The sequence below is a fragment of the Schistocerca nitens genome, chromosome 6 (assembly GCF_023898315.1).
Source record: "Schistocerca nitens isolate TAMUIC-IGC-003100 chromosome 6, iqSchNite1.1, whole genome shotgun sequence".
NCBI classification, from domain to species: Eukaryota; Metazoa; Arthropoda; class Insecta; order Orthoptera; family Acrididae; genus Schistocerca; species Schistocerca nitens.
This window is the reverse complement of record NC_064619.1, coordinates 369546806-369605884: the sequence shown is the minus strand read 5'-3', so window position 1 is coordinate 369605884 and position 59079 is coordinate 369546806. Positions and strand designations below refer to the sequence as shown.

General features: G+C 40.3%; 1 protein-coding gene and 1 non-coding gene across 2 annotated transcripts; both read right to left on the bottom strand.

Moving 5' to 3' along the window:
* Window positions 1–4876: 4876 nt before the first annotated feature.
* Window positions 4877–52050, bottom strand: LOC126263204 (alpha-ketoglutarate dehydrogenase component 4). The gene is made up of 4 exons (XM_049960271.1): window positions 51746–52050; window positions 38238–38292; window positions 23794–23942; window positions 4877–5016 (listed from the first exon to the last, which is right to left on the bottom strand). The coding sequence occupies exons 1-4, from the start codon at window positions 51776–51778 to the stop codon at window positions 4999–5001; spliced, it is 255 nt and encodes an 84-aa protein (XP_049816228.1). The 5' UTR covers window positions 51779–52050; the 3' UTR covers window positions 4877–4998.
* On the bottom strand, window positions 47322–47396 carry Trnas-uga (transfer RNA serine (anticodon UGA)). Its single transcript has one exon. It is a non-coding gene; the product is annotated as a tRNA-Ser (tRNA).
* Window positions 52051–59079: the final 7029 nt, after the last annotated feature.

Genomic DNA, 59079 nt, shown 5'->3' with positions numbered 1-59079 from the left:
AGCTAAAATTATGCATACGACAGCCCATGCTGGCACTGGCGACTATGAATTACCACTGCATGCAGTGCGGTCTATCACGAAGCTATCTTCAACACTACTGTTGTTTTTTTTTGCCAGTATCTGGGCATATTGCCTTTGACTAGGCAACTACAAAACAATACCATGGTGAATTTAGTGTGGTGGACTTCTGAGGCTCACCAGTGCCTTTAGCACTACACCTGTCGAGGGATTACTGGTGATTCTTGGGACATGTCTGATGGATATCGTGGTACATTACAGGACAGCCCTTTATTGGTTAGAGCATGACAATATGATTGTGTGTATGAGATCAAACGAACTTATACTACTAATAAAAGACATTTATGAGCCTGGAAAGTAGGTGAATGGCAGTGTGACTGGGAACTAGAAGCACTGCATGGCATGTTTACAATACATTCCAAAGCATCAGGAACAGGCTCAAACTGTGCAACATTGCCCCTACTTGAGGTATGGTGAACCTATTAACAGGTCACAGTCCATATCCCAAACATTTGCAATGAGTGGGCTTTAGTAACACACCAATCTCCAATCTGTGAATGTGGAGAGGAAGGTTCCTCTGATCACGTCATTCTCAGATGCTCCCTTTTTCAGTTAGAGAGAGACTGCAGACAGTTTGACTGTGATCTGCAAACAAAGGTAAGTGACGAAAATTTGTGGAATACAGTTAATATGATTGCGCACAGAAGTAAAATGCAGCTGCTTAACTTTCAATTTATAGGACAAAGTGGACACTATGAATGTCAAAACAATGTCAACAGATCACAAACATTTCCTCCATTACAGATAATGGTAGACATACATAAATTTAATTAAGAGAAACTATATGTACATAAGATGGAATATTTTTTAAAAAAGGGAAGGAAAGAAAGAATGCTATGACCACCCACACAGGTATGCATAGACTAGAGAATTGCTGAAGCACACACATACCAGTGTGAGCAAAGTAGAACAGTGTAACAACAATAGGTTTTGACGTAGGCATAGTTGTATTTAGTTGACAAACTTCAAGTTAGACCAAGGCTGCCAGTAACATATCTAGTAATATACAATGGAAGTTATTCACTAGGAACTTGAGTCAATTCCTTTCATTTTATGTTTTTTCTTTTTCACTTGATTCTTATTTCCAATTTTCTGTTTAGTTTTACATTAATATTACAAATGCTTGCTCTTAATTTATTGCTATATACACATATAAATCACTGAATGTCACCACGATTACTGAATATGCACGACTTGTTTAGAGTTTCCAGATAACTGGTCAGAAATTCACGGCAATAAATTAAATTGAATAGAAAACAAATTGGTTCAACCAGACAAGAGCCTCGCACACCTTGGTAAGCCTCAAACAACTGAGGTGAGATCCTCCAGAGGTTGTCAGCTAACAACTGTTCTGCTGTAACAGCCAAGATTCCCTTCAAGAATGTCATCAGTCTGAGCAACACATGGCTGAGTGGCAAAGCGATTTCAGTTCTGAAGTGGGAATGTAACTTTGCTCCTACTCCTGCATTCCAACCAGATGCAGACAACACCAGCACAGCTGAAGAAGTATGTTGGGACATTTGTTTTGCTCTGACAAGACTCAAACTTACGAAGCCAGACATCACCAGCAGGACAACCATTACATCAGGATCAATGTTGACCTAAAAAAGAAGGTATAGAACAACATCAGGGCATTTCTCAAGGGCTCAGATTTATCTAAAGAGGTTGCCATGAAACTATTACCTCAAAGACATGTACTGCCAAGATCTGAACTCCCTAATGTCCACAAAGAGGAGGGTGCCATTAAGCTCTATTGTGAACAACATCAGAACTCCTACATATATGCTAGCAAAGTATCTGAAAGACATATTCAGCCTTGTGTGGATAAATGCCCACAACATATCTGCACGACATATCTGCACTTCTGACTTAAGGATTCAGACATCCTGGTGACCTTCGATATTTTCTGTTCACTAGGATGCATCTAGCAGAGTCACTAGATTCACTGGTCAGAAATTTGACCCCAAAGTCTACCAACCTCTTCAGGTTATGTCCAAACTTTCACACATTTTCTTGTTGAATGGAGAACACTATGACCAGGTCAGAGGGGTCACAAAGGGCAGCCCACTCCCATCCATAGTCACAGTTCTATAAATGGAGCAGTTCAAGTTAGAAGCCCTAGAGTTATCCAAAAGGAAACATACTTGCTTTTTCTGTTTAAATTATTCTGTGTATGATGGTGTACTTTTTACACCATATTGAAACTCTTGGTGTAGTATGGTTGATATTAAAGTGAAGTTTGTCCAATTGCTGTATCCGATTTTGTACTTTTCTGAAATGCTTTACATCTAATGTTCTTTAAATTTAAAAACAGCATGGTTCATATGTATACTACTGCATTATGTATTCTTCCTACATTTCCATGCATAGTTTGTCATTCCTACCTTTGCTGGTATGTTATAATGCAGGAGTAAATCATGTCTGACAACAATGATGTTATATCTTCCGATTCATATGCATTTTATCTGTCCTAATAACTTGACTAACAAGCAATGTTGCATCTACAAACTTCTGATATGAAACACCTTACAGGGTTTAATATATGATAGGTGGCACTGACCAGCCCCCAGGAATGGTAATGTGTTTGTCAAGCTTGTACCCATCCATTCCTTACAATGTGCAACAAATTTTATCATGCTCCTACGCTGAGGTTTGTCCAGCAAGGGTGACCCCATACAGAAGTTAGTACAGTCCTCAATATAGGTGCCCACAATGAAATGGTGGTGTCTTAGATGCTTAATCTCAACCCATGCAGCTTGTCATTTTAGTAAATGATCACTAAAATCTTACTGCTATCAATTTCTAGTTTTACCCATGTCTTGGTGCATAAACATTATGTGAGCTCAGCTGCTATTCAGGAGTACTTCAAACTATTTCAGCAGTTAATTATTGAGTACTTATTATCATAGTCATCATCTCTTAGGAACATTTCACAGGGTCTAATACTAGTATTTTGGTGCCTTGTTTGGTTCTGTTTATTTTCTATTTCATGGAAGTACCAGTGGTAGTAATTAATAAAAACTAATGAAAATTAATTGATCAGTCAGAATGTTATGTTAACTAAACTTGAGCTACTTTCCATTCCCATTCCAATGCACCTGTTCTTTAATGGATATGGTGATTAATGTAAAAAAAAGTTCTGCACTCTTATCTAAGGCTCAGATTGAAATGCTGTATTTAGATGTATAAGTTCAACTTCTTTTCCGGAGATATAAGGTGAAAAACTGGAAACCTTCAGAAACTCAAAACTAATTCAAGATACACTTTATTTTCCACTTGCCCTATAAATTAGACGCCAAATTTCTGGATTATAAATCTGTGTTAGTACTGTAATAAACTGAACCTAGTTAAATAAGCCTCCATTCTTCTTGTATACACACAATTATTATAAACAACATTAATGTTAAGAATATGCTGACAACTGAACAATGTAACTGTAAATGCAGCTTCATGCTCAGTAGTTTCTATGCTCAATATTAAGTAAGACAGGCTAGCTGCAGCTATTTTAAGTATAATGGCAATAATTGTAATGTTATAGGCAGATTATCAATAATTACTGTATGAAATAAGTGTTGCATACTGCAACAGTTCGCAACAGCTATTTCTTTGCACTAATGTATTTCTTGAACCTTTAAAGGTTCTTCTACATTATGAAGTAATACATTGTGAAAGTCAAAAATAGCTGTCAGTCAATAACCAAGAGGTGTGCAGCTAGTAGGCCTAGTAGTTGGGAAGGACGGGAAAATAAATTGGTTATGACACTTGAAAGGGCCAGAATTCATAAAGCAATTTCAGAAGAACCAAATGTAAACATAAATTACAATAACCACAAACACAAAGAGCAAACCTGTTTTACATGGTAGTGTGCCTGACAAACAACAATGAAGAAACATACATAGCCCCAGCCTGAGGTATCTTGGCATTTTCTAATTTGTTTCATCCCCTGTGCATTTATTAGGTTCCTGAATCAATCTGTCTCTTGTTAGAAACCTATACACACACCATTCTATGTAACTTCGTACCTACAAATGTGTTCCTCTGGATCCTGAAAGCGACTTTCTGCAACACTTCTTAACCATATTTTTCTCTCACTCAAATAGCTACTTTTTTAAATGCTTGGTTTTTGATTTAGTTTTCAAATCAATTTCTTCATAATAGACCTCTCATTTACAGCCACATTTATTTTGTTGTTAATGACATTTTGTGCCAGTGCAATTTCTTGTGGTGTTTTCCTATTTAACTCTTCTGGGGTAAATACAATCCTCAAAACATTAGTTCCTGTTCAACAATCCTTTCTTTTCATTAACAGGAAATGACTGCAAATATTTTGCCATTAAAGAATGATAGGCGTCCCTATTATTATACCTTGTTTCATTAAAATCACTAAATTTTTTCTGCTCTATCAATGGAGAAGAAGCAACCCTTTTGTGGAAGAGCCAGTCTGATTATTTATTGTGGAATTAAAACAGTATACACTGTACCACTCAAAATATTGATAACATCGAATGCAGATGAATGGAGAGCAGGGGAATCTCTCTGGCAAGAACATTTCTCCCCAGTATTCCAGTTACCTTTTGGCCTGTGTTTTTACCGTGACCAAACATGTATACGAGGGCAAGTAGGTAAAGGCAAAAGGACACATGTTAACTGAAAAACAGCTGCCTGCAACGATACTGTAACCAACAGGTTCCCAAATTCAACACTTGCATCATCACTGCATACTTATATTGGTCTCATCAGCAGTGACATGTTTCCTAGTCAATACACACAATCTTATTTCAACAGATGATGCATCATATGAAGAGAGGAAAAATATTATTTGATATTGTTATATACAATATGTACAGGATACAACTAATTCACTATTTCACATCCTTGATGAAATACTGGTGATTCTGCGGTTTTTTTTAAGCCCAAACCTCATTCAGGACCACCTCTCTGTAAAAGAGCAGAATTAAATTAGAACTTACTAATTTTAATAACTATGATTCATTTTATATATTTAAGATATACATTGACAATTTGCTTTAAGAGACAACTGTAGCAAGTTTCTCTTATACCACATTACACGGAGACTGTAGTTCAGCGATAATCTGTAGGCATACATGAAATCTGAATTTGTCTATAGCCATACATGGAATCTTAATGTTAAAACTATGCATACTCTAAGATTCTTTTGTTCAGACTTTAACATTCAAATATTTAAATCATACAAATTCAAAATTATATACAGCACTACACAATGGAAAAAAGAGGAGAACATGAGCCCTAAAGGCCTGAGTGGTAGCAGGATAATGGCAAGCAAAGCAGCCTAAAAGACAAAAAAAAAAAAATAAACGTAATATTAAAAAGTAGATTAAACATTTTACACCTTCAGTTTAACCCATGCTGGATCTTGTGAGCTGTGTGACTATTATTCAATTGAAAATCATTGAGAGAGACCATAACTAGTCACAAATACTGTAAAATACTTTCTGCAAGGTCTTAAAAGGCTTGAGAGAAGATATGTTTAAACTGTCAAAAGCTGCTATATGAATAATTTTCATTATTTTTGATTACTTTCAATTTTAAATCCTATCGGGTTAACAAATATTATCAATATAACATGAGAGGAGAGTCTGGTGACAGGCACAAAACAGGAGCTTGCCGTATCATTGCATCATCATTTTAAAATGTACATCAGTTTGTTGACATCAGATAGTCACTCCTAAGTTGTTCATATAGTGTCAACAAACTGAATAATGTAGTCAAACCATGACATCTGATAAAGTGGATTCTTGTGTTCTCACTGTACTTCTGACACAAACAAACAGTCCTCCCATTTTATGTGATAATATTTGTTGACCTGGCGATATTTAAGATCAAAACTTGCCAAAAATAATAAAAAAATTAATATATCTGCTTTTGTCAGTTCAGTTGGCTTTCTTCAAACACTTGGAAAAGGTGTATGACCAGTTTCTGGGCCATCAAGCCCATCATCAGGGTTCATTCTCTTGCAGGACAGGAGCAGACAACATACTGCTGAATGTATTGACAGAGTAATGAAAGAAGTGCAGCCACCTGAAGATGGGCATAATGGTCCAGACTGGTAAGGACAATGATATAAACTTTTTTAAAAACATCTGTGGCAGGTTGCAACCTCATTCAAAATCTTCAAAGTTCTGCAATAGCTCTCTTGGAAGGAAGAAAATGCTCCTCTAACCTGCTGGTTCAGACCAATTTTTGTATGCTTTTCTTCATTCTTCTTCTTCGTATCTATTGGTTCCTTCATGTGAAGGACTCATTTTCTAAGTCTCAAGACCTATTTGTCTGTTAGCTCCAACTTACAGTCCATATTTTAACAGTTAGTAGTCTAACAAAAATAACTTGTTAGCATCTGTCATGCTCACTACAGTGTTGCCACAATGGCTGTTGGTTTCCTTCAACAAAGGCTCAAACAAGCAATGATCTGTCTGCCAATGCAAATAGGATGTGTGGCAGCTGGTAATAATTACGTCAAACTACAAATGTACACTGGGACACTAACTTAATTAGTGTCAAATTGACATTGATGGACAGTTCACAAGTTACATAGATAATTACGACTGGAAAAACTCAGTTTCATGGCATGATGTGTCAAATCACAAGTACTTTTAATTATATTTTAGGGATTTCTCTTCCACTTGATGTGGTCAAGAGACAAATTCTGAGAATGCATGGGTTTGAGAGCAAAGTCACACACCCAAGAAAGACATGTATCCAACTTGATCCATTATGGCAAACTTCAGCAATATCTGATTATCGAAATGGGTTGAAGCACCTCCACAGACATGTTCTGCATAGTATCCAGTTGCTGTCTGCCGTGGACTCGAATTATAGGAGTATTTCTGTGTGATGATCCTTTTTATAATTTTAAAACTCTTAAGTATGAATCACTGTCTTGAGCAATGAATATTACAATTGCAGTCTCCTCCATCTGTGATCTTCCATTTGTTAAATAAATACAGACATTAAAAAAAGACAAAGAAGGTCAGTTCCGGCACTTGACGAGGTATTTTTGTGTCCAAGAAATGATTAAAGCTTATGTCCACAACATCCACCAATAAACAGTTGAGAGTAGATTGGCAGTCATCTCCGCAATAATGCACCAGTCTTTATGTTGGTTTACGCATATCACATCAGTAAAGAGAGTGGATTCATAAGCCTGGAAACCAACAAAGTAAAATTTCTTTTTACATGTACTATCAATCACACTTACAAGAAAAGAACCCAACTCAAATGACTAAAACTGAACTATTTTAAAATAATGACATGTTTGTGTTCTCCCACTCATCAAGAACATTTATCCATAAAACTGCGCTTGTGTGCAAGCGATGTTTGAAGTTAATGAACCTGAAGACTGCAGAGGCACAAATTGTCACAATCAGCAGATTCACAAGTCATAATTAGTTCATTATTTGGCAAAAATTTTAACAGTTCGCAGAATGATATTTTCACTCTGTAGCAGAGAGAGTGCTGATATGAAACTTCCTGGTAGATTCAAACTGTGTACAGCACTTGCCCATTAAAGGGAAATGTACCACATTCATGTCTCTGTGAGACCTCAACTTTTCCCGGCGAATCGAATTTTCAAATAACTTACGGGTTTGCTGCCGGGTGACGTCATCGAACACCGCCGATTTTTAGACAGGAGCACACCCTGCCATTCTCAAGGCACAAATGCAAGGAAGGAAAAATGTACAAACAAATTTAATACCTTGGTTCATAGAGGAGAACAAGGAAGACACCACACACAGAAAAAGTGTCAACACAACCAAAGATAACCAACATCAGAAATATCGATGGTTACTATTAATCAACAGGTGAGGTAGCACTAATTCTGTCCCTCTGTTTTTTGATGAGAGACAGAGCTGGATTCCAAGCAGCATTCAATCAAAATCCACCATCTCTGTTAATAAGGTTGCTTGATAGTCTGATTTCAACAGCTTCCTTAATAACACTATCCCAATAGCTTGACGTGCAAGCCAGAATCTCCGTCTTGTTGTATTTCATAGGATGACCGGTGTCAAGGCAATGTTCTGCAATAGCGGACTTGCTCGGCTGTTGTAAGCGTGTGTGACGCTTATGTTCAGTACACCGGTCTTCCACGGTCCTGATTGTCTGACCAATATATGACATGCCACAACTGCAAGGAATACGATAGACCCCAGCCTTACGTAAACCAAGATCATCTTTTACGGATGCCAACAGGGCCTTAATCTTAGAAGGTGATCGAAAAACACATTTCACATCATATTTCCGCAAAATACGGCCAATCCTGTTGGAAATGCTTCCTGCGTAAGGCAAAAAGGCCATAGACTTAGGTGCCACTTTGTTGTTATCGTCACTCACTCGTTGCACAGAAGGCTGATGGCACAACACACGTTTGATCTTTCCTCTCACTATAACCATTCTGACGAAAGGTGACTTCGAGATGTGCTAGCTCAGCTGCCAAACTTTCAGGGTCTGAGATAACGTGGGTCCTGTGAACCAAGGTGCGAAGTACTCCTTCACGCTGAGCTGGATGGTGCAACTATCAGCTCGCAGATACAAGTCAGTGTGGGTGGGCTTCCTATAAACAGAATGTCCCAACATACCATCAGTCTTCCTTTTGACCAACACATCAAGAAAGGGAAGGCATCCATTTGTTTCAACATGTGCTGACTTCCACTTACTTTTTATTCAATGGTCAGTACTACGAACAGACTGATGGAGTTGCAATGGGAAGCCCGTTGTCACCTATTGTGGCCAATTTGTTTATGGAGGACTTTGAGGAACGTGCATTGGAGTCAGCGACCTTGAAACCTGTGTGTTTTTTCAGATATGTAGACGATACTTTTGTTGCGTGGCCTCATGGTAGTGAGAATTTAAACCGGTTTCTGGAACATCTGAATTCAATCCACCCGAATATTCAGTTCACTATGGAGGTGGAAAAGAATGGATGCCTTCCCTTCCTTGATGTGTTGGTCAAAAGGAAGACTGATGGTACGTTGGGACATTCTATTTATAGGAAGCCCACCCACACTGACTTGTATCTGCGAGCTGATAGTTTTCATCATCCAGCTCAGCGTGATGGAGTACTTCGCACCTTGGTTCACAGGGCCCACGTTATCTCAGACCCTGAAAGTTTGGCAGCTGAGCTAGCACATCTCGAAGTCACCTTTCGTCAGAATGGTTATAGTGAGAGGAAAGATCAAACGTGTGTTGTGCCATCAGCCTTCTGTGCAACGAGTGAGTGACGATAACAACAAAGTGGCACCTAAGTCTATGGCCTTTTTGCCTTACGCAGGAAGCATTTCCAACAGGATTGGCCGTATTTTGCGGAAATATGATGTGAAATGTGTTTTTCGACCACCTTCTAAGATTAAGGCCCTGTTGGCATCCGTAAAAGATGATCTTGGTTTACATAAGGCTGGGGTCTATCGTATTCCTTGCAGTTGTGGCATGTCATATATTGGTCAGACAATCAGGACCGTGGAAGATCGGTGTACTGAACATAAGCGTCACACACGCTTACAACAGCCGAGCAAGACCGCTATTGCAGAACATTGCCTTGACACCGGTCATCCTATGAAATACAACAAGACGGAGATTCTGGCTTGCACGTCAAGCTATTGGGATAGTGTTATTAAGGAAGCTGTTGAAATCAGACTATCAAGCAACCTTATTAACAGAGATGGTGGATTTTGATTAAATGCTGCTTGGAATCCGGCTCTGTCTCTCATCAAAAAACAGAGGGACAGAATTAGTGCTACCTCACCTGTTGATTAATAGTAACCATCGATATTTCTGATGTTGGTTACCTTTGGTTGTGTTGACACTTGTTCTGTGTGTGGTGTCTTCCTTGTTCTCCTCTATGAACCAAGGTATTAAATTTGTTTGTACATTTTTCCTTCCTTGCATTTGTGCCTTGAGAATGGCAGGGTGTGCTCCTGTCGTAATATCGGCGGTGTTCGATGACGTCACCCGGCAGCAAACCCGTAAGTTATTTGAAAATTCATGTCTCTGTCCAGCACACAGTTTTAATCTGCCAGGAAGTTTCATCTAAACAGTTGCTTAATATGATACATGTTAACACATGCAGTATTTACAGCTGTATTTTCCAAAACAGAAGTAGTTGTGTACATTTTGACCATATTCATCATCACTGAAGTGCAAATATGAACAGTGTGAAAGCAGTTGATAAAATGGCAGTCACGTAATGGGGTCTGCAGTTTGTCATTTTGCAAGCCTACAAAATCAAAAAATCTAACACAGGGTTTGTACAATCTAAAATAACATAATTGTCTATTACATGGTATTGTTCCTTCAATGGGTTGCACTTTTGTAGCATACAGGTTTGTTAACCTTCAATAATAAATTGCAGGCTTCAACAAACTTGGATGAATGATACACATACCTCCATACATTAAAATCATTTTTATTTGTTTTTAGATGTTCAAGTTGAAGTGTTTCACTAGTTAGCATCTTTAACTCATTTAGATTACAGTTTGTTCATTCATTCAGAAAAGAAACTCTGTATTGTTTCCAACTATAAGAGAGGTAACTTCCCTCCCTAAACACATGGTTACCCTCGCCATTTTTCCAGAATAGTAAATGATGTGTGCCCCAACTTTGGCTGAATTTACTCCACCCATTTCACATGTATACCTCAAATCTCAAACCTTTCCAACTCCCCCCCACTCACTTGCTGGAATCAACTGTAATCACAACTGTTACCGTCCAGCTAGCAATCGTCAGTACTATGAATAAGGCACTAATATTCATCATTTTCCAATCACTATAACTTATTTTAACCCCCCCGCCCCCCCAACACACACACACACACACACACACCACTCTCTCCATCAAAACGCTAAGGGTTAAGTATCATCAGAACTGTCACCAATTCACCCAAGAATATCAAAACCATACACCCATCAACAATAATTTCCACCACTTATGATAACTTCAAAATATCAGCTTCTTCTCACCCCCACCCCCACTTCTTGTGGTGCTATACATGCATTATCATCCCTCCTCAAGCATATTTTCCAGACAGCAAATCAAATTCATACTAAGCTTAATTAAAACCACTCCAGAATTCCAGATTTAAGTGTACTTTTCATCACTTTTTCCACAGCCACTTAAACAAAAAGGGGTGTAAAGGCATCCTACCCAGATACTATTTTTTTTTGCTACAAGTGTATGAAGTCTGGTTAAAATTTCTCCACGCACTCCACAGTTACGCTAGTATTCCTCCCCTATCCACACCTCCATCTCTGTAATGGTTACTGGTTACAGTGTCTACTCCCACAGCAATTCTTTCAAAGAAGAGCCATATTTGGACTAAGTTTGATGTACATTACTCCTGACATTCAAGAGCTATCCTGGAACACACACACACACACACACACACACACACACACACACACACACACACAAATTTTATATACTGTCACATCCTCTGCATCATCCACTAAGGTGTAGTGGCTATAGCACTGACTGGCAAGGTGCAGGTCACTAGTTTGAGTCCCATTTTCTGCAATTATCAGGTATTTAACACTTGTGATATCTGGAAGATTCTTGGACTTATATATGTAATATTGTAATTCACTAGAATGTTCTACATATGTTTACATTTGAGTACTGTCTGCTCACACAGGCAGTGGAGTTCTGTATGTACTTTTGTGTGTGTTCAATGAACATTCTTTCAGTGTAAAGAGTTAGTTCTTGTTGATGATCCTACTCTCGCAACTAGTACTTGATTTTGGATTCTATGAGACAATATTTAAATATAAATAATTTTTTAAAAAAGAAAAAAAGTGCAGCATGAAGAATTTACTTTTCTTGTAAACTACTGCAATTTATATGGTTACATTTCTTTGGGGAATTTATTTAAGCACCAAACTATATGAGTAACTGCAAAACACAGGTGGCAACAAAGCTGGCAACATAATTACAGGTATTATTATGTCAGAAAGCACAATTTTGTCCGGATCCCGAAGTTTTGAGTGAGGGAGTGCTTTATATGGATGGGAGCAAACAGTTAAATATTATTGTGCTTTTTTTGGTTTCATATGGAAAGAACAGCAAAGACAGCCACTGATGTGAATTCTGTAATTAGTAAGTTTGGTGGATGGTAAAAGATAGCAAATGCAACGTAATACAAACAAATTACCTCAATTTGCCTTAATATAAGAGTAACAAAAATTTCTAGCAGTGTTCATAAGACTTTTGAAGTATATCAAAAAAGATCTCTCCAGTGACTGACTGTAGATAGTCTCATACATGGCACAGGTTTCAGCCTACCCAGCCCGGGTCACGTAACTTGGATCTTGCAGTATGCGTATCAGCCCAGCTGGCTCACTGGACTGTGTAACCTAGCATAACCCACTCACCCAGTCCAGCCTGGCTGACATCTCAACAACCCAGCTCTTGCCAAGTTGCACACTGTGGTCACTCCTCAGGCCAGCCTGTTGCATCTGGTGTGCTAAATTCTGCAACCACCTGCCAGGCCATTACGTTGTCCTCCCTTCATTGTCAATACAAGGGCAGGCTTGCAGCTGTTTCAATTAATGTTTGAGCTTGTAAGCTACACTGTAGTGCCAAGTTATATATTCTATAGCTAGTTGCAGTACCCACACATTTTTTCAGATCAGTGGACTTTACATGACAATAACAATTTCAAAATACCTTTACCCTGAAAAGATTTTTCAAATTACACTCCTTAGATTTCAAACAATGCAAATTAAGCATACATCAAGCTAATTAGTAACACTGCAGACTTGTGTGGTGGGATCACTGATAATGATAAATAGCACTAACAAATCATGTTTCCCCCCCACGTTTTATGAAGTTGCATACAGACATAAGCCATACCATAACATGGGCCACTGACTGGAGCAGTTAAGTACCGTAAGCAGCATGCACAGCACAGTGAGCTGGTGATCCAATGGGCCAAGCTGCTAGACCATCTGTGGAGCAGTGGGCTGCACTCAGCTCACCAGCCCAAGTGTGCTAGCCCACAGTCCATACTGTCCAGTGCAGGAGACATGGACTGTGAAGGCTGAAACCTGCAGCTTGTATGAGTGACTGCAGAACCCTACCACAAACACTAGGTTTGTGCCATATATACTAACATATACTTCTTTATGACTTCTGAGGAAGGATAACAGAAGTAATCACCTGTCAGATTGTTGTAGTTGGACAGATGTCTCAGAACAGGTAGGCCACACTGAGCCTGCTACTGGTAGGCATATATACACACTACGTGATCAAAAGTATCTGGACTCCCCCAAAAACATATTTTTCATATTAGGTGCATTGTGCTGCCACCTACTGCCAGGTACTCCATATCAGTGGCCTCAGTAGTCATTAGACATTGTGAGAGAGCAGAACGGGGTGCTCCACAGAACTCACAGACTTCGAACGTGGTCAGGTGATTGGGTGTCACCTGTGTCATACGTCACGTCTGTATGTGAGATTTCCACACTCCTGAACATCCCTATGCCCACTGTTTCTGATGTGACAGTGAAGTGGAAACGTGAAGGGAAACACACAGCACAAAAACGTACAGGCCAGCTTCATCTGGCAGACATCTATCCAGACCATCACACACGAATTCCAAATTGCATCAGGATACACTGAAAGTACTGTGACAGTTAGGTGGGAGGTGAGAAAACTTGGATTTCGGGGTCGAGCAGCTGCTCATAAGCCACACGTCATGCCGGTAAATGCCAAACGACGCCTCTCTTGGTGTAAGAGCATAAACATTCGGTGACTGAACAGTGGAAAAACATCTTGTGGAGTGAAAAATCATGGTACACAATGTGGCGATCTGATGGCAGGGTGTGGGTATGGCAACTGCCCGGTGAACGTCATCTGCTAGCATGTGTGGTGCCAAAATTAAATTCGTAGGTGTTATGGTGTGGTCGTGTTTTTCACGGAGGGGGCTTGCACCCATTGTTGTTTTGCGTGGCACTATCACAGCACGACCTACATTGATGTTTTAAGCAGCTTCTTGCTTCCCACTGTTGAAGAGCAATTCGGGGATGACGACTGCATCTTTCAACACAATTGAGCACCTGTTCATAATGCACAGCCTGTGGCGGAGTGGTTACACGACAATAACATCACTGCAATGGACTGGCCCGCACAGAGTCCTGACCTGAATCCTATTGAACACCTTTGGGATGTTTTGGAATGCTGACTTCATGCCAGGCCTCACAGACTGACATCGATACCTCTCCTCAGTGCAGCATTCCTTGAAGAATGAGCTGCCATTCCCCAGGAAACCTTCCTGCATCTGATTGAATGTATGCCTGCAAGAGTGGAAGCTGTCATCAAGGGTAAGGATGGGCCAACAACATACTCAATTCCCGCATTACTTATGGAGGGCGCCATGAACTTGTAAGTCATTTTCAGTCAAGTGTCCGGATACTTTTGATCACATAGTGTAGCTTGGTGTGAAGACCAGTTAGTGGCCAGTAACATCCACACTGCTGTCCAACTCTGGCTGCACAAAGCAAATGCATCACAGGAATCATTTCAAAAATTCCTTGTGAAATTTTGCAGTCAGAGTTTGCAAAGCAGCAACAAATTCCTTGTGGTAAATGTTATCTTACTTCTTTAAGTCTTCCTGCACAGCTTTTGTAAAAGCCATTGTGATGAAAGACCACCACAACATGCTAAATTTTTTTTATTATTCTGTGACATATTTCAACATTAAAGTCATCATCTGGAAGCCATTAAAGTGTTATGGTGGTGGTTTCTGATTAAAATTAATGTTATCTTTGTTGTATGTAGGGGTGATCAATGTAGTTTCCGCCTTGGACTTATAAAGAAAAATCTTTTTGTGTCACAATAAAGTCAACATTTCTCCATCAGTTTCCACTCAGGTTATGGATGAAATGGATAAATCAGGTATCATCCCTCATGATACTAAAACAGTGGGAGACCAATCATGGTCACATATATTGCTAAAATATACACATGTTGTCCTCTATGTTCTTTTCTCTCCTCCATCTGTTTGTTTTCACAACGCACATTACAAACACATTTTCTGCTTACACAATCTTTATTGATGATAGTTTTCTTATGTCGAATTTCTCTGCTATCAATTTTACTATCAGTCATTAACCTCATGTCAGAATTTATAGGTAACCTGAATCAGCCATAAAAATGTTACCTACTCATTGACTGGGTTGGATTGGATTGAGTGGATTAAAGACACCAAACTACAACGTCATCAGTCCCTCCATCCTATATGCATCAAGCCGGGAATAGTTCTGAGAGAAGAGGGACACAGAAGACAAATCCTGATGAACCTGACTGCAACTGAGAATCAGTAACATGAAGAGATAGAAGCAAGTAGAAATGAGAGAGGGGTGAAAAACAGTAAGGCGAGAGAGTTTCTCCACCGAGAAAGCACCTGAGTCGACTACGACATGTTATGCACTTGGAGATGACCTGATCAGGGTTTCCTCCATTACCACAAGAAAGCTAGAGATGCAGACAAGTTGATAAATCTTAGGAGAGAGAACAAGAACAGCAAGATAGTAAACCAAATGACAAATGTAAAAGAATAAGAAGAATTTAAAAGGTGGTAAGGGCAGGTACCACACCGGACTGCCTACCAAGGTCAACCATGGGCCACTAGGTCGAGCACGTGACAGGAGACCTCTCCAATTCCTCACGTGGCTGACGAGGGCAATGTGCCCAACCTCACGAAGACGATCAGAAATCACATTCACTGGTGAATTGTAGAACAAGATCAGCCACTCTGCTGTCATCCACTAGTGCCACAGGCAGCATGTCAGTAAGTTCAAAGTTACAAAAAAGAAGCTAAATTAGGGCAGTTGAGTAATATGTGTGCCACCGTAAGATGGGCAGCACACCAACAGTGAGGTGGATCCTCATGTCGCCTGATGTGACCATGGGTCAGCTGACTGTGGCCAATGCATATTCAACAGAAAAGGGTACATTCTTTGTGAGAAGCTTGCAGGGAAGACTGCCGCATGGTCGTGGTCCCCTTGGATTGTTCGCAGAAACCAGTGTTCCAAGCTCCAACAACTGATAGAGTACAGCTGATCAAAGGTCTAGTTCCAGTACTCCATCTCCAAAGTTTGCATCCTCATAGTCAACTTGGCCATCTGGTCAGTATGTTCATTCCTGCAATCCCAAGGTGACCTGGGGTCCAGACAAAGATAACCAATCATCCAGCTTGATGAGGTCAGTAAGGAGATCCTGGTTAGTCACAACCAAGGACTGTAGGCTCTTGTGATGGGCACCAATTCTGCAGTGAATACACTGAATCTGTCTGGCAGGGAACATTGTTCACTGTACCTTCCATGTGTGTAGGCAAAAACAATGGATCTGTCACCCACAGAGGTGTCAGTGCATACTACTTCTGAAACCGAACACGCATCAAGGAAGACGAGGAACAGGCTGAGAAAGCTCGTGGGGTCACCGAGTCTTTAGGTCCAAATGATAGATCGTGACGAATCCAAGAGCAGGCTACACACCATGGGGGCATATGCAGATGCTCCCTGACAAGAGATCACTGTGGGGGAGGTTGGAGTTCATTGCAAAGACACTGTATGTGAAATGCAATTGGGACTCCGGTCTTGGGCCACTGTTGTGGGAGGTGGATTTCCCTACCACGAAAAACGACATGGTAGTTCGGAAGCTCAGGAAAGCAGAAAATGTGTATCACACAATTGAGTAGCAGCAATTGGTCCTAATCTGTAGTGGAGACTGTTCACAGGAACCTGACACATATCAGATTCTGCAACTGTATATTGGATCCAGCATCCACATACCTGCAGGTCATGCCAAGCCATATGCCAGGCTCCCAAAATCAGGAAGGAACAGGATCAAAGCTTCGTAAAGCCAAAAAGTGTAGAGCAGTCAGTGCCCCAGCTGGTGTTACTGAGGCAGCAAAGAGTATTAAGGTGTGATAAACACGTTTGCTTAAGATGGGGAAACCACGTTAAATGGGCATCAGAGACCAGTTCTGGACAGTGATAATACTCAATCCTGTTGAGCAATTGGTCACCAATTGTGGATGGACAGTACAGCAGCAACAGAAGTGCATGATGCAAAGCTAGGTGGCTGAAAACTGGAAGCCATGAGTGAGAGTCCAGGACGGTAACTTTTGTATGGTGTCGAGCAACTTGCAGAGAACATTAGTGAGACTAACTGAATGATAGCCATTCTTCTCAAGAGAGTGTTTTACCTGTTTTTGGTACCAATATGATCACATTTCTTGCCACTGAGATGGGAAGTCACCCTCACTCAAATATGGTTGAAAATGGCAAGGATGTGACGCTGACAATCCATCAATAGGTATGAGCATTTGGCTGGAGCCAGCTCTGGGCAAGGGCGGGACAATGATGAATTATTACTCACTGAATGGAGCTTTACATAGTTCTAGGAGACAATATCATGAAAGTTGGTGAATTCACTCTACCTGCTCTTTGAGGACAGACCCAAAGACTCAAGCATAATGCACAGCAAAATGTTCCAGAAAAGCATCTGAGTCAGTTTAGACAACAACATTCAGGGAGATATGTGGTACACCTGTGGGCAAGAGGGCTGGGAGGGGGAGGGGGTCATACAGGCGGTGAATTTTCGCCCAAATCTGCAGTAAAGGAGGGGTATGTCGTCCAATGGTAGAAAACAAACTGTTCCCAGTATTCTTGTTTTTGCCATTTTATGATATAGTGGACCCGGGCACAGAGCTGTTTAAAGGCAGTGAGTTTCTTCATCGATGGATGCTGCTTATGATGTTGCAGAGCTTGTCAGTGACCTCTAATGACCATGGCGATTTCTGAAGTTCACCAAGATACAATCTACTGAAGTGAAGTGGGAATCGCGAGGAATAAGGAATCGCTGAGTCTGCTGCCAAGAGAATAGCTGGGGTTGTGCCCTAGATAGCCACATTGATACCTCCCCATGTTGGAGTGCTAAGGATGACAGCACAGACAAAGGCCTCCTAGTTAGCATTGTTGAGAGCCCACCTGGGTGGACGTCCAGGCAAGTGATGTTGAAGGAGGGGCAGGACAATCAGAAAATGATCACTGCACACAGGTCATCATGGACCGAGACCAAGGCTGCAAATGGAAAGATCAACGGGCGAATAAGATCCATACATCACATTAAAGTGTTTGGGGCACCGGTATTCACAAGACAAAGATTGAGCTCTGTGAGCAAAGATTCAACAGCTCTACCACGGCCAGCGGTCACAGTTCCACCCCAGAAAGGGTTGTGGGCATTGAAGTCACCTAAAATGAGGAAAGGTGTGGAGAGCTGAGAAATGAGTCCAGACAATGTGGTCTGAGATACTTCACTATTGGGAGGGAGATACACATTATGGATGGTAAAATGCAGAGACATCCGCACACAAACAGTCATAGCCTCCGAGGTCATATTGAGTGGCATATGCTCACTGTGGACTGAGTCTGGAATGTAAGTGCAAATTCCACCCAATGCTCTGTCAGTCGGCCCTACTCTCTAAATAGCCCTGATAGCCAACAGACGGTAGAGGTTCACAGTGCTGGGAACCAAGTTTCCTGGATGGCAATGTGGAAAGCGAGGGAAATGCGTAAGAGACAACATCTTCTCCTTGGAAGATTTTGATACCCATGAGAACTTTACTTGCCCTAGCTTCAGGGATGGAGAAGGAATGCGAAGCTCTATGACAAGCAAATTGTGGTTCCCTCAGCCACTGGCTGGTATCTCGTTGCAGATCGATCAGCAGAATTCTAAAAAGGAGTGTCTTGAGTGACCCTTTCCTGGTGAAGGACACTAGTAGAGGGTGTTGCTTCTCCAGCTGGGACTGGGAATCAGGGATCTACGCCCCCAGTGGGTGGGGAGTTGATGCTCCCAAAGTCAATGGGGAGGGGGGGGGGGGGAGGAAGGGCGGAATACTGGAATAATATGAGGGGGGGGGGGCCCAATGACCAGGAGAGCAGGCATAGATGAGCAATCCTGATGGCCCAACAAAGAAGGCACAAAGAGTGTGGGTACTGTTGCTAGAGAAAATGACAATGATGTCGGAGCCACAGCATACGTCATAGTCATTCGCGCAGGATGCAAAGATCATATTTCTTCTTGGCTGGGTGGTACATCAGTCAGTCAAGTCTTGTATTCTTGGAGTTTCTTCCCCCATTGGAAGACTGTGCAGTCTGGCCACTGGGGGAATGATGCCCTCTGCAGGTGACACACATGGGGGAAGCATCACACATATCTGAAGAACCACATGGGAGATAGTATATACGGTTTCATGTCACATCGATACACCATCATCTCAACCTTTTTAGGCAACGAGATGCCTTCAAAGCCCAAAATGAAGGCCCCTGTAACACCCCTATTGTTCTTTGATCCCTAATGGACACAATGGACAAAACGTCCTCCCCGTCACTCCAAACTAGGACACAACTCAGCACTAGTCTGTAGTCTGTAAAAGAAGGTCACTGTGGAAGATGATACCCTGTATCACAGTGAAACTGTGAATGGGGGGGGGGGGGGGGGGGGGTTTACAGCTATAGGAATTTCATTTGGCTTGTCACAAGTAAGCTGCTCTCGTCACTGGGAAGGGGGATGCTATTTTAATCAGATATGAACCACTCTTTGTTTTTGAGATTACTGTTACTTCTTCCCTAAACCTGTCCTCAAGGTGTTTAACAAAGAATAATGGCTTTGTGGCCAAAAAGGAATGAAGTATTGTGGGGAGTATTTCTCCTCTTGTGTCTTAGCCCTATGTCCTGGCCACGGAAGGAAACATTTTGGGGTCACATCACTCTGCATCGTACGAATCTTTCCTTTCAGAAAAGACTGCTGGAGCCATGCAGTCACCAGCAGAAGCAAGCTTAATCCAGTTCATATGTGAGTCAGCTGCCATGGTGCCTCTCACTCCAAACGAGGGCTCTCCCCACGGTTGCCTCCAGCCTTAGCAATGGTTACATGACCAGTTTTCATTGCCCTGCGACGACGACCACATTATCTTTGGAATATGTGGGGAGTTACAAGCTCAGGCAACAATAGTGTGATCCCTGCATGATCAAAGGGCTACCACAGTGCAGGTACTTGACTATACCAGATGGTAAGGGTGCTAAGACAGAAATGTACACATGTAAAACGTACGTCGCACTGTGTTCCCTTGCCTGCATGAACCATACTTCCATAAAATTTGGAAGAGGAGGAACAGTAGGTCAAACCAAACAATGGGGGACCATGTAGTTTAGGATGAAAAGATGTGTAAAGTGCTGGAAAAATAACAAGAAAAAAGAACAAGATGAACGTCCAAAAATCATAAACCAAGAAGACATCCAACCAAAAGGCAGAGAGAAAAAAATAGTCGAAGAATGGGCTTGCAGCACAGAAAGTGAAGTAGCACTTCAAGGGCTCAGGTTCCGTGTTGGCCAACAGAGTTGTGAGCTCCCTAGGGGAGTGGGCGGGTTGTCATCTCCTCATGGTTTTCTTTCCATATACAACGACATGCTAATAACTAACCCATCTGAGTGTTTTAGGTGAAAACTGTTGAAGTTTTTTAAATAAAACAAATGTTATTAACATTCTACATCTTTATTCTTTACATCTACATATTTGCAATCTTCTGCCACTAGAGGGCTCTGAATTGCAGCACGTAATGTGATGTTTAACATAAACATGATGGTGCATGAGAAACAGCATGCTGTAATTGAGTTTAGAATTTAAAGTGTTCATCCACACATGGAGCACCCTCTCCTTCAGCATGACAATGCCAAACCACAGACAAGTGCTGTGACATCTACTGAGATAGTGGACCAGATGATGATGATGATGATGATGATGATTACCCTTTCAGACAAACCTTAAAGTCTCATTTAAGAAAGATATTAAATTCAGAAGAAAGTATTTTGCATACTTAAGGAAATTTGTTACAATGTGTAGTTAATGTCTCACATATGGCTGGCAGGGACATTTTGAATAATACTTATGTCAGATTCTACAACAGGATACATTTTGGACGAAGAACAAGACAAACAGTAGAAATAAATTGCAATTTTAAAAAAGCAAAGACAATACCCAATTATATATGTGCATGAAGCTAATGGAAAGCAAATTTTCCAAATGATTTTCATCATCAAATTATTCTGTATATTCGGACTTTAAAACAGAATTCCTCCTTTGGCAGTTATTCTGGACTGGACAGATAATTTAAACAAATGGAAATGGCTGAAACTCCATCTGAATAATTGCTTGAAGTGACAGTAATCTGATTCCAATGATTTACTTTTCTTTAGCAGAGCTTTTCTTTCATGTAATCAAGCCAGAATTGTAAACAATATTATTTTTTATACACTGATCATAATCTCAGACATAAATATTAATTTCCATCAAAACACAACAAAATGATAATCAGCAATATTAAGTAGAGACTTCAGAAAGTAAGTTACACAGACAAGATTGGCATGTTTTGAGAGGAGTGTACTTGCTCTGGGTTTTCTCAATAGACAGTTCTGCTGTGGTTCAGGTGAGTCGTGCATCACAGTGTGTGAGTGAAATGGCATGACAACTGGAAAAATACTCCAAAGTTGAAGTATGTGGACAGTACAATTTTTGTTGGCAAAACATCTAAATTGCACACAAATTCACCTTGAAATTCTGGCAACATAGGAACCAAGCACAATGTCGCATCCATCTGTTTTGAAATGGTGCCAACAATTTGATCAAGACTGCACAGATATGAGTGATGTTGATCAGGAAGTCCAGATCATACACTCATCCAATTTCCATCTCTTCAGCAAGCTGAAAGAAGATTTGGAGGGAAAGAGATTTTCCTATAATGAGGATGTTCATACAGCAGCTCATGAACAGCTCCATGACCAAAGAGCACATTTCTATATAATCAAGAAACTGAACAACTGGTAGAACCTTCCAACAATAGTGTTATGTACTGTATCACTTTGAACCACAGTGCTGCACTCAGTGAAACCTACATGGCCTGCTATAATAATGTGTGATTTACTTTTTGAAGTCCCCTCCTATGAACACAGTTGTAGCTCAATAGCACATATTCGTCTCTCATACATTTACTGTAAAATGGATTCAAATTAATGACAAGTTTTGCAAGATTATAACACTAAAAACCTACAGAAAATATGAGCAATTGCAAAAGACAACAAAGCTGGTAACTGTGTACTTCATTTATATGGCATCCTGGATTTTCCATTATTTGTATGGTAGATATGTCTGTTTCACTAACTGTTTTGAACAACCAGTATTACAGTTATTACGCTGAGGTGACAGAAGTCATGGGATAGTGATAAGCACATATACGGATAGGGGTAGTACAATGTACACAAGTTATGAAGGGGCAGCGCATTGGCAGAGCTGTCATCTGTACCCAGGTGACTTGTGAAAAGGTTTCCGACATGATTATGGCCGCCTACCTGTAAGTCACAGACTTTGGAAGCATAGGACATTCCCTTTTAGAAATCATTAGGGAATTCCATATTCTGACACCAACAGTATCAAAAGTGTGCTGAGAATACTAAATTTCAAGCATTATCTCTCCCCACAGACAACATAGTGGTCAATGGCCTGCACTTAATGACCGAGAGCAGCAGTGTTTATGTAGAGTTTTCAGTGTTAACAGCCAAAGAACAATGCGTGAAATAACTGCTGAAATCAATGTGGGACGTACAATGAATGTATTTGTTAGGACAGTGCAGTGAAATCCGATATATTTGGGCTACAGCAGCAAAGTACCAACTCAAGTTCGTTTGCTAACAGCACGACATCTCATGCCGCACCTCTCCTCGACTCGTCGCCATATCAGTTGGACTCTAGACAACGGGAAAATCATGGCCTCGCCGGGTAAGTCCCTATTCCAGTTGGTAAGAGCTGATGGTAGAGTTCAAGTGTGGCACAGAGCCCGTGAAGCTATGGACCCAAGTTGTTGTCACACTGTGCAAGCTGTGGTGGCTCCATAATCATGTCAGCTGTGTTTGCAGGAATGAACTGGATCCTCTGTGGCAACTGAACTGATGACTGACTGGAACTGGTTATGTTCAGCTACTAGGAGACCATTCGCAGCCATTCATGGATTTCATGTTCCCAAACAATGATGTCAGCAGGTCACAATTCTTCATGACTGGTTTGAAGAACACTAGCAATTCGAGCAAATGAAATGGGCACCCAGATTGTCCAACATGAATCCCATCTAACACTTATAGAACATAATCTAGAAGTCAGCTCAAGCACAAAATCCTGCAACATCAACACTTTCGCAGTTATGGAGAGCTATAGAGGCAGCACGGCTCAGTATTTCTGTAGGGGACATCCAATGCCAAGTTGAGTCCACGTCACGTTAAGGTGCTGCACTAAGCTGGGTAGGAGGTGGCTTGACATGACATTAGGAGGTTTCCTTTGACTTTTGTTATTTCAGTGTATTTTAGCCCAAACAATTTGATCAGTACTACTTTTAACAGTTTACAAACCTGCCACCGACACTGAACAAGAGAAGACTGCAAGAATGACTGTGCAATTAGAATACTGCTATCCAGTTAACACACTGGTGGAGAAGTGCAGATGTTTAAACAAATTGGAAACTGCTTGAAAAATAACTACAGTATCATATGTTTACACCTTTTTCCCCTAGCTAATTCCATAAAAGTCAGCTACTTACTGCAAACTTATGTCTACCGAGCATGATTTAACGCAACTCACATTGATATATTCAATTTCTTTATCATCAATTGGCCTCCTCCGGTACTTTGCAGGCAGCTGATAATCTTCAATTACAGGTCTTGCTTGTACCTTCCCTTTAGATGCAGCAGGGGTTGGCCCTTGGGCTGGTGAAAGCATTGTGCTGGTCTCTGTGACAGAAATACAATATGAAAATATGGACCCAAAATACCTCTTGTATTTACCATAAATTCTTATGGCTTAGGCTCTCCATTAATTAATATCTGTTTTATATAGGAATCTTCAAAATCACTGCAATTTAACTGTCAAATGAAGAAAATAAAAAACCTAAAATGCTGTGATGCATTCTGGTTACCTCTGCTAACAGAGTAATTATAGGCAATAACTGATTGAAACAAACAAGTTTACCACCCAGACCTTAATGTGGTAAAACTGTAACACAAACCCTTGAACAATATACTACATGGGATAAAAACTCTGAGCATCCATATTACAGCATAGCAGCACCAACAATAATTTAATAAGTGAGGTATAGAGTCTAAATTCTGACACCTCCACTAGAGTTATGTCCACAAAAAATAAAAATTTGTAGTTCAAAATCTTGTAGCAAAACATGATGGTGAGGCTTTGCCAGAGATGATGTCATCATGCCTGCCTGCATTTGCTCTGAAGGTACATGCTCCACACTGACTTTGGGTGACTACCTTTGAAGTCGGGGCCTCTTGACATGCCAAGCTCAGGGCCATGTATTCTGCCTTAGTTGAGGATAGGGCCACTGCTGGTTGTTTCTTACTATGAAAGGAAACAAATGCTTCTTGAGATTTAGACAGGCATCCAGTTGTCAACTTTCTGCCTTCCAATCTCTGGGACAATATGCATCACAGTAATCTATTATTTGGCAATCCTCAGCCTTAGAAAACAATAGCTTCATATCCTTGGTACCTTTTCGATCCTTTCGACTGCCTGCCAGTGGATTAAGTCTTCATAAGTGGATCTACTTCTGGAACTTTCACCTAGATCTCTTCACATACAACAGCTAGTAAGAAGGCCATGACAACACCTATCCAGTCAATATTAATAGCATTTTTAGCACCCATAGCAAATAAATACCTTGATCAGCTATGCATTACAACCGGAGGGAAAGTTTCATCGAAGTCCAGGCCTAGCGTCTGAGCACAACTATTTATTACTAGTTATTCTTAATAACACGCAATGTGAAGTTTCGTATCTTTCTTTAATTTTAAAAACCTAATTAATTTTAAAAACATATTTTGCATTTAAAGGCTTTTTGCCTAATGTAAAGCAGCAAACTCCAGTATGTGGTTCTCTCCGAGCTTCAGTAACTCTTCTTTAATTACTTTCAGCCAGTTTTCAGCACTGTCTGGCATCACTGCTCCTTCCAGTGACTCTTTAGGCCAGCAGTCATCAAACTACAGCCCATGGCCAACATGTGGCCCGAATCAAGAATTCATGTGGCCTACTGTTCTCAGCTGAGTTTTATAATAATATGCATCTAGCAACTAACAGACAAATACAGAAAGGTCAGCTATCATTAAGAGCTTCTTAACAGTATAGTTCTGCTGCTCAGTAACAAACAAACTACTTCAAAATGTGTTCCATTTCAATTGACTTTAATTGAATTAATGAATCTGACCATCAGCTAAATGAAGTAGTCCTGTTGCAGCACAGCAGACTTAGAGGATGTGAGAGGAGGAATGCTTTACTGTTTGACAAGTCACTAAAATGTTTGTGACACAACTACCAGTCAGCTGAAACCAGCCAATCTGGTTGTTGTCAGCCTAATCTGTGGCTTAGCCTGAGATCTAGGTCAGATTGAAAAGTGACAGTAAAGGTAGGAGATGAGATACTGGCAGCAGACCAAAACCAAGCTGAGAATGCCAAGATGGCTGTGGACAGCAAATGGCTGAAAGTTATATATATTCCTAAGATCCTGATCTCTCACAACCTTGAAAATTTTCTCGATATCTTTATCAGTTTCCAAGATATAGAGTTTCAAAGTTACCATACTTCCACATTAATACCAGTATGAGGCAAAATCTAAATAATAAATAAATGCAGCAATTGCTCAAATTTTAATGACATATTCTTCAGGTATCTATAAGAGTTATCTCCCCATTTATCTGTTGTTGAGAAACAATGAAAAAAATGTATATTTGTTTTGTACCAAAACTCTGTCGCAGATTCTCAGATAGCTATGCACAGCAAAAGGCTGTAATGTTTATGATGTATTCCTAAGATCCCGATCTTGAAAATTTTCTTCATATCTTTATCCATTTCTGGGATACAGTGATTCCAAGTTATCTCACTTGTATACATGAAATATGCATTAAAATCTGATGTGAAGTGAAAACCTGGTTTATAAAGTGGTGTAACACTGAAAAATATGCTGTAAAGTGTTTCCGATATCATCTGGGAACCCCATGCTGTAAAACTGAAGCATACATAAGGAAAATGATTTTGTACACAAGATATGGTGTGAGGTGCTAAATTAGTTTTGCATTATTTCAATTTCACATAAGTAAACTATCTACATTTCACTGACCATTACATCTCTTTTGATATGCATTACACATCCTGCTGCCGCAGGGAAAAGAAGCAAACCAGTGGAAAAATACTCCCAACTGAGCACAAAAAATGTAAATATGTTCCTGTTTATTTAGGAGACTGACTGAAAGATAGGGTACCAGGTGTCTCATGTCACCTTCCTGAGCACCTTCCTAATTTTTCCCAAAAATTTTGGCATGTGAATATATTCGCACTTTTTATGTTGAAAGAGGAGAAGACAGTGGCAGTGGCAAAGAGACAGAAAAGTTATAAATATTGCAAGATAGTGGACAGTTGTGTTATAGAAAGAGTGAAGGAGATAATGATAGGGTGAGAAAAAGAGGGGGACACAGTGGCAGTGGAACATAGCTGACAGTGACAGAACAGTGCTGGAAAGGAGATAAGGAGACAATGCCAGGGGGGTAGGAATAAAGAGAAAGAGAAAATGAGTGAATGAGAGCCAGTGACAATGAGAGAGAGTATATTTTGACAACAATGAGGAAGAGAGAGAGATAGTGACAGCAAAAAGAGACAGCACCAATAGGAAGGAAGAAATGAGATATTAGCAGTAAGAGAGAACAAGGGAGAGACAGTGACAGCGAGAGGAGACTGTAGTAGTAGGACAGAACAAAGGGGTTTGTGGCTGTGACACAGAAGACAATGACAGAGAGACGCAAAGAAATAATGACAATGATATGGGCTGAAAGAGTGAGTAAGGGCAAACTGGGAGTGGATGAGTATGAGTAACTTACAACAATGGGTGAGGGAGTTACAATTAGGAGAGCTTGTGGGAGTTTCACTTGAGTCACATGTTAAAAAAGAGTGAATATTTTCGCAGGCCAAGAGTTTTGGGAAAATTTTTCACGTTGTTGAGGAAGGTAGAATGAGGCAGCTGGTACCCCATTTTAAGACAGATTCTTTTAAATAAACAGGAACACATTCACATTTTTTGTGCTCCAATAGAAGCATTTTTCCACTGGTGTTTATATACTACATTCAGTGGGTAAATAATTTAGTTTGATTGCTTATTCGAATAAACCAAATAGTTGTAATGGCCATCAGTTTGCATTTGTAGCTCATTGGCTCACTCTATTATTACGTCCATGGGAGGTGTGGTACCCATAGTTTCATGTTTAATTGGGCTGCCCCCTATTAAATTCCACTTAATAAGATCTTATACGTTGCGTGCCCTGGTTTCTTTTAAATTTTGCAGTATCTCTTGGGGAGCTTTATTTCACTGTAGGTCAGTGGGGACTGGACCTGTATCACCTTAGAAGTATGCTAAACAATTCAATTGTCACCTCACATTTTCATTAAAAATAACGTCCCACATTTTTATGATCCTCTGGTGATTAGGTTCAAAAAGCATGTATACTTTTGATTCTGCACAGTATTCTACCAAGATACACTCAGTATCATTTTTGTCGGTTGGCACTCTGAATGTGGGCACATGCCTTGTCTCCAAATATCCTGAGATGTCGAAGATGTGGTGTGGTGTCACAAGTGCTGTACTTGTATGTCTACAGTGGGGAGTGAGAGAGAGGTTCCCCCATCACTCTGCAAAGGTCAAGCCAACAGCGCAAATATTGTTAAAAGACTTGGTCAGATTATGTAAAACTACGTCAATGTTAAATGGTTTGAGCCCCAGCATGATTCATTAGTTTGTTTCCACATATTCCACCTTTTCCAAAATTTCGAAAACAAGTAATATCAGAGGTAAAAACTTATACTTTGTGATTTAAGTTAGTTTTACATAAAAAGATTCTGTAGAGTTTTTCATGAAGCTACTTCTTGTACTTTTTGAAATACTAGGTAAAATCTGATTTTTGCACCAAAAAGTGTAATAAAAGGTAGGTTAACTAACCTTTATAGTTAAGATACAATCCTAATATGGCAGCAATGTATCTAGTAGTAGTAGTAGTAGTAGTAGTAGTAGCAGCAGCAGCTTTATTCATCCGTAGATCTCTTTTTACGAGGATATAGGACATGTCAAAGTATTTACAAATTTATAAATACAATAGAAAGAAACATTCCACACGGGATATAAAGGTGCTGTGACTTACCAAACGAGAAAGCGCTGGTAGAGAGACACAATAAAAAACACACAAATTTCAAGCTTTCGCAATGCAAGGTTGCTTCATCAGGAAAGGAAGGAAGGAGAGGGAAAGACGAAAGGATGTGGGTTTTAAGGGAGAGGGTAAGGAGTCATTCCAATCCCAGGAGCGGAAAGACCTACCTTAGGGGGAAAAAAGGACAGGTATACACTTGCGCGCACACACACACATATCCATCCGCACATATACAGACACAGGCAGACATATGTAAGGGCAAAGAGGTTGGGCAGAGATGTCAGTCAAGGCGGAAGTACAGAGGCAAAGATGTTGTTGAATGACAAGTGATGTGCGAGGAGCGGAAACTTGAAATTAGAGGAGGTTGAGGCCTGGTGGGTAACGGGAAGAGAGAATATATTGAAAGGCAAGTTCCCATCTCCGGAGTTCTGATAGGTTGGTGTCAGTGGGAAGTATCCAGATAACCCGAACGGTGTAACACTGAGCCAAGATGTGCTGGCCGTGCACCAAGGCAAGTTTAGCCACAGGGTGATCCTCATTACCAACAAACACTGTCTGCCTGTGTCCGTTCATGCGAATGGACAGTTTGTTGCTGGTCATTCCCACATAGAAGGCTTCACAGTGTAGGTAGGTCAGTTGGTAAATCACGTGGGTGCTTTCACACATGGCTCTGCCTTTGATCGTGGACACCTTCCGGGTTACAGGACTGGAGTAGGTGGTGGTGGGAGGGTGCATGGGACAGGTTTTACACCGGGGGCAGTTACAAGGGTAGGAGGCAGAGGGTAGGGAAGATGGTTTGGGGATTTCATAAGGATGAGCTAAGAGGTTACGAAGGTTAGGTGGATGGCGGAAATACACTCATTGTGGAGTGGGGACGATTTCACGAAGGATGGATCTCATTTCAGGGCAGGATTTGAGGAAGTCGTATCCCTGCTGGAGAGCCACATTCATAGTCTGATCCAGTCCCGGAAAGTATCCTGTCACAAGTGGAGCACTTTTGGGGTTCTTCTGTGGGAGGTTCTGGGTTTGAGGGGATCAGGAAGTGGCTCTGGTTATTTGCTTCTGTACCAGGTCGGGAGGGTAGTTGCGGGATGCGAAAGCTGTTTTCAGGTTATTGGTGTAATGGTACAGGGATTCAGGACAGGAGCAGATTCGTTTGCCACGAAGACCTAAGCAGTAGGGAAGGGACCGTTTGATACGGAATGGGTGGCAGCTGTCATAATGGAGGTACTGTTGCTTGTTGGTGGGTTTGATGTGGACGGATGTGTGAAGCTGGCCATTGGACAGATGGAGGTCAACATCAAGTAAAGTGGCATGGGATTTGGAGTAGGACCAGGTGAATTCCATCAGATTCACCTGGTCCTACTCCGCTCAGGGACTGGGTGTTGTGTTGTTCTCACCATCATTTCACCCGCATCTCTGACGTGCAAGTCGCCCAATGTGGTGTTGAATGTAGTAAGTACTTGCCCTTGTCAGCCGAACTTCCTCTAATGTGGAACTCCCGGCCCACAATGCCGTATGCTCATTTCCATTTTTCTGAATTATTAATAGATTGTTAGAACATTTTATTTCAGTTTCGGTGAGCTGAGTTGTGGACTTGTGCACTGTAAATTATTAGTAACACTTTCTCCATCGCTTTCTGGCTGTTCACACAAATAATCTTCAGGCTCTTGTAAAAGACAGTGGTATTTAAAAATAGCAAAAACTTTCAACAAAAATTACCATACAACAAACCAATCAATTTTACCCACGTCCGACAAACTTCCGTTAGTAAACTAGTCCATATTCTAATTTGAGTCATGAAAAATAAAAGCTCACTGACGTTACTCAACTTCACAAGAAAACAAAAAAACTATTCTAATAATAACATGATGCAAACTAGCTGATATACAACAAAGTAAAATATCAATTTGGACATATTAGAGGTAATTAAAAGGGTTCTGTAAAGAGTGAAGTTTGTGAAACAGGTCCAAAAAGAAATCTCAGATGACGAAGATGTTGATATCGCAGACTTTGAGAATGATGTTCTGTAAATAACAGTTTTGTGGAAAGATAATAATCTTTAATCAAAAAATTTTTTGTAGACTTCTATTATAGTTAAGCCAATAAGGAGGGACAGAAGGTATTTGTTTTTTCCTCCCTTAAGATAGTACAAGAACAAAAGCTGAGGCTGTGTAATCTGTATCTCAGGGATATGGAAGCATCGTGTATTTACAGCCTGCAAGCTACATGCAGAAAGCAACTAGAAGGGCACTAGCCAGAGTCACTCCTCCCCGTTCCATTGTAAAATAATAGAGTGGGAGAAGAATGCTCGCCAATGTGACTTGTCTCTCTACCGAAAGCAATTAGTGAGTAAGTAATCAACAATATGCTCACCAAAGTGCCTATAGTGTGTAAAGTAATAAGTGAGTATCTAAGCCATACATGTGCAATGTTTGTTTCTTTTCTGTCAGGTACATTGACTGAAATAAAGTAAACCATTTTAAATCCAAAGCTGATTTTATCTGAATGTAAAAGGACGATTAAATAGAAATCAGTCTAAAATAGGGCATGATATATCTGTATGTCTACAATGGTGATTGACAGAAAGGTTTATCCCCATCACTCGGCCAACATCAAGCTTCCAGCGTCCAAATCTTGCCATTTCAGACAGATAAAGAATTGTGCAATAATATAGAGTGAAATTAAATGTTTAATTAGTGTTACAAGTTTTGGGCATATTATGTAAAACTAGGTCAATGTAAAATGTTTTGAGTCTCTACACTGTCAGCTAGGTAGTTTCCAAAAAACTCAATTTTTAAAAAATTTCAAAAGTGTATGTTATTGAATGATATAAAGTTGTACTTCGAGATTTAGGTCCAATTTCATATAAAGCATTCCAAAGATGTTTCTGTTATAACTTCAAGTTGAACAAATATATTTCAAGGAAGACGCAATACATGAAAGTCACAGATCAAGTAAACAGAGTAAGACGTGTGTACACTTTAACAGTCAAATCATAACTAAGTCCAAGTCTAGCAGCCGCTGGATGGCTGGCTGCTTAGGTGGCGCTTCTGCTGCATGGCTCGCAGACAGCGCCGCATGTAGAGGACGCGCGTAACTGCGCGGCAGCACTTTGAAAGATCGGCGAGTCACAACAGTTTCCATGGTACCACTTGTACTTCTTGAATTATTAGGCAAAAACTATTTTTGAACCAAAAAGTGTAAAAAAATTAGGTTACCCATCCTTCATAATTAATATACAATGCTAAAATAACAGCACTATATTTAATAAATTTAATGATGGACCTGAACGAGTTTTCGAGAAGATACTGTAATTTAACCAGGGTACAGATGTCAGAAAAGGGACACTTCTAGTCAAAACGTACCCCTGGTTCTGTTTGAAAAATTCTGGAAGTCATAATTTAAGAGTTATAAAGCTGAGATTTTCCAAGCATAAACAGAGTAAAGTTTTCCTCAAAAAAACTGAGAAAGTTGTTAGTCTTTAACTAATAATAATACAAATAATTTTGTAGTAAAGAAGGGTACTATGCATGCACTGCTGCAGATATTGAAGCACTCTAATGCAGGTGTTCCATTTGCTGTCAGCACCAAGACTACATAAAGATCGGCATGTCTTCACTTGGGTGGTTATCCAATAGCTGTTCATTGTACGTATTTTATCTCGCTCGCTACAGAATGTGCCAAGACTCTGTTCAAAAGTGCATCCGCTAAGCCTCGGATGGCGTTTATGATGACTGGCATGATTGTTTTTTCGATCGAATTAGATATTGTGCTTATTTAGTGTAAATGTACAAAAGTGAACTTTCTTGGGTTAAACATTCACTGGAAAGTCTGTGTTTCGCTTTTGATGTTTTGTTTTGTGTGCTGCCTGCTCTGTTACAGAAAAGTATCTGGCCTCTCCAGCTGACCTAGTTTGCATCAGTCCCCCCACAAATCTGAATGTACTAGCTTGAATAATTTGTGGCTCTAGAGCTAGAATTTAAAGGAAGTCTTTGTATTTGCCCTCTAAGTGAATTGCACATGGAGTATTAACTGCTCTCTCATATGAAATGCCACTATAGAGACCTTTGTGTAGTGCATATATAGCTTCACAAAGCAGATGAGTCTTTTATATCAAAAGTCTGAACTATTTGAGTGCAATATTGATTTTGCTTCAAAATTCCAATCGTATAGTTGGTCTAGTCAGTACATTCCATTTGATTTTGATGCACAAGCAACCACATTATTGGGTGCGGCATAAATACGACATCCTTGCCTATCAAAACAGAATCAACTTTTTCTACTACACTGAAGAGCGAAAGAAACTGGTACACCTGCCTAATATTGTTTAGGGCCCCAAGAGCATGAAAAAGTGCCACAACACGAGGTGGCATGGACTCGACTAATAACTGAAGTAGTGCTGGAAGGAGCTGAAACCATTAATCCTACAGAGGTGTCCATAAATCCGCAAGAGTACGAGACAGCGCCGCATGTAGAGGATGCGCGGAACTGCGTGGCGGCACTTTGAAAGATCGGCGAGTCACAACAGTTTCCATGGTACCACTTGTACTTCTTGAATTATTAGGCAAAAACTATTTTTGAACCAAAAAGTGTAAAAAAATTAGGTTACCCATCCTTTATAAAATGGCTGTGCTCATCTAGCCGCTGCAGCTGTGTAAGGCGGGTGACCTTGAACGAGGTTCGCCTGGCTGCCGCTAGAGCTCGCAGGACCGCGCTATAGTTCTAACTAAGCGCGGTCCGCTGGAAAATGGTCTTTCCGGTCCGCCATTGCGGTTTATCGTCGCTCTATTTCCTGCCGCGCCCAGCAAGCTTCTAATTATTTGCAGGAAGTGTGACACATGGCGCGACTCTTATCAGTACATGCAGGCTTAAAGAGATTGTTAGACGGACTTGTACTGCTGCTATATAACAAAGCTGTTGCATTTCATTAACATGAGGCAACTGCATGTTTTACACAGCCATGCAGCGTTGTTATTGATTAATAATGATTATTATGATATGTTGTCCTATTTCTGCAGGAGTTACGACTCCTGGGGAGGTGGGTGGGTTATATTTGTTTATTACTTTTTTATCTCATACAGACTTCTACACACTGATCTTGCCAAAAGCCGAGAAGCAATTCTTTTTGGTGTTTTAGCTCACTGGGGCACTCTGGGATGCTCTCTGGGGCACTCTGTAAATGGCTGTTGATAGTTTCCGGTCCGCCATTGCGGTTTACTGGCGTGCTATTTCCTCCCGCGCCCATTCTTATCAGTGTCAGCATCCGCTGCTGAGGCAGCTGCATGCTCATTCAACTCGAGGCAGCCGCACGATACACACAGCCATGCCGTTCCGGAGGAGGATTTACAGAAGAAGGAGTAGAATGCCAGTTTTCAAGAGTGTTGATAGTTTTTCAATTACTCCTAATGAAACTGGACAACAAGAGTTACTACAAGGACCCATTACCTTCGTCGGTTGCAAGATTCAATTTTCTTGTACTACTACAGAGGTAGTTAGTGGAAATTCCTGGTTAACAGTTGCAATACTTCGAGGAGGCGAGTCTGCACTTGGAGGATTGGAGTCTTATAATGAAAGGGACATAATATGTTTTCGTACATTTGCAGTTGGTGTTATTCCAAACAGGAATTATGGAACGTGTATTGTTACCACAGACAAACCATTTTCACTGTATACAAGGAATAGGAGGAGAATCAATGCAAATGAAAAATTAAATGTGTGGCTGTGTAGATTTACATGCAGCAGCTACGTAAGGCGGGTGACCTTGAACGAGGTTCGCCTGGCTGCCGCCAGAGCTCGGAGGACCGCGCTATAGTTCTAACTAAGCGCGGTCTGCTGGAAAATGGTCTTTCCGGTCCGCCATTGCGGTTTACTGGCGCGCTGTTTCCTCCCGCGCCCATTCTTATCAGTGTCAGCATCCGCTGCTGAGGCAGCTGCATGCTCATTCAACTCGAGGCAGCCGCACGATACACACAGCCATGCCGTTCCGGAGGAGGATTTACAGAAGAAGGAGTAGAATGCCAGTTTACAAGAGTGTTGATAGTTTTTCAAGTACTCCCAATGAAACTGGACAACAAGAGTTACTACAAGGACCCATTATATATATATAAAACAAAGATGTGACTTACCAAACGAAAGCGCTGGCACGTCGATAGACACACAAACAAACACAAACATACACACAAAATTCAAGCTTTCGCAACAAACTGTTGCCTCATCAGGAAAGAGGGAAGGAGAGGGAAAGACGAAAGGATGTGGGTTTTAAGGGAGAGGGTAAGGAGTCATTCCAATCCCGGGAGCGGTAAGACTTACCTTAGGGGGAAAAAAGGACGGGTATACACTCGCGCACACACACATATCCATCCACACATATACAGACACAAGCAGACACGTGGAATGTTTCCTTCTATTATATAAAAAAAATAGAGGGAAACATTCCACGTGGGAAAAATATATCTAAAACAAAGATGATGTGACTTACCAAATGAAAGTGCTGGCAGGTCGACAGACACACAAACAAACACAAACATACACACAGAATTCAAGCTTTCGCAACAAACTGTTGCCTCATCAGGAAAGAGGGAAGGAGAGGGAAAGACGAAAGGATGTGGGTTTTAAGGGAGAGGGTAAGGAGTCATTCCAATCCCGGGAGCGGAAAGACTTACCTTAGGGGGAAAAAGGACGGGTATACACTCGCACACACACATATATCCATCCACACATATACAGACACAAGCAGACATATTTAAAGACAAAGAGTTTGGGCAGAGATGTCAGTCGAGGCAGAAGTGCAGAGGAAGGTTTCTGGGTGTAAATCCTTGTAACCATTGATGCCACTTCCTTATACACAAATATCCCGCATGTCCAGGGCCTCGCTGCAATGGAGCACTTCCTTTCACGCCGATCACCTGCCACCCTACCTAAAACCTCTTTCCTCATTACCTTAGCCAGCTTCATCCTGACCCACAACTTCTTCACTTTTGAAGACCAGACATACCAACAATTAAAGGGAACAGCCATGGGTACCAGGATGGCCCCTTCGTATGCCAACCTATTCATGGGTCGCTTAGAGGAAGCCTTCTTGGTTACCCAGGCGTGCCAACCCAAAGTTTGGTACAGATTTATTGATGACATCTTCATGATCTGGACTCACAGTGAAGAACAACTCCAGAATTTCTTCTCCAACCTCAACTCCTTTGGTTCCATCAGATTCACCTGGTCCTACTCCAAATCCCATGCCACTTTCCTTGATGTTGACCTCCACCTGTCCAATGGCCATCTTCACACGTCCGTCCACATCAAACCCACCAACAAGCAACAGTACCTCCATTACGACAGCTGCCACCCATTCCACATCAAACGGTCCCTTCCCTACAGCCTAGGTCTTCGTGGCAAACGAATCTGCACCAGTCCGGAATCCCTGAAGCATTACACCAACAACCTGACAACAGCTTTCGCATCCCGCAACTACCCTCCCGACCTGGTAGAGAAGCATATAACCAGAGCCACTTCCTCATCCTCTCAAACCCAGAACCTCCCACAGAAGAACCACAGAAGTGCCCCACTTGTGACAGGATACTTTCCGGGACTGGATCAGACTCTGAATGTGGCTCTCCAGCAGGGATACGACTTCCTCAAATCCTGCCCTGAAATGAGATCCATCCTTCATGAAATCCTCCCCACTCCACCAAGAGTGTCTTTCCGCCGTCCACCTAACCTTCGTAACCTCTTAGTTCATCCCTATGAAATCCCCAAACCACCTTCCCTACCCTCTGGCTCCTACCCTTGTAACCGCCCCCGGTGTAAAACCTGTCCCATGCACCCTCCCACCACCACCTACTCCAGTCCTGTAACCCGGAAGGTGTACACGATCAAAGGCAGAGCCATGTGTGAAAGCACCCACTTGATCTACCAACTGACCTGCCTACACTGTGACGCATTCTATGTGGGAATGACCAGCAACAAACTGTCCATTCGCATGAATGGACACAGGCAGACAGTGTTTGTTGGTAATGAGGATCACCCTGTGGCTAAACATGCCGTGGTGCACGGCCAGCACATCTTGGCACAGTGCTACACTGTCCGGGTTATCTGGATACTTCCCACTAACACCAACCTATCCGAACTCCGGAGATGGGAACTTGCTCTTCAATATATCCTCTCTTCCCGTTATCCACCAGGCCTCAATCTCCCCTAATTTCAAGTTGCCGCCACTCATACCTCACCTGTCATTCAACATCTTTGCCTCTGCACTTCTGTCTCGACTGACATCTCTGCCCAAACTCTTTGTCTTTAAATATGTCTGCTTGTGTCCGTATATGTGTGGATGGATATGTGTGTGTGTGTGTGCGAGTGTATACCTGTCCTTTTTCCCCCCTAAGGTAAGTCTTTCCGCTCCCGGGATTGGAATGACTCCTTACCCTCTCCCTTAAAACCCACATCCTTTCGTCTTTCCCTCTCCTTCCCTCTTTCCTGATGAGGCAACAGTTTGTTGCGAAAGCTTGAATTTTGTGTGTATGTTTGTGTGTCGCGCTGGCAGGTCGATAGACACACTAGATGTTTTAATGTATCGACACTGTACTCCTTACTTATTGCTGGCTTCTGGAACTTCTGAAGCTGAGTGCATCTTTTCCATCGTGAGAGCATAGTTTTGATTAATGTGGCAAAAATGCCCCAGTGATAGTGATCACATGCCGTCTTGGTGTACGAAAAAGAACTGCTGCTGGGCTTCCACACACAATGGTCAAAGGCAGCAGCAATGGGGTAAACAGTGTGAATAAATTGCTAGAAACTATAATTAAGAGTTGAAAGTGTTACATTGGTTCACAGGAGAAAAGTGAGCGCAATTAAGTTATGTGAGAAGGGTGCAGGATTAGTTACAAGATTTACGGTAGAAGCTGTGTTGTGTTTGTGTATCAGCAATTGTCATGGAGGAACATATCGATGATAGAATGTAAATGAAAATGCTTCTATGATCAGTGATTATCTATTTAAAGAGTGCGGAAACACAACACAGCAGTGGTTATTTCAGTGTGCATATGAACTAGCATAACCTCTAATACAAGACTGGATATGTCCAGGCATTGTTAGAGAAGAGTGTTACATGCTAAAGAGGCAATAAAAAATTATCTGATTTGTACTGTTATTGTTTCAAAGTGACGCTTTTCATTTTTCAAGTGAATAACTAATATCTGAGAACTATAACATACACTTCTTTGCGTTAGGCTCATGGTCAGATTTATTTTGTAACAAAGCATGTCCTCTATGTAAAGCTCCCCTACTCAAGTCTGACAGTTACAAAATTAATCTAAACTAAGACAAAAGTCATTATTGGAGCTTTACAAGGTTAATCTATATCACTGAAGAGTCATCCTAGTTCATAGTTCATAATCCCAATTGCAGAGTGCCTACGTAATGGCTTCCAGAGGCAAAAAGAATTATTTTCTATATTTCATATAATTACTGACCAAATTTAAACATTTAAAATACTCTCTTAATCTACTGATTGAAAGGTACAATCTTATGTTAAAGGTTTAACACAGTAAGAAAAGTATTATCCTTAGAAACAGTGGGAGTTCGATTCCTTAAGGAAATGGGAGTTTACTAGTAAAAACTAACAGTCATTATTTCATGATTGTTGCAGCATTACTACCTAATACCTCTCCTAAAAATTCTCTGCCCTCAGTCCCAAAGTGTGATGAATGCCAACTAATGCATGAACTCAGGAATACACTTGGAAGAGAGAGAGTAGGAGGGGCATTTTACAACAATAACTGCAACTATACTTCACAATAAAGAGTACTTTATACTCTGATGCAGATGATAACTTACCTTGAACCTTACCCCCCTTGCGGAATTTGATTAGTGGAACATGTGGTTTCACTGTCTGAAAAAATGAAAGAAATATTTACAAATAACAGAAAAAGGTCTGTGTGCCCCAGCCCCCCTCAAAGACACACAATGATTAATATTACTGCAGTATTACCACAGAGGATAACGTTATTAACTATTATGATAAAAATCCAATAGCCCAAATCAAAATATAAATAAGTTGTAATGTTTAACAAACTGCCAGGAATACAAAGAAGTAAATTCAGAACAATTTTTCTTTAAACTGCAGCATTACATAGTCTCTTCTCCAAGTTATCTAAAGGTTTTCCTTCTTAATAACTGAAAGTGACTGACAATATTATCTGCTTAAAAAAAAAAAAAATAAAATTCACTGCTTGCACGCATGCATGTAAACAGCAACAGCATTAAAGGACCAGTCATTAGTGTTTTCCTATGGCTGAGTATTTCCTATGGTTGACCACACTACAATGGTGCACATTTCTTTTTCTTTTTTTCCTCCAACTCAAAATAAATTTGAAGCATGTATAAGCTGACAAATTTCCCTCAACGTGTATTTATTTGACATCATCATCACCATAGTAGAAATGGACAGGAAAGTATGCAACATAAAAAATTGGCGTTAAAAATCTACTAAATATCTGTCACACCTTTTATTTGACTGCCATAATTCTAGTTTATGTCAATGAAAGTGGTAATTAATTTCTGTACAAAGTTTCACTGACATGGATGTACTAGTTTCAGAGAAAATTGTGCCCAAAGCTAAAATTTTCGTACTTTTGGGAAAATGCATCTAGAGATACTATCTACTCAACCTACATTCAAAGCTGAAACTTGCCATGACCATAGCTGTAATCACTGTGGATTTCTGTATGGTTCATCTTTTGCCTGGACACCGTCTTGAATTCCGGACTTTTGTCTTTTGCAGGATATTTTTCTCAGCCTCCACACCCTCAACTCGTCAACTGACAGAAGCACATTTTTCATGTTCACCCCAGGTTCTACGATCATGTAACTAGAAAACTTTCTGCCTGCCAACTGACACACCACTGAAACACAGCACTGTGGCCATGACCTCAGTTTTAGGGAAGTTTTAGGCAAGTGTTCCCAACACATAGTTATTGAAACTTTTGTTGGGACTTTAAAGCTTATGCTAACAACTCTCTACTGACATGTTTTATAAATATGCTATTGACATCGGTAGGGTATGGTTGTCTCTATGTACATCACTGATATTTACACCAATTATCGGGGCCCTTTGGACAGGGATAATGAGAGGGGTCCTATTTTACAGCAATCCTGTGAAGAAAGGTGGTTCACAGAGCTTTTCTCATTTCTTGTCAATTATTACTACTTCTCCATAGTACTCTGCTCTAACTATCCACACGGATAAAATATAACCATAAAAACAATAAGAAACACTTCTCGAAGTCAAGCAACTCCTTCAAATCACTACAATGGGCAAAATGTAAACAAAACACTGAACTGATGTTCCACTGCAGTGAGCAGTGGTCAAAGACTAAACAGAGTACAACATAGACAGCCTGATGCAGTCAGGAAAAACACTTCTGAATTGGCAACAGACAAAAGAGGATTAGGCCTATTTAGAAAATGCTCTCTTTTTCCCCATCAGTATAAACCAAACCTACAAAAACCATACAAGCTTCTGGTTTAGGAAGGTCTTGGGTATAACTTGACACAATTTTAAAGAGAGATTAAAGAATATGCTAACATTACAATGTAAGCATAATCTTAAACTGCTACACACACACACACACACACACACACACACACACACACCCCCCTCAGCATCGACTGCCCTAGGTTACTCACGAGAAGCAGAATTTAAATCCCCATCTGGTCTTTCACATTTGGTCATTCCATTGTTTCTTTAAATCCAAATGGTATTATGATGATGCTACGATGGTTGCTTTAAAAAGGAACTGGCTGGTTACTTCCCCATACTGTACATTCGAAGCTTGAGTTCCACCTACAACAAATTCAGTGTTGGTGGTGTGTTAAAGCTTAACCTTCCTCTCTCCAATTTTAAAAGTTGTTCACACTGTTCCTTCCCTCAGTTTTCCTCTCTTCATCACATATGACTTTTGGTACAGAACGCTCGGGTGCAGTGCATTTTTCTATGCGTAAGTGTGTATATTCCAAACTGGACTTTAAAATATATATTATTTATTTCCAAATAAAATTCTATTTCCCCATAATTTAATATAATTTTCTTTATATTATACACAGTAATTACACAAAAGTTCCAATTACTAAGACTGATGGGGAGAAAGTTAATGTAAACACAAATTTCTTGTTATACAGGTGAACAAAAAAATAATACTTCACTGAATATTTCAGCAATTTACTGTTTCAAATTATTTTTGAACCACAGGCATTGCTTTAACTTTTAACTGCATGTATACAAAAACTGTTGTGTTTTCACCATCACAAGCAATCAAATAATTTGGACTGCATAAATTAGTAGGCTTTCAGGGGCAGACTCAAGAACCATAAAATTCTTCTGGGTTGTGTCACACATCGTAAAATGATGAACAAACATTTTGACCACTACTGGAAGTAGCCTTCAGTAGAATATGTAATACTATGAAGCAATGCTACTTTTCAGTCCAATTTAACATTTCACTCCAAGCCCTACAATTCTTAAAAGGGGTTTCAGTAATATTTGTTATATAATTGGATGTCAGGTGTGGAGAGGACAGGAGCTGATATTCTCCACTTAGGGTGAAATTTTATTGGCCCTCAACGACAAATCAGTGGTTGCTGTTTATAAGAAGTGAAGCTGCTCTCGCATGTCCAGTGGCAGTTAGGATGAGTCAATACACTGAGTCCTTTCTGTAGAAGAGTTGGCAGCGAAGCATGATGAGGCAACCTCAAAAGTGCAGTGTGTCCATATGCCAGATTCTGTTGGCATACAAGACAATGGAATTTTTTAGCCATCATCGTGCTTCATTTGGTGGACCACTTGACTATTTTGATTGCCTTCCACAATTCCTTTTGAAGGTAAATGGCTGCCTTGCAAGCACTCTTTAAACTGTACATGTTTACAACATTAATTTTGGTATTCTGCCAAGTTTGATTTATAATGTTCTCCATGTTATGTGTCACTCTGGTGTCCTTTAACCATATAGGTTGCCACGTCTCCACAACGTAAACTAGCCTGCATACAAGCTGACTTATAAACTCTTAGCTTGTGCAGCATATCAATGGCATCTTTGGTTGGCCTCAGCAGATCTCTAATCTTCCCTTGCTCTTTTGCACTAGCTTTAATGCTCACTCAGTGAACAATTTTCCCCATATATTTTTAGAATAAAAATCTGCTTCAGTTTGCCAGTAATGTTCTTGATCTATTACATGGATAATTGCAAAGTAAAGCTTCTTCTTCAGGTGTCATTAAGTAATTGTGAGAACACAAATGTATGGTTATTGGGTCAGCCAGTCATGGGGGACACACCTACATCAAGCACACACATGGGAGTGCAGGACCAGCAATGAGAGTTCCCACCTGGGCAGCATGACCAGACAGGCACTGTTGTTGCTGGTCCTACACACCCGTGGATATGTTTGAAGTGGGTGTGATCCCCCATGACTGACTGACCCAACCACCACATGTTTGTGTTCCCATAATTATTTAATGACACCTGAAGAGGAAGCTGTACTTTGAAACTGGCCATGGAATAAATTAGGAAAATTACTGGCAACTGAACCCGATTTTTATTCTATGAATATGATCCTCAGTTGTGGATTTCCACCCATTAAAATATTTTTCCCCATATGCTCTGTGACTCCTTGCGAATATCGTAGAAGCATGGCACATCATTTCCTTCACCACCAGCGTCTCCTCCTCTTCTCTGTCAGTCAACAAAACAAAATTGTTTGCACAGAAAAAGTCCCACAATAAACATTCTCAACATATGCAGCCATGTCAACATTTAAGGCAATATTTTTGCTCTGTTAATGCCCACGATGAGTTATAGCAGTAACATATTATCATACTAGTGAGACTTATTATATACTGCATTGAAAATTAATACCAATTAAACATTATACACAAAAGTAAAAGACATCGACAGCAATAATGAAATATCTAGTGACCAGAACGGCAGCGCTAGTTGCTGTCCGAAGGAGGTGTTAGTGTCGCTGTGCAAGCAGCTCTCAATCAAAGTGCCAGCTCATCATTAGCTGAACCAGAGTGTGGTTCCGCCATCTGGCCACTATTACTTCATGCCTCCATCACAATATGTGACAATGGCCTTTCTGTGGTAGCTTCTGTTGTCTTTATGAGTACAACCCTGCTGCAGATTACTTGCAATGTCTAAGAGAATTATTGTAGTTTGAGCCAAAAAAATTGCATTAAAGTCTCAAAATTCTGAAAAAAAGTTCACCTATGTTATTTTAGGGGCATTCATTTTATAGCAGTGAGAGAATATTACTATTCTGCGGATTAAGCAAATTTTTATTTATCAGACTTCTAGCAAGATTTTATCTTTCACGAAGCTCATGTTCCAAATGCAGGAGAGAGAGTAACTAATCAAATAATTACTCAATTACTTGGCACAAATGAAACAGGCAATGATATAGTTTTTGTCAAATTATGCATTCAAATGTAAGAGCCAAGCTCAACAACAATCCTTTTGCCCTTTATTTGGGAACACTAAAATTCATTATTTTGAAATTAATCATGTCCAAATTAAGTTGCCAAAGTGAAAGTTTTTTCTGTATGCACGAAACTATTCACCGAAGTAGCAGGAAAGCACACTTAGCTGACACATCATGAAGACGAAACAGAGTGAGAGAGGATAAATATTTAACTATGAAGCTGATAAATATGGATCCCAAAGTCAAATTACAAATATCCTGGGGAAAAATAAGTTAGACTATTCCACATAATTAATCTAAGACATTTAAATTACGTCATAAAATATTTACCAAAATCCAGTTGGACGTGTATAATGTTCCAAAAGAGACAATCAGGACTGATATTTCATGACCTTCCAAGTCTGAAACTACAAATGCCATATGACCAAATGCACAACTATCTGTCTTACTTCCATTAGAATTTAATTTGAGAAAATGACTATTTATGTTCTGATTTGACATTGCTTTGGTTAACCCAAAAGATACTATCATAAATGAAAATGATTTTGAATATGGAGGAAAGGTGCATACTATGGCAGAGTTCGCTAATGTGAGAAAGCTAGATTCTGACTAAAGGAAGTGCTCAGCTCTGTTCGGAAGTATTAAAACGTAGTTCTCTCACACCTGAGGAGAAGACCAATGACAGTAAGACCATTACAAAGCTGGATATTTTCGAGACTCCTTGACTCCGAAACTGTCAAATTTTAAGTTTTTTGGGTGTATGTATCTGAAACTGAGTAGCTGTCGCAACAATATTCATATAATTATATTCTTCACAGAGTACTCTTTCAGTCACTATAATGAATTATCCTTTAAACAATGCAGTGTAGCTGTGAGGCTTCTTTTTTTACCGTAAGATGGCTTGTTCCTAATGTGTGACACTCCAAGTATCCTAATATGTGACAATATCGCACAGTAGTACATGGTATTTCATATTAGGATAACTTAACTTGCCACTATAGTAGCTAGATTCAGACTTATATATTTTTACTAAGTGGTTTCTGTGGAATTTGTGAAGCTATCTAGAGATAATCCTGTTGTGCTAATACTTTATGGGCATCATGTCACATTTGTGTGATATACAAGGAAGGACAAAACTGTGTCCACATCATCTGTTCATCACCCCATTCCACGCATAAAACATGGCCTGAGAGTGTGGAATTCATGGGACCTTTTAAAATGCGTTATCCCCAAGAAACAGATATCTGGTGGCTAAATAACCAAGGTCAAGTAGCAACCTCCTTTTTGATTACAAGATTGTTTCAGGCGGCCTGCCTGAGGGCAGTAACAATGTAAAATGATATAAACAGCCTCCGAAAAATGGACTCTGTCCATGTAACAGACATACACTTAGAGACAACGACTTTGCCACACACCAGGAGTTTGACACACAAGATACAAAGCACAGAGTAAATGTGTGTCCAATTGGTATCCAGCAATCTCAGAAAGTCAGAAAGCCACATCAAGAGTGACATGACCTAGTAAAATCGGCACATTCTGAACCTGTTAAATAGCTAATGTTGTCTCCACAGAGAGAGCATTTGAAACAATTCAAAAAGATGAAAGGTGTAGTACAATCAAAGGAAAGAGAAATGAAAGTTTTGTTCTTGAAAAAGAGAAAGAGGAAAACTCAGAAAACAATCTTCCAGTCATCTGTAGTCTGATACAATTTAACTAGGGCAGTGCTTCAGATGTGCAATCTAAAGAAGGAGGCACTGAACACACATTATGCAATGGTTGTTTCTCTGCAAGACTGACAGAGAAATGGCCACAGTGCACGGAATATTACCCTTGGGCACCTGAAGAATGTTAACGTGAAAAAAGAGCTTTTGTATGTGCTAACTACACTTATTTTCCACAATAAACACAGATAATGTTAGACACTGCTCTACATTAGAGCTCTTGGGCAAAAGGACTCTTCCAAAGTACAAAACACACACACACAAGCACAACTCACAAAAACATGACCACTGTCTCTGGCCACTGAAGTCAGCCTAAGGCAAGAGTAATTTACCATTAAAGGCAGTTGCTTACAAAAACACTGTCGAACCAGTTCTTCAGATTTCGCATCAGTCTGAGATCTTTACCAACTTGGATTAACAGAAGAATAAAAGAAGATTCAAAGAAGAGCAGCACATTAAGCTACACGTTAATTTGAAAGTGTCACACAAATGCTCAACTAGCTCAAACATGAGAGGCTACAAATAAAGCTCTTGTATAGGGAAGAGTCTTACTTTCAAAATTCTAACTTCTGTTGTAATATGATTCTATAATGATATTAACCCCCTGGACTTTTACTTCATGAAATGGTCATAAAGAGCACAAAAATAATTTTGTATCTGAACAGACGGATACTAACAATATTTCTTGCTGTATATTGTTTACGAATCAGTCACAAAGAAAGAAGGTACTCCATTATGTATGTATCCTCGGCAACATACTGTTTAATGAATTTCAGCAAACATATGCGAAAGTAGATTACATTCAGTCAAAATATGCTGCGTTGAAGAAAACTATATCAACGGTGCTTGGACTAGCAAGACCAAGTTGTTAATGTATACGTCTCTTTTAATGACGACAATATTTAACTTGTATTAAAGGAGAATTCACTTGAGAAAACTACCATTACAAAGACATGGAATGGCTGGCCGGTACTGTAATTCTAGTACTGTTGATACACACATCTGAAAGCAGAAAGAAAGGAATTCCCAGTTTTCAGAACATTTGTTCCCTCCTTCGAATGGGAAAGAGACAGAGATTTGGGACGATTGATACAGAAGGTCAGGTACCTCTCATACCAAGTTAACAGAGGCACCTCTTGTGAGGATAAGGGATCTCCAAAAGCTGAGAATGGGTATTACTGTTCACTTAAATGTGACAGTAATGGGATTTTGCCTCCCAACAATATATAACTTGTCACCAAAGGAAAGTCTGACATATCTCCCCTTTGTGAGTGCCTTGGTAAGTTGCTAGTGCTGTTAGCTACAGCCCCGATGACATAGAGAAGACCTCTCTTTTTACAGGACAGGAATGTTTGTCATTGGATGTATTAGAACACCTATTTGTGCTAATATTGTAAAAAAAGTGGAGTTGTTTTGCTCTTGGTTTTGTTTTTGCTTGGATAATATGGGGATTTTTGTTTCAGAGGAAGTACCAGCCATAACAATTAGGTATATCAGAAAGAAAACTATGTAATTTTTTTTCTTTTTTTTTCCAAATGCTTTGCCAGAGAGTGTGGTTTATTGGAGCTCAACTAAGAGGTCATCAGCACCCTTACTAACGTAATTGGACAAATGTGACTAACATGTTCAAAACATTACATAATCTTGCTTAAATAAAACAACAAACAGGAACACACAAGAGGCCCCTATCCAGGTGACTGGCTGTGTGTAGGGTGCACACAAAGTTAGAGGGGGGAGGGGGAGGGGGGAGAGAGAGAGAGAGAGAGAGAGAGAGAGAGAGAGAGAGAGAGAGAGAGAGAGAGAGAACAATTATCTGTTGGACACCACAAAACAATAGGGTAACAGCCAAAGAAATGCCCCCACAGATCAGTGTGTTAAAATCCTAGTGATAATTGTTGAAGCATCCACAACGAAGTGCCACAGTTTGAAGTGCTCCTAAAAAGCAGTGGAGCTCATGTAATAATAGGTACAGAAAGCTTCTTAAAACTTTAAACTAATGGCTATGGAACTTTTGGGGAAAATTTAAATGTTTATTGAAAAGGTTAATGGGAAATGGAGTGGCATATTTATCACAGTAAACATGAATCTCAAATCCGAAGAAACAGACACTGAGATTGTTTGGGAAAGACTCAGGATCAAGGATGGGTATAAACTTACAGTTGTATCTTTCTCATTGATCAGCAAACTCACCCCAAATGTAACCTAAAAACTTTTGAGGAAAGCTCACTTTGCTAGTATGTATGCTCCCCAATTATGCTGTCATTGTTTCAGTTATCCAAAAATCAACTAAGAAAATTACAGCTGGGTAATTATTGGGCATGACAAAATATACTGCAAAACAATATTAAAAGCCTTCTCTGAAAAGTTCCTACAACAGATAGTTCATAAGACCACTCATGATGGAAATATACTGGATCTAATGGCAACAAATAGACCAGAGATCTTTGAAGATGTTTTATTGCAATAAAACTTATTTACTCCAAACTGTAATAACTTAATTAGCCTGTCCAACAGAAACACTGGAGCTTCCTTTTAAATGTACAGAAATGTAAAACTTTGCATGTCACAAAATGAGATACCACAGTTTCCTATGACTACTTAATCAATGAATAACTACTGGAATAGTCAGCTCATGCAAATATCCGAAAGAGTATTTCCAGAATGAGATATTCACTCTGCAGCGGAGTTTGCGCTGATATGAAACTTCCTGGCAGATTAAAACTGTGTGCCCGACCGAGACTCGAACTCGGGACCTTTGCCTTTCACGGGCAAGTGCTCTACCAACTGAGCTACCGAAGCACGACTGCAGGTTCGCAGGAGAGGTTCTGTAAAGTTTGGAAGGTAGGAGACGAGGTACTGGCAGAAGTAAAGCTGTGAGTACCGGGCGTGAGTCGTGCTTCGGTAGCTCAGTTGGTAGAGCACTTGCCCGCGAAAGGCAAAGGTCCCGAGTTCGAGTCTCGGTCGGGCACACAGTTTTAATCTGCCAGGAAGTTTCATATCAGCGCACACTCCGCTGCAGAGTGAATATCTCATTCTGGAAACATCCCCCAGGCTGTGGCTAAGCCATGTCTCCACAATATCCTTTCTTTCAGGAGTGCTAGTTCTGCAGGTTCGCAGGAGAGCTTCTGTAAAGTTTGGAAGGTAGGAGACGAGGTACTGGCAGAAGTAAAGCTGTGAGTACCGGGCGTGAGTCGTGCTTCGGTAGCTCAGTTGGTAGAGCACTTGCCCGCGAAAGGCAAAGGTCCCGAGTTCGAGTCTCGGTCGGGCACACAGTTTTAATCTGCCAGGAAGTTTCAGATCCGAAAGAGTAGTTTCAAGAGATGGTACAACCATATATGGCCAATTGCAGGTCAAGCTGCTGACAGACTTAGGTCCACTGATAAAATAGTAGGAAAATGCAATGAGTCTCCATGGAGATTGCTTATGAAACAATCACACAACTCATCTTGGTATTTAAACCAAATAAAGATTGACACTAGACAATGAATGTACACAAAGAAGAAGTGCACAAATCACAGGCCGCAAAATAAATGGCTCACAAAAAATTCACTTTGAATGCACAAATAAATCAATGGCAGGATGGTCAGTCACAAAATCTGAACTGTCACAGCTGGCAGTTCACCCATCTCCAAAATTAAGAAAGATGACAAAGCCACCGTAAATTCTTCAGAAATATCAGAGTATTTTAATGAGAGGGAGAAAAAAAGAATAAATGTATCAAAATCAGATGCTGATGGAAGTGGTTACATGCAAAATGTCCAATCCTTCACTTTCAAGCAGGATAATGTGAAAGTTGTAACTAAATTTGAATGAATTACAGCTAAAGATGTAGAAAAATTATTGTACTATTTCTTAGACATACAAATTCTGCTCTGAAACGGATAAAATATTCATTAGAGTAATTGAAACAGAAACAGTTTCTAGTGCAATATCAGGAACCCTATCTGAAATAATTAACCAGTTACTTGAAGATGGATGCTTCCTAGATGCTCTAAAGTATGCAGTAGTAAAGCCATTATTAAAAAGAACTCAAAGGAAGATTTAGAAAACTATTGAGCTGTAAGCCTTCTCCCAATATTCTCAAAAGTATTTGAAAAAATTTTTGTAATCCAGATCCAAAATTTTGTAGCAAAATCTAATATCAAATTAGTTTGGCTTCCAGAAAGGGAACAATACAATATGTGCCATCAACAAAGCTGTTGAGAAAATTTGGTTCTCTCCGGACACATCCCAAAACGTTACAGGAATTTTATGCATCCTTACAAAGACTTCTGGCCATGTAAACCACACTCTGCTACTATATCAATTAGAAAGATATGGAATAAACAGCAGAGATTTGAAACTGATCAAATCATATTAAACAGATAGAAAACAAAACAAATGGTAGTTGTAAAGTCAGGTACAGGAATTTGTTTATCAGACTGGAAAATTATTCCACAGGGAGTTCCACGATTTTACATTTTATGTCCAGTCTTTTGTTTTTTATTTCGTATTAACTGATTTATATCTATCTATAACATCCCACTCAGTTTTGTTTGGAGATGACACCACAGAACAACTTCCCCAAAGAATCATGGACATCCTAAATAGTTATAACATTGGTTTGATGTAAATGGATTAAAATTAAACATGACAAAGACCTAACACAGTTTAAAACTAAACACCACATAAAAATCAGAATTTAGGGAAATGAATTCTGTGAAATTCCTGGAGAGATTTTTAGACAAACAAATATCCTGATCATCTCATGTAAGCTACTGGGTACACAAGCTTAACAGTCTTTCATTCGCAATGCCAATATTGTCCTACATAAATGACATGGACATCAGAAAAATTGTTTAGCATAGCTTTTTTGAATCTATATTGTCTGATACAGAACAAACTTTTGGTGGAATGCAGATAATGTAAACAGGATATTTTTACTTCAAACAACTATTATTAACAAGTGTAATTCAGGAATCTAAATATTTTAACTATTGCATGTATTTACATTTATGAACCAACTACCTTTATACGCAAACAATACAGAATTATTTCTAGAAAACCATTTTCGACATGTGTGATACAATAAACAAATATAATTTTTCAAATTACCATCTCCTAGATTAACGCTCTACTCCCTGACTCCTCAATAGAAGAGGACCAACCTCAATACAAGGCTATGAAAATTTATACCCCTACATGCACATTAATTTACAATTATGTGCCTGGCAGAGGGTTCAACCAACTACCTCCAAGCTATTTCTTTACGATTCCGCAAACGAAAAATGAACACTTTAATCTTTCTGTGTGAGGTCTGATTTATTTTATTATGATTCTTCCACCCTATATTGGTTGGTACCAACAAAACATTTTCACACTCTGAGGAGAGGGCAAACAAGCTGCCCTTCTTTGAACTTTTTTTTTAAGCCCCCCTTCGATCCTAACTGGCGCAGATCCCACACCACACAACAATACTCCGGAAGATGACATACACGTGTAACGAAGGCAGTCTCTTTAATTGCCTGTTGCATTTTCTCAGTGTTCTGCCAATAAAGCAAACTCTTTGGTTTGCTTTATCCACAACATTATCTATGTCATCATTCCAATTTAAGTTGCTCATAACTGTAATCCCTAAGTAAGCTTACAGACTTTAGATTTGTGTCATTTATTGTGTAGCCAAAATTTAAGACTCCTTCTGGCATTCCTGCGGATGACTTCACACTTTTCATTATAGTTAATTAAAAGTGAGAAATTGAACTGGCAAACTAACTACAGTGCACACACAGGCATTTAAGCTATCCTTCTTCCTCACTTCCTATGTGAAGGAATGGGTAGAGCCCTAATAACTGGTACAATAGTATTAAGTACACTCTGCCAAGCATTTCATAGCCAGCCACTCTTATCAAATTGAAAACTCTTCTATAATATTTTATGTTAACAAGTCAGACGTTTAACAGAATGTTAAATGTTGTACCACATTCATCTCACTGTCAGCTAAAACAGAGGCTGATCTGCAGGTAAATTGGCCATTTGTCTCAATATGAATCTCAGTCAACTAAGATGTTTCACACTGCGATCTGTACCGCACAAGCACCAAACAATAATGGGTCCTGTCGCTGGAGTGCCCCTGTGCTTCTACATCTGCTAATTCATTTCCCTGAACACCTATGTAACATGGTACCCTGCTGAATGACTCCTCCTCCCTCAGCCTCTCTAGATCAAGGGCATCTTTGATAATCTGGAATACTTTGACTGTTAGTTACAAGTGTTGTAAGAACTTAAAGGCATTTATGGCACTGGAGTAAATGAACAATCACTCATTCAAACACATATTATCCACACCAGAGCCGCCAAGATTGTAGTTCTGTAGCAAACACTGTGAAGGCACTTTGTCGTATTTTACATCGACAATTCCACTCTGGCATGGCAATGGTGTGTGACAAAAGCATTGACAATTGTGCAAATGCTTTGAGGTTGCCACATGATGATATATCATAACACAAATTGAACACCTCCTCAACATGCCATGCTTTCACACTACATCTGATGTCAAGAGACAAGGCTCATTTAGTTTTCACAATTCACTCTATTCATCCTTTTCTTCGCCCTATGGAGACATACCAGACTCGTTCTGATATTTACTATTAACATCAACTACACCTTTGCTTCTGGTATTCAGCTCGGATAAAACAACAATTAACCTGACATCCTGCACAACAAGGAATAAGTAACACTGTACTATTAAAAACATAAAGCTCCGATTAGGCCATAGAAAGCAATAATGCGTTATATTTCAATTTTCTTTGTGGGCGGTCAAATGTCTACATACATAATAATTTTTTGTAGTAAAAAATGAAGTGTTCACTACAAATTTTCAGCTCTTCATTTCTCCTCGGTAACACTACATAACAAAGGAAGCCAAATTCCTTTACCTACTAAAACGCCGAGGAGACTGGTGTATCTCCGCAGACCTGCAAGGTCTCATCGCGTTTAGTATCAACTGCTTGCCTGCCATTAAGAACGTAAATAAAGCAGACCCTACTTTTAAAAAAAAATAATGCTAATACTAGGTCTATTTGCAAACTATACGAATGAAAGCATTAACATCAACAACACACAGAAAGAAGAGCAAAGGGTGCTGAAAAAAATTATTCATTCTATACTTACCACCATCGCACGTAATACACTTGTTACGCCCATTATTTGCCCTCTCAGTTCACTCACGTTGTTATTTTGAATAGATTATTTCGGGTTACTGGGTCGTCAGGTATCAAAGGAGACTCTTCCTAAGATCCAGATTATTAGTTTCTTTTACTGCCCTATACACAAATCGCGCAAGCACGTGTTGCCAAACACATATATTTCGCAAAACAACCAATTAATTTAAGCAAGGCTTAAAACTTGCAACGATACATCCGCTCCGCTAAAGAGCATACGGCGTCAAATTACTATCTATGAGTGGTAAGCTTTTTAATACAACATCTCTGATTTAAAATAAGGATGGCCAACAGAAAAGGTTGAGTATTTTATTCTAGCAGCTACCACGCCGTAGCGGAGAAGTGAGGAAACTTTCTGAATAGAAGATCGCAGTGACGAATATGAATATTCGCCTTATGACTTAAAGGATACGAGATACAACGAAAGGAAACAGAAGAACAAAATGAAAAGATGTTCATTTCACACTTTCTACTGACTAACAAATCTATCGTACATCACTTTAGTTACCTATTTAGTATTACGTCTCCATCAAAAGGTGGGAAGTTACAAATATCTGTTCTAGAAGGTAGGGTTCGTTTTTACTAGCTTGAGTGAAAATGCGTCATAATTTCAATTCAAGATAGTTGCAAGAATCTTATCAAGTAGCAAATAGTGAGATTAGTTTATCACTCGCTAAGTTTTTCACTTTCGATGCTTGTTTAATATTTCCTGGAACACATTCTGCGGGTGTCTCTTGCCATTATTATTCTGTCCTGAGTTTATTTTCGTACGGCATAATTTTATCCACCTTACTTTCCACAACAGCCACCGTATTCTCACACTTTTTTCTAACAATGGGAATACAGACTGTGGTGGATTACCTCCGTCAGAGGCCCAGGAGGCGAAACTAAATGGAGCCCCCGACTGCTTAGAAATTAATATATTTGTGAAGTGTGCTCTCCAAAAAATGAATACTACAGATGTAGTGGCTAACATAAAAAATTAAGTATTTATAATGATATCTAGAAATTGTAGTACATATACTCAAAGATACATATGAGAAACTTGCAAAAGGGAATCACTATCACTGTTTAGTAAAGTAACCATCAGGTAGCGTGCAAAAAAAAGTAAAGAATAGGGTAAGAGGCGATCAAAAAGTATCCCTTGGAAGGCTGCACAGTCCAGAATCGGTATATCAGTCAGGCAAAACAGCCATGAGCAATAAGGTAAACATTCCACCGACACACAAGGTTCAAGATACATGTTTGGTAAATCACCATATCCTGTATATCCTCATCCAATAGGAATCGTCGACCCTTTAAGGCATTTTCAAAGGGATGAAATTTGTGGTGGTCACATGGACAGAGGTCTGGACTGTAATGTGGGAGCTCGAGTGTCTCCCAGTTGAGTAATGAATGACACTGTCCTTCCAGATTGATCAGCAGCTTGTGTCGAATCGCAACCAGCTCAGAACTTGACACACCATGCTACAACGATGGTTTTCGACAGACACGCTGTGCCATACAAATTCTTCATTCTCCTATGATGTCTAACATTATTTATTCTTCAGCAGCCAAGATACGAACAGCGGAGCACTGGTCCTGTTTGGACGCATTTGGTAATACTCATAACTTCATTATAGTTCATGTTCCTGCATTTACCTCACACATGAATATCACACTAATTCCTTGCCTACATGTCGATGCTTATATACCATCATTGCGGTCGCACTATGTTGCATATATGCTACAGCGACGTCCTCAAATGGAAACTTTGAAATCAGTTATTTTCGTAACCCTAATATGATATAGGAGCTACTGTTGATGTTATTATAATACCTATTTTTATGTCTTTATTTTACTGAAATTCTGAACAATATCGTTGAAATATATTTGAAACCTCTCTTTCGGTTGATGAAATGGACAGATTGGCTAGCCTTTGTTGATTCATCATAAGATAAAGGTAATTTATTTTGGCTTCAGTTGAGAAAAACTTCTCTCACATGATTTGACTGAAACACACATGGTCAAGAAGTATGGATTAAAGTGACATAGAGGGTAATGAATCACTGAAGTCTCATTTAATTATAAAATGAAGGATTTTTTGGCTGTCCATCTAGCAGCAAAGTTCACACTTGTATCAGCTCCATGCAGATGACTATGATGCATTTTTGTTTCTTGTAGCACCTGCTTTTTATCAAATTCATTGTAAATTGCTACCGTATTCTCCAGTGATAGGCAGAGCATCACCAGGAGCATTTCAATGATTTGAAAAATTTTAGTGATACCTTTCATAGCTGTGTATCATTGTTACAATTGACACATAAATTGGTCTTTGCTTCCAAACATTGATCGACTAACTTCTTCTTGAATCAATATTCTGGTGTCAAGAGCTGGTTCACCAGGCATTGATTTATGTGCCCATCTTCTTCATCATTAGTCATTTTTTGTCCCAGAAGTAACAGCATTGTCTATAATTGTTGTTCAACTGGTCACTAATATCCCATTCACGGTTTTTAATTTGGGGAGTCGTTTAAGTAAAGTCATTTTTGGAAACTGTAGATATTGTTGGGATAAATTTACTTCCTTCAATACTGTGTACCAAATCTTGATGTTGGTCAAAAAGGTAAAATCACATGTAACTGGAAGGAGCAAGCTTGATGAACATTTAATATCAAGGTTTCCCTTGGATGGTTCTTACATATCTTCCAAAGTGCTCAGAACTGTTTCCACGTTTTCTTCTACGACTTTATCTGAATTGTAATGAGCGGTGCAGCAAGTAACGGACAACTGTTTCAAACTTTTTGTTGTTTCTGATACAAGTAATTCCCATCTATATGTAAAACACAAGATAAGTTAATATAACTTCTTCTCTAAAGTTTCAAATCCGGTAATGCTGGAGGGAATGCATGAGGAAACATGCACTCCACAGACATTTATGGAATGGTTAGTGCGGGAACTGGATAGAGCTTTAGGTTTGACTTAAAGATTTTTTTGTTGTACACCTCCACATAGGCCTGACAACTGTGCGGAACTATCATAACATTGGGCACTGAACAACGCAATATGCAGCCCTTCTTTTGGCAACTGCTATTGAATATTTTTTGAGATATCCACTAGTTCACCTCGTTTGCTTTTCATGTTCCTAGAGCAAACTACATAATAATTACCTTTAACCTTCGAAAAAGTTATTTTTAAAATGTAATACTCCAATTAAAAAATAAATAAATCGCTAGTAACTTCTTCACATAATTTTAACTGTACAGCTGAGTCCCGCTAATCCGAACCCTGGTAATCTGAACATGAAAAATATTAGTCTTAGTATGGAAAACCGTGAGGTCAACTGCTGCACGTACACACTATTTTAATTTACACAGTACAGTAAACATGTATTAGAAAAATTGGCAAGAAAACATTAGGTTTAAAAAATACCGAACAATGGAAGAAAAGCTGTTAAACTTATTAAAATACAGTGGACATTTTATTCCTAGTTGTTAGATGACAAAAACTAATTATTGTTTTTTTGCGTAATGAAGACAGTCTGTTATATGACGCATAGTTGCTGAAAACTGACTAAGAGTACTTAAAGCAAACAATGTATCAAGCTCTGACAGAATTCCAGTTAAATTTTACATAAAATACCCTGGAGGACTGGCTACATTATTATATCAAGTTGTTGTTGTTGTTGTGGTCTTCAGTCCTGAGACTGGTTTGATGCAGCTCTCCATTCTACTCTATCCTGTGCAAGCTTCTTCATCTCCCAGTACCTACTGCAGCCTACATCCTTCTGAATCTGCTTAGTGTATTCATCTCTTGGTCTCCCTCTACGATTTTTACCCTCCACGCCGCCCTCCAAAACTAAACTGGTGATCCCTTGATGCCTCAGAACATGTTCTACCAACCGATCCCTTCTTCTAGTCAAGTTGTGCCCCAAACTTCTCTTCTCCCCAATCCTATTCAATACTTCCTCATTAGTTATGTGATCTACCCATCTAATCTTCAGCATTCTTCTGTAGCACCACATTTCGAAAGCTTCTATTCTCTTCTTGTCCAAACTATTTATCGTCCATGTTTCACTTCCATTTATGGCTACACTCCATACAAATACTTTCAGAAACGACTTCCTGACACTTATACCTATACTCGATGTTAACAAATTTCTCTTCTTCAGAAATGCTTTCCTTGCCATTGCCTGTCTACATTTTATATCCTCTCTACTTCGACCATCATCTGTTATTTTGCTCCCCAAATACCAAAACTCCTTTACTACTTTAAGTGTCTCATTTCCTAATCTACACTCCTGGAAATTGAAATAAGAACACCATGAATTCATTGTCCCAGGAAGGAGAAACTTTATTGACACATTCCTGGGGTCAGATACATCACATGATCACACTGACAGAACCACAGGCACATAGACACAGGCAACAGAGCATGCACAATGTCGGCACTAGTACAGTGTATATCCACCTTTCGCAGCAATGCAGGCTGCTATTCTCCCATGGAGACGATCGTAGAGATGCTGGATGTAGTCCTGTGGAACGGCTTGCCATGCCATTTCCACCTGGCGCCTCAGTTGGACCAGCGTTCGTGCTGGACGTGCAGACCGCGTGAGACGACGCTTCATCCAGTCCCAAACATGCTCAATGGGGGACAGATCCGGAGATCTTGCTGGCAAGGGTAGTTGACTCACACCTTCTAGAGCACGTTGGGTGGCACGGGATACATGCGGACGTGCATTGTCCTGTTGGAACAGCAAGTTCCCTTGCTGGTCTAGGAATGGTAGAACGATGGGTTCGATGACGGTTTGGATGTACCGTGCACTATTCAGTGTCCCCTCGACGATCACCAGTGGTGTACGGCCAGTGTAGGAGATCGCTCCCCACACCATGATGCCGGGTGTTGGCCCTGTGTGCCTCAGTCGTATGCAGTCCTGATTGTGGCGCTCACCTGCACGGCGCCAAACACGCATACGACCATCATTGGCACCAAGGCAGAAGCGACTCTCATCGCTGAAGACGACACGTCTCCATTCGTCCCTCCATTCACGCCTGTCGCGACACCACTGGAGGCGGGCTGCACGATGTTGGGGCGTGAGCGGAAGACGGCCTAACGGTGTGCGGGACCGTAGCCCAGCTTCATGGAGACGGTTGCGAATGGTCCTCGCCGATACCCCAGGAGCAACAGTGTCCCTAATTTGCTGGGAAGTGGCGGTGCGGTCCCCTACGGCATTGCGTAGGATCCTACGGTCTTGGCGTGCATCCGTGCGTCGCTGCGGTCCGGTCCCAGGTCGACGGGCACGTGCACCTTCCGCCGACCACTGGCGACAACATCGATGTACTGTGGAGACCTCACGCCCCATGTGTTGAGCAATTCGGCGGTACGTCCACCCGGCCTCCCGCATGCCCACTATACGCCCTCGCTCAAAGTCCGTCAACTGCACATACGGTTCACGTCCACGCTGTCGCGGCATGCTACCAGTGTTAAAGACTGCGATGGAGCTCCGTATGCCGCGGCAAACTGGCTGACACTGACGGCGGCGATGCACAAATGCTGCGCAGCTAGCGCCATTCGACGGCCAACACCGCGGTTCCTGGTGTGTCCGCTGTGCCGTGCGTGTGATCATTGCTTGTACAGCCCTCTCGCAGTGTCCGGAGCAAGTATGGTGGGTCTGACACACCGGTGTCAATGTGTCAATGTGTTCTTTTTTCCATTTCCAGGAGTGTAATTCCCCTAGCATCACCCGACTTAGTTTGACTACATTCCATTATCCTCGTTTTGCTTTTGTTGATGTCCATCTTATATCCTCCTTTCAAGACACTATCCATTCCGTTCAACTACTCTTCCAAGTCCTTTGCTGTCTCTGACAGAATTACAATGTCATCAGCGAACGTTAAAGTTTTTATTTCTTCTCCATGGATTTTAATACCTACTCCGAATTTTTCTTTTGTTTCCTTTACTGCTTGCTCAATATACAGATTGAACAACATCGGGAAGAGGCTACAACCCTGTCTCACTCCCTTCCCAACCACTGCTTCCCTTTGATGCCCCTCGACTCTTATAACTTCCATCTGGTTTCTGTACAAATTGTAAATACCCTTTCGCTCCTTGTATTTTTACCCCTGCCACCTTCAGAATTTGGAAGAGAGTATTCGAGTCAGCATTGTCATAAGCTTTCTGTAAGTCTACAAATGCTATGAATGTTGGTTTGCCTTTCCTTAATCTAGCTTCTAAGATAAGTCGTAGGGTCAGTATTGCCTCATGTGTTCCAATATTTCTATGGAATCCAAACTGATCTTCCCTGAGGTCGGCTTCTACTAGTTTTTCCATTCGTCTGTAAAGAATTTGTGTTAGTATTTTGCAGCTGTGACTTATTATATTCTTCTTGAAGTCTGAGGGTATTTCACCTGTCTCATACATCTTGCTCACCACATGGTAGAGTTTTGTCAGAACTGGCTCTCCCAAGGCTGTCAGTAGTTCTAATGGAATGTTGTCTACTCCTGGAGCTTTGTTGCGACTCAGGTCTTTCAGTGCTCTGTCAAACTCTTCATGCAGTATCATATCTCCCATTTCATCTTCATCTAAATCCTCTTCGATTTCCATAGTATTGTCCTCAAGAACATCACCCTTTTATAGACCCTCTATCTACTCCTTCCACCTTTCTGCTTTCCCTTCTTTGCTTAGAACTGGGTTTCCATCTGAGCTCTTGATATTCATACAAGTGGTTCTCTTTTCCCCAAAGGTCTCTTTAATTTTCCTGTAGGCAGTATCTATCTTACCTCTAGTGAGATAAGCCTCTACATCCTTACATTTGTCATCTAGCCATCCCTGCTTAACCATCTTTCACTTCCTGTCGATCTCATTTTTGAGACGTTTGTATTCCTTTTTGCCTGCTTCATTTACTGCGTTTCATATTTTCTCATTTCATCAATTAAATTCAGTATTTCTTCTGTTACCCAAGGGTTTCTATTAGCCCTCGTCTTTTTACCTACTTGCTCCTCTGCTGCCTTCACCACTTCATCCCTCAAAGCTACCCATTCTTCTTCTACTTGTAGTGGGATGCGAAATTGAAGCGTCACCCATCCACCAGTGTCAGCCCAGTTTGCAGATGAATATAGGTTTAATTTAGTTTTTGTTTATGTATTTTTGTAATATTTGAAATGGCTGTGAATTATCTAAAGTTTTGTATTTATTTTTTATGTTTCATGTACGGAGAGGGCGGCGCAACGAACGGAGACAGCATCTTCACTGCCGGGACCAGTGAGAAAATTGCTGGCCACTATACGTCGCGGGTCGACAGCCAAA

What these genes read in the sequence shown, in the direction of transcription:
- LOC126263204 (XM_049960271.1), bottom strand. Translation starts at nt 51,778, where the DNA reads ATGGGCGTAACAAGTGTATTACGTGCGATGGTG. An exon ending in GTGTATTACGTGCGATGGTG is followed by an intron (nt 38,293 to 51,745) that starts GTAAGTATAGAA and finishes TCATTTTTTCAG; the next exon opens with ACAGTGAAACCACATGTTCC. An exon ending in CAAGGGGGGTAAGGTTCAAG is followed by an intron (nt 23,943 to 38,237) that starts GTAAGTTATCAT and finishes TTTCTGTCACAG; the next exon opens with AGACCAGCACAATGCTTTCA.